This window comes from Nuphar pumila, chromosome 5 (genome assembly GCF_984573655.1).
Source record: "Nuphar pumila chromosome 5, dmNupPumi1.hap1.1, whole genome shotgun sequence".
NCBI lineage: Eukaryota > Viridiplantae > Streptophyta > Magnoliopsida > Nymphaeales > Nymphaeaceae > Nuphar > Nuphar pumila.
Genome location: NC_143253.1, coordinates 57,636,037 through 57,708,125, shown reverse-complemented (window position 1 = coordinate 57,708,125; position 72,089 = coordinate 57,636,037). Strand labels below are relative to the sequence as shown.

Below are 72,089 nucleotides of genomic sequence, written 5' to 3'. Positions count from 1 at the left end.
AACCTAATTTCTGATTCCGAAAGATAAATATATGATTCAAATTCAACCAATCATCCAGAGAAGATTGCATTTCAAAAGGGCACTGGTATATGTTCTATTGAAGATGCAACAAGTCTCCACCCATCCTTACTGAATTTTGTGGTTGGGAGGGGAAAAAGACCAAAGCATATCTGATTTTTTTTTTTGTAATACCTGCAGTAATCTTATAACAAATATACAACAAATGTTGCCTTTGCTGTGAAATTGCTGGAGGTCTTCAAACCAGCAGAACAAACTTCTCAATGAGTCTTTTGCATGTTTTCACACTAGTTTAAACAGAATAAATACTGAAGAGAGAAACAGATGGGGGGGGGGGGATTTAATTTTAAAACTATTTGTGTACCTCATTGTATAATGGAGGAATGGTGCTCGGTAATTTAGTGATTGAATCCATCTTCAACACAGAAATCGAGTTTGAGGCAAGTGAGATCACCACTCTAAGTTTGACACAGTTAGGTTGAACTAAAAAAAATACTGACAGAACATTTAACACTATTGTTATGCTGGAACAGGGGATGTTGTAAATGAAATTTAATATGAAACCTAAGATAATTGTAACAAGAGGAAATGCACAGATGCTGGAAAGATGGGTTGGCTACCCTACAACAGATCAAAATCTGTCGTTGGTTTTTACAGTAAATTTTAAAAGAAATTCAACCCTCTTTCATGTTCTATGGCAGGGATGGATAGGGACAGGAGATCGGATAGTTGATGGAGCTTCAAATCTGCTTTATGATTCATTTTCGACCAACCTCTCTCATTTTCTTCTTTATATATGGTTTTTGCCCCTTTTCTCTCTAAAAAAAAAATTTTGCATGATGATTTCATCGTACGCAGGCTCAATGGCATCCACACTTGGTTTGTGACTTGCACCTTTGCTTATCAAAGATAAACAAATTCGTCTCAACCTAAATTTCTCCTTCTGAAGCCTCTTGACTGGTCTCGAGTCACTTGTATAAGTCCTTTACATTAATTCTCAATTCATCAGTCACATTACTTGAATGATACATCTATGGCACTTCTCATTTTACGAGCTTCTAGAATTCAATAATTCCATATGGAACCATTCAACCCCCCTTTTTTTATCAGTATTCTTAATAAATTATAAAAAGAAAAGAAATATGGGAATCAATAGATTCCATTGATATTGCAAAAAGGTGGGGTGATTCTGCTACAGGCAGGTCAATCTCCACCATTGGTGCTTAAAAAAAAAAGGATGAAGGGGATCCAAACAGACAAGGATGCGATAATGAGAAACGAGATTTCTGCAAAAAAATAAAAAGAATGAAGAGAGGGGATGCCTACCTACCTGCAATCGGATCTTCTTCAGTTGTTGGGAAAGGGGATTAGAAAAATTTGGAGATTGTTCACCGTGTAGAGGCTTTAGCTTCAGCTGGATTGATCTTCAGGACCCTGGGACAGAATTTAGAAGAGAGCGGAGAAGGAAGAAGAAATGACGCAGGGAATGGGGTCGATGTTGCTCGGGATGAAGTGGATGCCGATAATGGATGCTTGAAGTGGAAAACCTATCTCAATGAAAACAATGGATGGCCCCTCAATAGAAGACGGAGTCCTCTTTTTAAGGAGGGCGTGGAAGGCTCCCGAAGGTGGTTCGTTGGAGATGGAGGATGGAGGGACAAGCCGACTGTTGCAAATCGGACGGTGGAGAGGAGAAGGAAGAAGGCGCGGGAAGGGTTTGTTGGATCTTTTGTGATATTTCCTAAAAGAGGCTCCCTTAAAAGATTTTTTTTGTAAAATAGTTGAAATTTGAGGTTTTCAGCAAGAAGCTTTTTAAAACCTTGAGAATCTTTTGCTTTTCTTGTAATTTTTCCATTTTTTTTTGTTTTTTTTTTGTTATTTTTGTTTTTTTTTTGTATTTTTAGAATAGAATCCTAAAGCTTTTTACGAAAAATCAAAGATTTAAAACTAATTTTTTTTTGGTGTTTTTGTAAAATATTTACAAAAAGGGAGTTTTTCTGAGAATTTAAAATCTATTTTGAGGAAATTTCTTCAGAAATGGGTTTTTGATCCGGATTCTGGAGGAAATATTTAAAGCACTGGATTCGGATCCGGAATTGACTTTGAATTTCATCAATATGGAATTTAATTCAGAAAATCTGAGAAATGACTTGATTTTCTCAGAAAACGGGGTTAGGGGCAAAAGGGTCATTTTACAAAACTTTGAAAAATTTGGGGTGTTCACAGTTTCATAAGGGACCCGTCAGGAAAAACCTCTCTTCATTTCAATGGTCCAAAAAAAACAAAAAAAAAAACAGTGATGTCAGGATCACTATTATGAGGCCATTGTAGGTTACTGCACTGTTATTTGTTATCATATTGTGATTTCTTCATTCCCCTGCAGCTGTGTTCTCACGTTGTCATTGCTGTAGCATTTTTACCACATGCATCACTCCCACTTCCACAGCCTTCCTCCTCATCATGACAATGTAAGACATCATACAGAATTGGCATTAAGATTGATGGACCCCGCATATTCACCATCTATAGATTTTATCCAATGGCTGCTACACCTCATTGCATGTGGTGTTCTTGTCAAATATTTGGTTGTAACTCATGGAGAATTAATTTTGTATATAGTTTGTTGGATTGTCAAAAGCCGGATGGTTTCTCTACCTAAGATCCGAATCAGCACATATGACGACATCTACCAAATAGCTGTAATAACTATTATTGAAAGAAATTGTCACTAGAAATACAGGAGTCTCTCAAGTTGTGAAGCAGTCAGAAGATTGCTAAGGTCATGGTTCACATATGGGGACTTTGTTGTTAGGGTTGATTCAGACGTGGTTCACTTTCCCTTATAAAATGCAGTGATAGTTTCTTTTCTTCATTTTTTTTTTCTTTTTCTTCTTGCCTATTCATTCGTATCATCATGCCATGGTTGTTGTTTGGTTATTGATCAGGGATCAATTGGCAACTCAGAAATTAATAGATGCTCTTCTTTCCAATGCCCGATATAATAGTAATTTCTTCTTAAAATTCAATTTGCCTGTTTGGTTCTATATCCTGTTTTATTGGTATTTTGTTATTTACCACATATTCCTGCAATTTCATAACATCTGTTTTCTGTAAAGACTGTGTTTTCGTTAGTAAACCCCCATGCCCTGTCATATATGTTGTAGTGGTTAAGATCATTAGCTTGCCCCTTCAGCCCACCTTCATTCCAGCCGCATGTTACATCTGCTACGCAGCAACATGCACCCATACTGTCACCTAAAGTAGTGTTTTAGATGTTATTATGATGGCACTTTTTACACACTATTGTGATTTCAGTTGGTCACCCACTGTAATGCTGCTGCAATCGGTGGCATCTTCAGCATCTTATCTTTTTTTTTTTTTAGAATCACCATTTTTCCTGCACCTCCATTTCCTCACCTCCATCATGTTGTCACCAAATTACAATAGCCTGTGCATAACACTCTTCATTGCTGCAAACTCACATGCAGCACACAACACCCCTCATCCTGTCAACACTCGACATCTTCATGTCCAGCTCCACCCACTACACTCCAGCAATACCTAGGCACCAGCTGCTGTTTACACTACTGTTGTAGTTTCACTTTAACCATTCATTTCATTTTTTGCTTCTATCATCGGTGCATTTTGTTCATATCCAGTGGCATCACTTGATATTACTTGGTTTCTTATGTTTCATCATTTTACACATACCAGATCATCTGTGCATCAATCATTGGCATAATGTATGTTTATTGTTCATCATCATTATATATGCATTATAACATGCATTGTCTCACTAGCTCAATATGTCATTTTAGCATTCATTTCTTTATCAGTTCAATGCATTATACATATATTCCAATATACATTTTCTCATAACATTTAGCACATGCATTTTTTTTATCAGTATATGCATTTCAGTTTCAATATAGCATCTTAAATCCTCTCTATGTTTTACCTCTTGTTTCATGCTAACATTGTTTTGCAGGAAACATGTGAAAAAGTCTATTGTATGAAGTTGTAAACTTGATTTTATGAGTTGTAATAGCTAGGATTTAATGAGAATTTACATTTCCTGCTTTAGGTAGAATGAATGAGCATTGTAAAATATCATGAATTGTTTGTTTTCATACATTTTTTTTTAATTCTCACAATGGTAAAACACGAATGGCACGTGCACCATTTCGTAAGAGGTAAACTAATTCTAAGTTGACGATTTACATCAACGGCCATAGTCGGTAAACAAAACTTAGAATTTTTACCTTTTACAAAATAACACTCGATCCACTTTCAAAATCATCATATTTTCTTTAAATATTTTTCTCTTTTATTAGAATTTAACCTGAAATTAACTCAACATATATACCAATGGCCATAGTCAGGGTATATTGAGAACTAATTTCATTTTAAATTCTATAAAAGCACCAAAATGTATTACATTCTTCATTTGAATTTAAATGTGATTATTATATAATATATCCAATGACCATAGTCAGGGATATATTATATCTTCAATCCCATTCTCAATTCACTTGAAGAATGAAATATGATTTTCAAATCCAATTTCAAACTTACTCAAATTCATTCATCATATAGGATAGAATTGCATCATATTTCCAAAACTTCTTTTTCAAAAATTCCAAGTGTTTCTTCTTCTTCAGCAGATTTTATTCAAATCCAATTCTATCTAATTTTAAGATTCAAAATTTCAAATTTTAAAGTTCAAATTTGACTTCGAAACTCCAAAATCACTTTATATTCAAACTTCAAAATTCCAACTCAATTCAAAATTCAACTTTAAAGTTCAATTTAACTTTGAAGTTTCTAATTCATCTTCTGATTCAAAATCCAGTTTTTCTTCAAAGTTCTAAATCAAAGTTGAGATTGACTTTGAATCTCAAAAAAATCTAAACCTTCTCAAGTTAAATTTGTGTTTCCAAAACCCAGATCCATCTTTAAAAGTCCTATTTGGATTTCTCAAAACCCAAATCCAAAGTCAAATCCTAGTCTCAACTTGGATCCAGATTTCCAAGTATAAACTCCATTCCGCCTTGGATCTCCAATTACGGATCCAAGTTCCATTTAGGATCCAGATCCTTATTCCACTTTGGATCTCCAAATTATAGATCCAAATTCCATTTTAGATCCAGATCCTCATTCCACTTTGGATCTCCAAATTATAGATCCAAATTCCATTTTAGATCCAGATCCTCATTCCACTTTGGATCTCCAATTACAGATCCAAATTCCATTTAGGATCCAGATCCTTATTCCACTTTGGATTTCCAATTACAGATCCAAATTCCACTTAGGATCCAGATCTTTATTCTACCTTTGGATCTCAGATTGAGATCCAAATTCCAATCCTTAGGATCCAGAATCCAACTCTACTTTGGATTTCAGACTTCAGATCCAAGTCCATTCTAGGATCCAGAATCCAATTCTACTTTGGATCTCAGACTTCAGATCCAATTCCATTTAGGATCCAGAGTCCAACCCTATCTTGGATCTCAGATTTCAGATCCAAATACCATCTTGGATTCCAAGTCTTGAATCCAATTCCCTTCAAAATTCCAAATCCAAAATTCCACTTTAATTCCAATTCTCAAAGCCAATTCCATTCCAAATATTCATCCAAGTTCTAACTTCTAAATTCAAAGTCCATTTGTGACTTTGAAAATTTCCTTCTCTTTTATCTCAAAAACTTCAAAATCAATTTTCCCAAGCTCTTGATTATTCTAAAAAACTTAGAACTTTAATCTTAAGTTCTAAGTTAGGAATCATTTCTTCACTTTATCAGATTCACTTGGAAATTCTTCAAAATATTTTCAAAATGAGCATACATCTTTGCATTTGCACAAGCATGATTCATTGTGCATTTAGACTTAGGATAAATACTTAGATAAATTCTTCGCAAAGCAAAAGGCATAAAATTCGACCCTTGGTTGGATTACCCCTGGTAAAGGCGCCAGGAACGGTCGAACCTCGTACCGATGAGCGGATCCCGTCTCCCATTTTCCTGCACATTTTCAATAACGGAGGCGAGTAATCTTTTAAAATCTTTTTCAAAAATCAAGGTCAAGTGAGACCGCGCAAAATAGTTCCTCTTCTCACTTCTTTCTTTTTCTCTTCTCTCTTCTTTTCTCTCTTTTATTTTTCTCCCTTCAAAAAGGAGGAAAATAGAGGTTAGAAAAGAGAATGGAGAGAGAGAATATTACGAGAGGAAAAATTTTGCGATGATCACACCGGCGTCTGTTATTCATTTTCTAATGTGGTAACCGGGGATGCTACAGAATGAGAAAACCACCTGCGGGCGACACGCAGCCAGGAGAAACCTTTTGTAGGGGTAAAGGATTGCAATCTGTACTACTGCAGTAGCAAAGGTCCCTGTAGAGGGCAACCTTGACCTCCCTAACTCCGAGTGACTGGAGGTCAGAGGGCACATCGGCTCCTCTAAAGAACAAGTCGTAGTAACGATACGTCACTCGGGGCTGTACCATTCACCCTCTCCCTGGGTGACCAAATTGTGAATGGGGCACGGCAGGTTTATCTTATTTAGGCTCACACTTCCAATCGTACCTCCTCTCGAGGTAGTCGCGCCTCGTGGTCCCCGCGGGGTACGCAAATGAGGACTTGGCCTGCCCATTCACGTGCTCGGCCTCACACGGCCACCACGAGCACATCGCCTGTGACGACGATAATATATCATTTTATTTATGCCTAGGGCGCCACGAACATGTGAGCACATTCTCACTAACCCGGGCCATTGCCCGTAGACTCCAACCGAGTCTCAAGACCTCAATAGGTCAAAAGTGTCAAACCCTACAATAATTCCAGTTCCTTGCCAAGTGTAAGTCATGTTGAGTGTAAAGCACGCCTCTGGTGCAGTGTACGTTCGTCGATATACGAACGGAAGTCAAACAGGGAAGCACTCGACATCTGGGCCAGTGATATACTTGTTAAAACGTGCCGGCTTGCACGTACGAAACCCGGACAACCCACACAGGTGTAACTTTGCCCAAGTATCGTGCTGTGAGTAACGATACAGTGATACGCAGGTAAGGTACCGTAAATTCACAGTTCTGAGCGACACAAGGCTCAAAATACATATAATGTAGCTACGGGGGTATGCGAGGAGCGTCCCTAGCTCGGATTGCGTATCTCTTCTAGATACGCGTACAGTTATCATGACGCGGCAAAACACGCATAGCGAAGCCATCCACCAGGGATCCTCGTGAACCCATCACTCACGAGTGTCAAGGGATAGAATCCAACCTAATCCCATACTAATGGGAATAACATTGGCATATCCAAAAGCGCGGTCTGCACGTCTGGGGCACGAACGCGACCGAAACCTGAAAGGTCCGTAGAACCGGACAACCCACGCGGGCGTGTGTTAAGACACCGCTTGCAAGGTCAACCGCACGGCCACCCTTACGGGGATGCGGGGTACGAGCAACTGAAGCTCGGAGCAGCAGTGTATGTTGCCTGCAAGCGACTAAACCGCGCTTCGAGGCTAAAAACATCGCCTAACAGCACGGAAGGGCAACCGTCGCCACGGATGAGTTCCCGTGGAACTCCATGGGGTCGCGCCAACCTTGATTGCTACCCGCAAGGGGTCTGGACCCTGTGTCGGAGCACTCCAAGGGGCTGCCTAAAAGGTGACAAGGTTACTGGGTGCCTTAGCACCCGGTGCCGTTGTGGCGCCAACAGGGAACCTAAAACCCGGAGGGCTGAACAAGTGGCTAGGCCACGGGGGCCCTGCCACCCTTGGTCCCCGCCTAGCAACTGGCCAAGTGGGGCTGACAGCCATACTGGCCCCAGCCCGAACGTGCCAACCCGGGTGTGCCAGCACCCGGCTAAGCCTTGAGCACCCTTAAGGGTGCTAGGCTTAGCCCAGGGCCCATCGGACCAAAACAAGACCCCAAGCGAGGTCTGGCCCGCACCTGACCAGACCCAGCTGGGTCCCGAAAAACCCCTGGCCTGAACCCAGCCACGGGTTCGGACCAGGGTGCTGGGCCTTAGCCCACACCCAGAGGGGTGCGGTTAACCCAACCACCCGGCTGGGTGGGTCAACCCTAAGGCTCTGGCCTAGACCCTATTGGTCCAGGCCCAGCCGACAAAAAGGGGCAGAGGCACTAGTTGATGTGCCCCACAGGCACCCCTAGTCTGACCCAAGAGTGGGTCCTAACCAAGGCACCCAGCGGGTGCATGCCAGCCCACAAGGGGCGCCAAGGAGGAATGGTGGGGCGCCCACCCGAGTTAGGTGGCGCCACACCAAGGTGGTGGTCAGGACCACTGAGGGTCCAGACCCAACCTTACTACCCCAGCAACTGAGATTGCTGGGGGCAGGCTACGCCTGGTCTGACCCAGCCATGGGTCCAGACCAGGCCCACAAGGGGCCAGCGCGCCACCAAGGGGCGCACCCCACACAAAGCCCGGGTGCTCTATGCACCCGGCCTCCAGCTGCACAACAGCCAACCGGTCCAGGGGGGGTGTAACAGCTACCTGCTACAGACCCTAGGTCTGTAGCATCTGGCTCAACCCAGCCATGGGCTGAGCCAGGCCGCACCTACCTGGCGCGCCTACTAAGTGGGTGCGCCAAGGAGGTGGCCCGGGTGCCAAGCGCACCGGGCCCTCAGCTGCTCCCATGCAGCGAGCAAAGAGAAAAAGGGGCCTATACAGGCCCCTGGTTCGAGCCAAATGGTGGCTCGAACCAGGGCTGTAGCCCTTGACCATGCAGGTCAAAACCACGCAAAAACCACCGGGTGCTAAGGCACCCAGGTGGTTTGGTTGGGTTAGCCAGGAAAAGGAGGCTCACCAAAAGGGTGGGTTGACCTCGGGTGGGTCTGGGCCCCAGGGTGGCCCAGACCACCCTGCCAAGCCACGGGCTGCAGCAGTCTAAACAGGACTGTTGCATGTCCATCCGCAGCCTAAGCTGCAGCTGGACCGACCGAAAGGCCAAAAAAAAAGAAAAAGAAGGTCGGATTGAACAGCTTGGGGTCAATTCGGGGCTCATGACAGGGCCTACAACAGCCCAGCCCAAAGGTTGAGGGCATCCGCCAAGCCACCAAAGCGAGCTGGGCTGTCCATGGAAAGGCCCAGCCCAGCCTCCTACCAACATCCCCAGCCCAAAGGGGCGCCCCACCCTTAATGAAACACAGTGAAATAAAAAAAAAAAACGACAAGGCATGGGACAAGGAGACTCACCTTGTGCTGGGTTGGCCCAGTTGAGCAACAACACCAAGGGGGAGGGAGAGAGAGTAGAAGAGGAAGAAGAAGTTGGAGAAGAGTGGAAGGAGAGAGAGGGTGTCGACCCTCTCTCTCTTCCCTTCCCTTGCTTAAAAAGGGGGAGAAGAGATGGGTGGTGGGGAGTGAAGGAGGGGAGATGTGTGGTCTCCCCCTCCCACGCCCCACCCTACTCTAAAGACCCTAGGGGGGGGGGGGGTCTAAAGTACCAAGTACCTCCCAACCACTCCCCTTAATCTAAGGGGAGTGGTTGGCCTTGACCTTTCAAGGTCAAGGTCAAAGTCTCCCCAATAAAATCGCCCCTCTCCTTTTCTTTTTTTTTTATATTATTTTTTTTTTTGAAAGGTGTAGGGGCTACCCTTTAACAGGCGCCCAGCCTACTCCCCATAAAACGTGGGCTGAGCCCACCCACTTTACAAAATGCCTTTTTAAGGCCCCCATAATGAAAATTTTCTAGCTTTTCAAAAATCTTCATTTGAAAGGAGGTTTTTTGTAAATATGTTTTTCATAAGCCTTTAAAAGGGACATGGGCTGAGGTGGAGCCCATGCCAAACCTTTCTAAATACCAAAACCCACCCCATGTAAAAATATTTTGCAAAAACCCTCTTCTAGGTTTTTACTAAATTGCGATTTACTTCCTCTTTTTTGTAAAAACTCAATGAAATGAGTATTTAAAAAGGACTACTCTAAACTAATTTAAAGATCAAGATTTTAAATTACATTATGTGAATTAAGATTTAAGCTTTCCTAAAGTATATTTAATTTCCCAATTACGGCGAAATTGGGCCTCGGTATGACTCATAATTACCGTTGTACCTCTATTTTGCCAAAATCCGTGAAATAACGAGATATTGCTCTCGTTTAAACTCCAAATTCGGAGCGAACCCATGGGAATACAATATAAATATAATCTACAGATATTAAGGTTTGATTCATCGCGGTTTGCTCCGAATCGCCTCGTAGAGCAAATCTACGCGATTCAGAACCTCAGAAAGCGATAATTGCCAAAATTACGAGTATTGCTCGTGCCGAAACAAGAAATTTTCCACCAATAAAGTATATCTCATTTAAAATTCTTCAGAAAAACAGTGGGGCTTACAACTATATGTTGGCAAAGAAGGAAGCTAAAAAAGTAGTGCGAAACACGAGGGATAAGGTCTATAAGAAGGTTTATGACAAGTTGGATACCAAAGTGGGCGAGAAGGATATTTACAGGCTTGTAAAGAGGAGAGATAGGAAATCGAGGGATCTGGGTATGGTTAGATATATCAAAGATGAAACGCAAAGGGTTTTAGTCAAAGATGAGGAGATTAAGGAGAGATGGAAAGATTGTTTTGATAAGATTTTTAATGGAAGTCATGCTCAAGATCTTGGAGACTTCCTTTTCATGAGATGAATTGTGATTTCATGCGCAGGATTCAAAAGAAAGAAATTGCAGAGGCTTTGAAGAAAATAAAATCAAGAAAGACAGTTGTCCATGATGGTATACCTATCAAGGATTGGAAATGCTTGGGTGAGGAAGGCTTAGAATGGTTGACAAATCTTTTTAACAAGATTTGGCGAACAAATAAGATGCCTAATGAGTGGAGGAAAAGTACGTTGGTGCCCCTATATAAAAATTAGGGTGATATACAAGATTGCACAAACTATTGTGGTAAAAAACTCATGAGTCATACTATGAAACTTTGGGAGAGGGTTATTGAGTATAGGTTGAGGAAGGTTGTCATGATATCGGAAAATCAATTTGGTTTTATGCCTGGAAGATCAACTATGGAAGCTATACATCTTCTTAAACAACTTATTGAGAGATATAGAGAGAAGAACAAAGAGTTGTATATGGTTTTTATTGATTTGGAGAAGGCATACGATAGAGTACCAAGGGATGTTCTCTGGTGGTCAACGATGAAGAAAAGTGTTTCTCTCAAGTACATTAGTATAATTAAAGATATGTATGACGGAGTAGTAACCAATGTCCGCACTTGTGGAGGGGTGACAACCAATTTTCCTATAACGGTTGGGTTACATCAAGGATCTGCATTAAGCCCTTTCCTATTTGTTATAATGATGGATGAGCTTACGAGATCAATTCAAGAAAATGTGTCGTGGTGTATGTTGTTTGCTGATGATATTGTTTTGAATGATGAGACTAGAGATGGGGGTTAATGCTAAGTTAGAATTATGGAGACAGACATTGGAAGCCAGAGGTTTTAAGTTGAGTAAGAGTAAGACAAAATATATGGAATGTCGATTTAGTAAGCAACTAAGTGTAAACACCCTAAAATTTTCAAAATATTGTAAATATTCCCTTTTTGCACCTGACCCCATTTTTTTGAGTAATTGAGTCAGTTTTAAATCTAAATTCCAGTTTATTTCTCAGGTTTTACTGAAACTAAATCCATTTTATATATCTGACTCGATTTCGGATCTGGATCCAGTGTTAAAATCCAAATCTGAGCTTCGTTGTCCAAATTTTTAAATCAAATTCTCAAAATTACCAAAATAACCTTTTAAAAGGCTCATACAGTTCGTCCGGTATCCGTTTGGATCCCTTGCATTATATTCCTCAATTTGAGGTTTAAAACTCGAATATTTTCTCAAAACCTGGATCCAAACCCAGTTTTTTGAAGAAATTTCCCCAAAATAGCCTTGAATTTTAAGAAAACCCTTCTTTTGTAAATATTTCTCAAAAATTATAAAATGATTTTTAAATCCCTTATTTCTCTCTAGTTTCATAGTTTTATTTCAAAAAAAAAGTACCAAAAAAATGGAAAATACAAAGAAAAAGGAAAAAAATATATATAATAGAAAAGAAACAAAAAAATTTGGTTTTTGAAAACCTCTTTTCGAAAAAAACAATCTTTTAACTAAAACCATTTTTTTTGCAAAAACTTTTTGAAAAAGACCACCCTTTTGAAAAATTTTAAAACAGGGAATCGCCTTTGATAAAAGCCCTTTTAACGAACAAATTTTTTTTCTAGGGTTACAGAGGCTCTCTCTCCTTCTCGAAACATCCTGCATCGCCTTCCCCCCTTTTCTTCAGCCTAACCTCCTCATCCACCTTTATCCCTCCATCACCAACGAACTCGCTCAAACCCGTCCATCCCTAACCACTGCCCTCCTTCTCGACCCTTCCTCTCATTTCTACATAAGCAACCGCAGTTCCTCCCTCTTTCCCATCCGTTATCACCCCTCCATTACCTTTTCCTTTCAATCAACCGCCTCTCACCCCCGCACCATTCTTCTTTTCTTCTCCTGCTCTTTTTTTTTTCCCATCCTCCTCTTTTTTTCTGGATCCAAGGAGTTCCATGCAAAGGGAAGGAGAGAATCCCTCTCCTTCCTCCTTCAGAACCCTGCAAAATAGAGGTAAGTTGTCGTTCATCTTTTCTCCTCTCTTCCACCGTTTATTCACGAATTTTCTTTGATTTTCATGGGTTTTAGCATATGTTTATAGTTGGACTTCCAATCTCCAAACGGTTTTTTTCATCTGCTTATTGATTTCTAGTAGTTATCTCTGTGGATTTTCAATTTTTTTTCCTTCCTTACGTATTGATGACCGACGATGCCTCGCAATGGCATCGCCGATTCATCTGCTTTTCCCTGAACTTCGACTTCATCTCTGTATTTATTTTATTTTTATTCTTTCTTTTTGCTTTTTTTGTGATTTCTCTTTCAGTTTTTCTTTTCTTTTAACTTACTTAACGCAACCTTCGTAGCGTGGATTTGCCTGTCGCAAAACCAACCTATGAATAAGCAACATCGATGGAATGTATACATTCCAACACTTGTCTTCTCCTCTTCCTTTCTTTTATTTTAGCCCAGAGATAATCATCCAGATCCCCTTTGATTTACCGTATCTGTTAATCCCATTTTCCGTTGTGATTTGCTATTTTATTCAGTTTTTTTTTGTTGCATTCCTTGTAACTTCTGATTTGTATTTAAATTTTGTTTTCTTTTGATGATCTGTTTGTATTTACTATTTTTTTTTCGGTATACACTAAGATTTAATCTCCTGCTATCTGCTGATTGTTTTCTGTTAATCAGGATTATTAGGGGCATCCTTGGTTCCCTTGGAGATTGCATTTCTATACATTCCTTGTTTCGTTCTAATTTGCCCTTGTCATTTTTTTTTGTATCCAATTTTTTTACTTCATCCTAAGGATCTGCTTTCATTTCCTTCTGTTCCTTTTTGGATGCTGGTTGCTTGTTTTAAAATTTAAATGTTCATCACCTGTAATTGTCTCTTATCTGTATTGTTGATCCACCATGTTCATTCTAATCCTTGTTAAATTTCTGTTTCACGGCATCCATTACATCATCTGCATCACTCATCGTCAAACCACACATTACATCATGAATCAATATCCACATAAGTAGGAAGTACTGTATCATCGATATATAGAGACATCAGAAATCTATATCTATATCCCCTGCTTTTGATCGAGTCTCCGCTGTGAAATTGCATATTATATTCTCTATCTCACTAGGGAGTGAATCATCCAACGTGGATAGTTCTGAAATACAAAACTGTTTGGAGGTGCATCAACAGAGAATATCAATACATACCAGCTGGCTTCTTCATCGACATACAATGGGTTCTGTAAACTTTTGCCCAGACGATTTATGAGAGAGTAACCCAGAGATTATAAATCTTCCTCAGAGTAATGATTTACTTGAGTGTGCAGGAATTATTAGAAAGCCCTGTTCACCTGAATGCTATGTACCCTCCGTCCTAGGGGTGGCAATTTCTGACACGACCCGCCAACCCGCCTCTTAGGCGGGTTCGGGTTGGGCTTAAGCCAACCCGTTTAATAAACGGGTCGACCCACGTAACCCGTTTATTAAACAGGTCGGGTTCGGGTTGGGGGTATGCCATCCTGCCAACCCGGCTGACCCATTTAATAAACGGGTTAGGCGGGTGGGTCAACCCGCCAACCCGTCTGCCAACCCGACCCGTCAACCCGACCCGCCAACCTGACTACCTGCCAACCCGATCCGTCAACCCGCCAACCCGACCCGCCAACCTGAAAACCCGTTTACCCGACCCAACCCATTTATTAAATGGGTTGGCGGGTCGTGTTGGGTTACCCGTTTATTAAACGGGTCGGGTTAGTGTTTGCCACAGCCGACCCGTTTAATAAACGGGTCGGGTTCGGGTTGAGGTATACTGACACGCCAACCCGACCCGATTGCCACCCCTACTCCGTCCCATCAGCATTTGGATGGGCATACGTTACATTCGGGATGTAAATCAAGGATGCACAACAGGCGTTCACTATGCAGGCTCGAACTTGAAGAAGGTGGCAGTTCTGCTTGAATGGCCTTGTAGATACCAGACTCTTTTTTTTTAGAGGTATGGGAAAATCTTCAAGTCCCATATGTTTGGTTTTCCCACCATAGTTTCCTGTGACCAAGAGCTTAATTTCTTTATACTGCAAAATGAAGAGAGGCTGTTTGAGTACAGCTATCCAAAGCCCATTCATGGTATCCTTGGAAAATTTTCCATGCTTGTAGTTGTTGGGGACATACGCAAGAGAGAGGCTTAGCCCTCAATTTAGTTACCACTTCCAAATCAAAGCTAGATTATTTATATTATATTGAAGGGCATACCACTGCTCTCATGGAAATATAGGAGATGAATGAGAAGATTGTTTTCTGTGATAAGGCCAGAAAGGTATGATATTCTTGATCAATCTCTTTTACTTGCTAAGCTTGTGTCTTAATTTCTACTTAATTTTTCTTTAGCTATTCTGCTGCTAAAAGTTTCCTGTTGTGGTTTGTCAAATGTCATTCAGTTTACAAATTCAATGTTATAATGAACCAAATTTTTAGTTTGAAACCAGATAAGGCACAGAATCCTGCAAAAACAAAAGGGAGAGCCTCTCAATATGGAAAACTACAAGCAGATGGAATTCACCCAAAAGAAGCTAAGAATGAGAAGGGAGCTGTGGAGCTTATGCTATGGAGTGGAATGATGGATCTAGCTCAGGAGCTCTCCAATGAAGTGCAAAGGAGATGTACCCTTTCCAAGGTTGCAATATATCACCCAGTATTGGTACAACAGAGGTAAAAAGGGATGTGCTGAAGAATCAAGATAGATGCTTACCAATGTCAAGTGATGGTGTTGAAGGCTGCAAGAATTCTGAAAAGGAAGATGCCCGTGGAGCATTTTTTTATCGGTTTTTGCAAGAACGCTCGGCATAGCAAGTTTGAGGTACGTGGTGTCCTAATAAATGGTGATCTTCTCAATTCTGCAAATGTTATTTACTCTCTGAGTTTTGACTGTGATGAAAAGTATTTTTCTGCTGCTGGCGTGTCCAAGAAGATCAAGATCTTTGAGTTCCAATCATGGTTGAAAGACATGGTTAATATTCACTACCCTGTGATTGAGATGTCAAGTAGATCTAAGCTCAGCTGTGTATAATAACTTCTTGGCATCAACTGATTATGGTGGTGTAGTTCAGTTATATGGTTGCTATTCCCAACACCCCAGGTTAGCCTGATTTCAACTGTTTCTCATGAAAATTCATGTCTCACAGTATTTTTGCATTCCATCTCACATGATTTTGTGACCTTCACTGATATCCTGTTCATGCATTCAACTGTTATGAGTCGCTTGTTCTATCGCTCTTGGTGTCTCAACTGGTCAAGGGCATCGCCATTTTGAATCTGGCACTCCTGTGCCTAACCTTTGTGACAAGATCAAAAGTATGCATCATTCCTCACTGGACTAGTCTAGTGCAGAGGCGCTTGCAAGCAAGTTTTATTAATGCTTCAAAATAACATTTGCTACTGTAGTTCATTGCATTAGACATGCTAAAGTATTATTGCATTGTAAATATCAGTAACTCAGATCAACATCCGATATACATCTATCTGTTTGCATCAGTATCTAAATATATCAGGAACCAACTAGTTTATTCCAATTGTGTGTTTATCTGCCAGTACATCAATGTTTTTGGTAAATTTTGCCTAAAATTACAGTAAAAATCAACAGTTGTTTCGTATCTATTGTAGTCAGGGTTCTAGATTGTTGTCAAATCTTTATATATACCATTTTTTTCTTTTTAGTGAGGAACAACCACTGGTCCAGCTTGCACCTCACCCAATATCCACCCTCATCTCTAACTCATGCCTCTGTAGCTTCACTTGTATTCCCTTGTTACCTAATAGCTGCATCCCCACTTCCGGCCCGTAACACAAGCTCACTATTTTCAACATCTCTTATATCTATATTTGTCATGATTTGCCTTACAACACCATGTATATATCATCTGTTGTAGGTCACTTGTATATAGCAGCCCACCCTGTTCCATTTTGCATACATCTGTTATGAGCTGTTTTGTGTCAAAAACTTGCCACTGATTTCGGTATGTCATTACAGTCCAAGTTGTGCTGGTGTGTTAGCACAGGAATTGAAATGCTGATAGGAGTCTTCTACATATTGCCCAGTGTCACAATAGTAGGAGCTGCTTCGATCAATGTTACAATATCAAAGAACAGAATTCTGAACTCTTTCTAAAAGCAAATGTCTATTTCAATCTCGTGTATTGGCATTAGTTTCAGCTAGAACATCTGTGACTAGCTCAATACGTAGATGCCTAACTTTACATGTAATTCCTTTAAGAACAGTTCTGTCAACTGCGCTGTGAACACCCCAAATTTTTCAAAAGTTTTGTAAAAATGACCCTTTTGTCCTTGGCCCCATATTTCTCAGTTCGAGGTTGTAAACCTCGAATATTTTTCGAAAATTCGGACACAAATCCATTTTCTGAAGAAATTTTCTCAAAATAGCTCTGAAAAATTCCCTTTTGTAAATATTTTACAAAAACATAAAAAAAATTAGTTTTAAACCTTTGATTTCTCGTAAAGCTTTAGGATTTTATTCTAAAAATACAAAAAAAAATAAATAGAAAAATAACATAAAAACCAAAAATTGAGAAAAGCTACAAAGAAAACGGATGATTTTCAAGCTTTTGAAGCTGTTTTTACCAAAAACCTCATTTCTTAAACATTTTTTTAAAAATTTCTTAAAAAGGGAGAACCACCTTTTTGAAATAGGAAAACTTTCCAACGAACCCCTTCCTGCGTCTCTTTCCTTCCCTTTCCACCATTGATCTTCCAACAGCCTCCTCTCTCCTCAACCTTCAATCTGAAACGACCTCCATTCTCGAATTTTCCATTCCCTCTTTAAGAAGAGGCGAGCTCCCGTCTTCTAGGCATCGATTGTTTTTCTGGAGATCGACCTTTCATTCCTTCCTCCCTCGGGTGTTTCCTCCTCAACCAGCAGAAGATCGGTCGAACATCAACAAAAACCACAACATCAGAGAATCGGTATTCTGAAAACCATAAGAAGGTAACCAACTTCCCTGTTCGAATTTCCTGCATTTTCAGCTCATTCTTTTAAACACCCTGTTGTATATCCATCTTTGGCAACTATCACTTACATTACCAACCCTCAGCATTATCACTCATTCTCACTCACATCACACAGCCACTGCATAACTTGCCTAAGTCACTGTTGCCTTCTCTCCATTGTTGATATCTTCCTTGGGCTTGTCTGGGAAACAACCACCAATCGACACCTAGTAACATGTAAGGCAATTGCAATATCGGTAAAATACTTCTTTATCTTTAATCAGCTTGGATTCAATATTCAGTGTTGATATAGCAGTAACTCATCGGTTGGTATTCCTTAGAGAATAGCCATAACTCATTTTATAACAGCTTTATGTAGGACTTGGTTTACATGTAAAGCTCCAAGTGGTGCAAAAATATCGGACCGATGGGAGAGTTACTACATTCACTGGTTGATTGAAGTTTTGTTGTTTGGTACATAATCAGGGCTTTGGTACAGTTCGTACATTCCTAATTAGCAGTTTGGGGGCCTCCCCATCATATTCTTCCATGCTTCTATCAAGCAACGTCAAACAGAGGATACAAAGTCAATCATGCTGTTGAAGGTGGCCTTGAACTAGGCTATAATTTCTGCTAAGTTAGCTAATCACCTGCTGCACCTTTTGTAGCAGAATAGTGTTCTACTACAGCATACAGTTTGGTGCTTATAGAGCTTTCCTGCGTTTCCATCTCTTACAGTAGGAAGGTTGCTGAATTTTTTTTTTTTTTTTACTGATAACATCAGAAATTGCTGTTTAACCCGAACCTGTAGATGCGTCAGTGGTAGCTACAACCAATATAAGCATTACATTGATCTGTATTGCTATTTGGTTCAAGACCATTCAACCAATAGCTCCCAACATCCCTATCACCAGCTACCCATCGTTATATTGAAATTTCAACCTCCAGCAATCATCTGTAATATCCTGTTTGTTGTCTCTGCCATTTCACCTCACCTTCATCCTTCACTAACCTCACATGCATGCACGCCACTTCATTTCTTGTGTATCCACCTATCACATTAGCACTTTCCAGCACCTCATTTACACTTGCTACACAACATGTTCATTTGTTAACACCCATCCTCTAACATCTTGTGCCTCATACCTTTCTGCAATATTGGCACTCCCATTACACTCACATCTTCATTCTCCACAGCCCTGCGTACCATTTACTACCATCAGTAATACCCACTTCATCGACACTTTCAACACCATAGCCTCTTTCACATCATCTCTTATAGTATCACCGGCTGAGCACTTCCACTAACATCTCACTCATATGCATTTATACTCCCAGCCATCGCCTGTGTATATTACACTGTTGCACAAATTTCTCCTTTATTGTTATCCACTACCCACTGCTGTCATACTTGTATAGGCATGCGGCACCTACCACTTTCCCTTCCCTGCAACATCATCTACTTAGGAGTATTCTCACCCTCCTCCCATCCATTCCAGCCCTCACCATCAACACACATGTTCATTTACTGTATTTCCCCGTGGTAGGCATATAGGCACTTTGAACAAGCTTCTCCTATAGGCATTTTAATGTAGGCTTAAGCATCATTTCTATTATAGTGCAGGTATGGCCATTTGAATTTTGATATGACATTCCTTATTATCTCTCATATTTTACTTGTTTGCTTCATACTAACCCTGTTTTGCAGAAATACATAGAAAATAGTACTTTTCTTTCTTAGTTTAGGGATTTTGATTTCAATTCAATTCAGTTCAAAATTGTAATAGCTAGATATTAATGAGATTCTTTACATTTCCAGTCTTAGATTAGAATGAATGAGCATTGTAAAAATCATGATTTGCTTGTTCTCATGAATTTCTTCCTTTATTTTCTCAAATTCTCACAATGGTGAAACACGAATGGCACGTGCACCTTTTCATAAGAGGTAAGTTAATTCTAAGTTGATGATTTACACCAACGGCCATAGTCGGGGTGTAAACAAGACTTAGTATTTTTATCTTTTATGAAATAACACTGGATCCGCACAGGATCCAATTTCAAAATTATCATATTTTCTTTAAATATTTTCCTCTTTTATTAGAATTTAACCTAAAATTAATTCAACATATATACCAATGGCCATAGTCAGGGTATATTGAGAACTAATTTCATTTTAAATTCTATAAAAGCACCAAAATGTATTGCATTCTTCACTTGAATTTAAATGTGGTTATTATATAATATATTCAATGACCATAGTCAGAGATATATTATATCTTCAACCCCATTCTTAATTCACTTAAAGAATGAAATAGCTTTTGAAAATCCAATTTCAAACTTATTCAAATTTATTTCATCATTTAGGATAGAATTGCATCACATTTTTCAAAATCCCTTTTCAAAATTTCAAGTGATCTCAAATATCTTTCTTCAGTCCATGGTTTAATTCATTCTTCTATCTTATTTCAAAGATTTAAATTCCAAGATCAAAGTCCAATTTGACTTTGAAATTCATTTTCAAATTCACAAATCAAATTCCAAAATTTAAGTTATCTTCTGATTTCAAAATCAAGTTCATCCCCTTACCTTCAATCAAGGTTTGGATTTGAAATCTCAAAACTTAAATTTAAATCTGGGTTTCTAAAACCTAGATCCTTCTTTAAAAGTCCTATTTGGACTTTTTCATAACCCAAATCCAAAGTTAAATCCTAGCCTCAACTTGGATCCAAATTTCCAAGTATAAACTCCATTCCATTTTTGGATCTCCCATCACGGATCCAAATTCCATTTAGGATCCAAAGTCTTATTCCACTTTGGATCTCCAAATCATAGATCTAAATTTCTTTTAGGATCCAGATCCTCATTTTACCATTGGATCTCAGATTCAGATCCAAATTCTATTCTAGGATCCAGAATCCAATCTACGTTGGATCTCAGATTCAGATCCAAATTTCATTCTGGGAACCAGAATTCCACTCTACTTTGGATCTCAGATTACAGATCCAAATTCCACTTAGGATCTAGATCCTCATTCTACTTTGGATCTCAGAATTCAGATCCAAATTCCATTCTAGGACCCAGAACCCAATCCTATCTTGGATTTTAGACTTCAGATCCAAATTCATTCTACGATCCAGAGTCCAACCCTATCTTGGATCTTAGACTTCAGATCCAAATTCATTCTAGGATCCAGAATCCAATTCTACTTTGGATCTCAGACTTCAGATCCAATTCCATTTAGGATACAGAGTCCAACCCTACCTCAGATCTCAGATTTCAGATCCAAATACCATCTTGGATTCCATCTTGAATCCCATATTCCAAATCAACTTCTCAGATCAATTCCACTTCATTCTAAGATTTCAAGATCAAATTCCCATTTCGGATCCTAAATCCAAAAATTCAACTTTGAATCCTATTTAGAATCCAGATCTTGGATTCAAATTTCATCATTGAAACTCCAACTCTATCTTATTTCTCCAATCTATTTTTCTCGTTTTTTTCTTAAAAATTTCAAAGATAGAATTCAATTCCATTCCAAATATTCATCCAAGTTTAAATTTCTAATTCAAAGTCCATTTATGACTTTGAAATTTCTTTTCTTCTCTTTTCTCAAAACTTCAAAATCAATTTCCAAATTCCAGATTTATTTTCCCAAGCTCTTGATTATTCTAAAAACTTAGAACTTTAATCTTAAGTTCTAAGTTAGGAATCTTTTCTTCACTTTATCAGATTCACTTGGGAATTCTTCAAAATATTTTCAAAAGAGCATACATCTTTGCATTTGCACAAGCATGATTCATTGTGCATTTAGACTTAGGATAAATACTTAGATGATTTCTTAGCAAAGCAAAAGGCATTAATTCAACCCTTGGTTCGATTACCCCTGGTAAAGGCGCCAGGAACGGTCGAACCTCGTACCAACGAGCGAATCCCGTCTCCCAGTTTTCCCGCAAATATTTCAAAAACGGAGGCGAGTTATTTTCAAAATATTTTTCAAAATCAAGGTCAAGTGAAACCCGCAAAGTAATTTCTCTTCTGTCTTCTTTTTTTCTCTTCTCCCTTTCTTTTCCTATCTTTTATCTTTCTCCCTTCAAAAAGGAGAAAAATAAGAGGTTGGAAAGGAAGAGAGAAGGAAGAGAGAGAATATTACGAGAGGAAAAATTTTGCGATGATCACAGGTTTGGCGACCGTGATGGGACCTCGTCTTCGTCCGGTTGGATCTATGCTTTTGCTTTGCTTTTATATAATCTAAGTCTTTATTCTAACATATGTCAGCTATATTTCCATGCAAACCTTAGGAGCCTAGATCTTGTCCTAAGCTGACATCATTACATATAGGATCTAAGTATGGTTTGGTAGGACCATATTGAGGAGATTATATCCATGTTCACATTAGACTTAGGTCTTAAATACAATTCTCGTCAATTTTAGGGATTCAATGTAAACAATATATGCAAGTGTATGCTTCTTCTTATTTAAATCTATCTCTTTAGGACTTGCATTAGAGCCTTCTGATTTTATTGCATGTTGATCATATTTTGAAAACATCCCTACCTATATTTTCCCGGTCTTCACGTTGGTGGGCTGTCTCACTGAACCATAGTTTGGGAGAGAGCCTCACAACTGGACCACTTATTTGGGTTCGCGCCCCCCTACCACGTACCTAAGGGCCATAGTCTGAGGTATATCGGTAGGTGCTCAAGGATGTTGGGAAGCTATTACCTTAGAACCGGAGAAATATTTCTATGCCACGTACTTCGAGCTTCGGCTTGGGTATATCGACGTATCTTGATCGGAATCAGATAATTTGAACCTTAGAGTTAGGATTAAGGTCCTTGTGATCATCGCAAAATTTTTCCTCTCTTTATGGTTTCTCTCTCTTCCTTCTCTTTTCCTTTTCTAACCTCTATTCTCCTCCTTTTTGAAGGGAGAAGGATAAAAGAAAGAAAAGAAAGAGAGAAGAGAAAAGAAAGAAAGAAAGAGAGAGAAGAGGAACTATTTTGCGGGTTTTCACTTGACCTTTATTTGAAAATATTTAGAAAATAACTCGCCTCCGTTTTGAAAATTTGCGGGAAAAATGGAGAGACGGGATTCGCTCGTCGGTACGAAGTTCGACCGTTCCTGGCGCCTTTACCAGGGGTAATCGAACCAAGGATCGAATCTATGCCTTCTGCTTTGCCTAAATATAACCTAAGAATTTATTCTAAAGATCTAAATGCACAAAGAATCATGCTTGTGCGATGCAAGGATGAATGCTCTTTCAAAAATTGATTTAGAAATTCCCAAGTATTCTGAGATGAACTTGGCGAAGGAGTGAAGAAATGATTTAATCTAATTTAGAACTTTGAGATAGATCAGAGGAGTTCTAAGTTTTTGAAGTAAATCAGGATTGAAAGGATAAGCGGGAAAGGATTACTTGAAGCTTTGAAATGAAAGAAAATAAAGTTTCAAAGTCAACAAAATGGACTTTGAATTTGAATTTTAGGAAAGGAAATGAATACTTGAGATGAAATTGAATTTGGATTTTTAAGTTTGGAATGGATCTGAGATAATCAAATGGTTTTTAAGAATAGAAATGGATTTAAGGAGTTTTGGATGAGATCTGAAAGTGGAATTGGATTTGAAATCTAGAATTGGGAATGGAATTGGATCTAAAGATGGATTTAAGATCTGAGATCCGAGATAAAATTGGGTTCTGGATCCTAAGATGGACTTGGATCAGAAATCTAAGACCCAACATGTGATTGAATATTGGATCCTAAAACGGAACTGGATCTGAAGTCTGAGATCCAAAAGTGAAACTGGATTCTGGATCCTAAGATGGATTTGGATATGAAGTCTGAGATCCAATGTGAAATTAGAGTATGGATCCTAAAGGAGAATTGGACCTGAAGTCTGAGATCCAATGTAGAATTGTTTTTAGAAAACTGGATCCAAGTTGATCCCATTTCGGATTTGGAATTTCCAAAATTGATTTGAGAATTTGAATTTTGAATATGCAAATGAATTCTAAAGTCAGATTGGACTTCGAAGCTTGAATCTGGAATTTAGAAGATGAATCCATATTTCCAATTTTGAATTGAATTTGGAAAATGAAATTCAGGAATTGAATCTTGAATAAATGAATTTCAAAGTCGATTTAGACCTTGAATTTGAAGTTTGAATTTTGAAATGTAGAAGAGGAAGAGAATCTCAAAGTTGATTTGAACTTTGGATTTGGTTTGGAGTATTTGAATTTTGGAATTTTTGAAATTTTAAAGTCAAATTGGACTTTGAAATTGAAATCTAAATCTTTGAAATAAGATAGAAGAATGAATTGAAATAGAGATTGAAGAAGGATATTTAAGATTACTTGGAGTTTTGAAAAAGGAATTTTGAAAATATGATGCGATTCTATCCTATATAATGGATGAATTTGAATTTTGAAATTGGTTTTTGAAAAGTTATTCCATTCTTTTAAATGAATTAAAATAAGATTGAAGATATAATACATCCTTGACTATGGTCATTGAATGTATTGTATAATAATCTATATTTAAATTCAGGTGAAGAATGAAACACATTTTGTGCTTTTATAGAGTTAAAAATGAAATTAATTCTCAATATACCCTGACTATGGCCATTGGTATATATATTGAATTAATTTTAAATTAAACTCTGATAAAAGATGAGATATTTGAAAATATGATGATTTTTGAAAACGGATCCAGTGTGGATCCAGTGTTATTTTGTAAAAGATAAAAATACTAAGTTTTGTCCACACCCTGACTATGGCCATTGATGTGGATCATCAACTTAGGATTGATTTACCTCTTACGAAACGGTGCACGTGCCATTCGTGTTTCACCATTGTGAGAATTTTGAAAAATAAAGGTAAAGATTCATGAAAAACGAGTAATTCATGATATCTACAATGCTCATTCATTCTAGCTAAAACTGGAAATATAAATTTTCATTAAGCTCTAACTATTACAACACACCAAAATTGAATTTATAACTCCTAATGATGATATGTTCCACATATTTCCTGCAAAAAGGGCAGAGTTAGCCAAATACAACAAACAACTATAAAAAGATATTACAAACACCAAATGATAAAATATTCATGCATATGCCTTATGTTAAAGAAATATAATATATCATGCTGATGAGAGATCATATATCTGAGTACCTAAGGGATACTTTAAACTAAGAAGGAAAATGGATGCTAAAATGCATGCCTAATATCCTAATTTAATGAGAAAATAGATATGAGAAGATCTATACATGAACGTATATACATGCTAAAACTAAAAAAACCTAATTTGAGAAGGCATAGACAATGATAACATGTGAAATATTGGACCAAGATTACACCTTTTGCAGCAAATCAAATACTGATTTTGAATTAGCATACCAACTGCTTCCTGCTTTATCCAGAAACTAACATACAAACCGATGAATCCCAGTTTCATAGCAAAACTCCACTAACCTCATAGCTAGATGTGGATGAAGTGGTAATTCAGGTAGAAAATGTAGAGGTGAACTGAGAGGCTATGCAGTTTGATATAGGAAGTCATAGCAGAAGTCGGGCTCTATTACCACAGTAATGCTTATCACCGTTATAAGCACTATGAAGATGCAGTGCACTGTAAGGTGTTTAGGTGATGAAGTGAGTGGGGTGCAATATGCAGAGAAGCGACCAAGGTAAATGCATGGATGTAAGGTGATAAAAAATGAAGCACAATGTATAGTGTCATGGTGACTGGTGTTGGTGATGTACTGTGAAAGATGAAGGTGCTGGAATGGTATGTATCTTATTGCTGTGCAGCATGACAGTAATATAAAGAAAGAGAGAATCGTATGAGCATCAGATGATAGTAGGAAATGTCATAGATGACAGCAGGGGTACTACGGTGAGTCCACAAAAATAACTAATGGAAGACATATTGACTGTTTGGGCACATTTACTAGATGACTGATGTTAAGGTTATGATGAACCATGGTGAGTATCTGGCAGTATGCAACCAGAAAGGGTATGAATAATAACTAAAAGTGTAAGGTTTTAAACTGTAAGAAGAAAAGGACACATGCAGAGCACACATGAATCTTACTGCTGGGACTTAAGGGAGCAAATGTACAGGTGGTAAAAAAAAATGGTATATATAGTTCTAACAAGTAACTATGTCAATGTTGGGTGGATAAGGTGGAAGTGTAGCTGGGATCATCATGGAGATGGCTGTAGTGTAATGAAGGATGGGGTTATAACAGCAACAAGTGAAGATAGGGTTTTAGCATGAACTGCACATCAGTAAGGAAGGTTTATGAAAGATAAGAAGGTTGTGGCAACAGGTAAGTAGGGATGCTGATGAAAAGGATACATGGAGTGATGATGTCAATCGTGTATCCAAGGAATAAACATAAAGATTTAAATGGTATTGAGTCAACAGATAACACTATCTAAATAATTTAACAATATAATGAACCCAAAAAATGAGATGGAAGATTGAGATAGAAAATGAACCGATTCCTGTCATGACCATGATGTAGACATTTACAAGGTGGCTGAAAACAGTGGATTTTAGGGGAATGGCTGGGACTGATGTTATGAAGTGGATTGAAGGGGAAGCTAGCCGCGAAGGGTGACCATAGTGGGCAGCACTTGGGTGGTTGAAAAGGTAAATTACAGCAGCTGTAAGCTTACTGTAAAACTCATAATTGAGAGAGGGCTGAAGTGGTGGTGTTGTAGTGCAATGATAAGACGTGAGTGTGCAATGAAGGAGAATACATGCAATGGGAGGATATATGGAAGAGGTTGTAATAATATGTAATGTAAGGATGGAGCATAAGGTGTTGTGCTATTAAGGGCTGGGAGATGATTGGTCACAAAGTGGTCTTAATATGCTGATAGTGATGACAAGCAGTGAGGAGTGGGAATAAGACACAGTGGGCTGCCAACTGTGGTCTGCTTGAGGATTCATGAGATCAAGTTCCTCACCCTGTTTTGTCAGCTCACAGGCTAGAAATATCAAAGCTTACCATGATTGCTTCAATTAGTTGCAGTTTGACATAGCCTGTCCAGTTTTATTTTATTTTATTTTTTTATCAAACTTAACTCCATGTCTCGTGAGGTGGCCCAGCCAAATCCATATACTTACAGAAATCCAACCTTTGCCTTGTTGGGGAGGTCATGAGGATAGATAGACGGAACACCTTGTGGTCAGCCAAGACCAGCACATATGTTCATGCAAGGGTTGTCAGGAGCATTTACGCATCCCTTAAGGCTGCAGAACTGTAATTTGATGCCCTTCTCATCTGCAATGTCTTAAACACATTCTTTGAAAACTCTCTGAGCTTCGAGTTGAAACCTCTTAGATGGGAGACAATGGTTTGCTCATTACAGAGCTTTTCCTCTTCTTCAATGTAGCCTTTAATGATCCAGCACCACCAGATTGTCAGGCTTCAATTGAAGAGGGGAAAAAGCAATGCTTCATGTGTATAATGGATATACTGGAGAGTGGTTGTGCCATGGTAGAAGCTTAGTGTAGGTTGTGGTGGGTAAATGATATAGGCATCATGGTTGTGAGTAAATGAAAGTGCAGAACATGGATGAAGTGAATGCGATGGAGTTTGAGCTAGGGATGAAGACAATAAACTGGGTATATACCGGGGATAAATGCCATGACAAGTCCTAATAGCAAGTTTTTACATAAATATGAAAACGAAATACACAGTTTAGACTGGAAAGAAAAAAAAAACGTACCTGTAGATGGGGGTGCAGAAACCAAATGTCCTAAGGTGTCATGTGTGACACTATGAGGGACGGATTGTTGTGAATTAGAGTTTACTAGCAGACAGTTTCTTTCCAGGAAGACAGTTTCTTTCCAGGAATTGACAATACCTCTGCAGAACATAAGCTTGCCTTTTCTTCCTTTATTTCTTTTACCTCATCCCTTTTGATAACAGGTTCGAAGTTCTGGAATGTCACTCCTGCACCAATATCTTCCAAGACTCCCTTATAGATCATCACCAAGGTAAACCCTGCGCTGAACTTAGTTCACCAGAACCACTATTCGGAAATGGATTCACTAAATGTTATTTTCAGGCGAGAGGTTTTGGAAGATATTGTATACCCAAATTGGATGCTAAGATGTCTTTTATACAAACTTGATGGCCTTGGATCCATTGGGATGCCCAATTACACTTGGGTGTGAGGTATGAACGGAGAGGAATGTAGCCCAATATGAAGACTGTGGTACCGATGTGCAATACAAAGAAGGGGAAAAGGAAAGAAAAAATGCATACAGAGGATCGAAATGAGAACTGATGGTATTGTAGTTGCAGGATAAACAACGATCTAACAAACTGAAATAGAAACTTGAAATGCTATGAATTAAAAAAAAAAATTAGGAAATCAATGAGAGATTACCAGTAGGAATCAAGACTAATAGGAACAAAAATCAGAAGGCAAACAGAAGTCAAAACAGAAGTAAGAAAAATAACTAAGAAGCAAAATATGATTTGAAACAGGAAGCAAAAGCATAGATCAAAATAAGAATGGAACAAAAGCCTAAATGAATTTAAAATAGAGCATCAAGCAGAGATTGAAAATAAACTACAACAGGAAAGAAACAACTCAAAGAAAAGGAAATAAATGTAAATAGGAAATTAAGACGTAAATTAAAATCAAAATGGGCAGAAAATTGGAAAGTAAAATTGGCTACAGACTAAATCGTAAATGAAACAAAAAATGTAAAAGAAAGATATCGAAAAATATGTTAGAATCGAATGATTCCATCGATGTTGCATGGAGGTGGGTGGATATTGCAGGAGCAATTCAACACCACCACTAATGCGTGAAGTAGACTGAAAACAGATAAAAAAAAAAAACAGAAGAAAGAAAGAGGAATTACAGAAGGAAGAAAGAGCACTTACTTGTAGTTTGCAGAGGTTCTAGGGAAGAAGCGCTGTGAGGGAGGAGTTGAAGGCAACTACCAAGGAATAAGTAGAAATTTGATGGTGTTGTAGAAGACAGACTGATGTTGGCTGAGCCAGGAGGGATGAAGACGGATGACGATGGCAGGAGACGAGTCCATGAAGGAAAAGAAGGTGGAGGGATAGAAGACCACCCTTTTCTTCCCCTGCGTGAACTCCTCTTAAAGATGAAGAACAGCATTCGAGAGGGGATTTGTTGGAGATGGAGGGAGGAAAACCCAGGAGATGGTTGGAGATCGATGGTGGAAAATAGAGGGAGGAGTGCGCGGGAGATGATCCGTTGTGGATTTTCCCTTTTTCCAAAAAGAGGTTTCCTTTTTAGGAAATTTTTAAAAAAATGGTTAAGAAATGAGATTTTTGGCAAAAAGGTTTCAAAAAAGCTTAAAATCCTTCATTTTTCTTTGTAGTCTTTCCGATTTTTTTGGTTTTTTTGTGTTTTATTTTTATTTTTTTTTGTATTTTTGGAGTAGAAATCTAAGATTTTACGAGAAAACTAAGACTAAACATTAATTTTTTTGTATTTTTGTGGGAAATATTTACAAAAGTATTTTTCTGAGAATTTCCGACCATTTCGGGGAAATTTCTTCAGAAGAGTGGGTTTGGACCCAGGTTTTGAGAAAATGTTCGAGTTTTGACACTCGAATCGAGGAATACAATGCAACGGATCAAAACAGATGTCGGAGGAACTGTCCAAGCTTATTTAAAAACTATTTTTGGTATTTTCTGTAATTTTAATTTAAAATTTGGACAACGAGGCTCAGATTTGGATCTGGACAATGGATCCAGATCCAAAATCAATTTAAACATATGAAATGAATTTAATTTCAATAAAACTAGAGAAATGGACTGGAATTTAGATTTGAAATGACCCATTTGCTCAGAAAATGATATTAGGGGCAAAAAGGGAATATTTAAAAGATTTTGAAAAATTTGGGGTGTTCACAGTCCTACAAGCCATTTCAAATATTACATCTAGAGTCAGCCTTTAGGGAGTGATGTGTGCGCATCCTTGTTTGTGCAGCTTTAGTTGTATGATAATTCTCTTATTCTCTCATATATGTATCAAACCTTTTTCAAAAACCCTGGGTGTATTATTCAAAATTTACCCTTATTTCCAAAAACCCCAGGTGTATATTTCTCTCTACCTATATTTTCTTTTTCTCTTTTAGATCAAATTTTCTTCAAAACCCTAGAAAATTCTTTTAAAATCTCCTCAATCTTTCAAAATTTCCAGGTTTGATTCTTTAAAAAGGTCTATCCGTAAGTCCTGCATTCTATCTAATCCTCCTTATTTTCTTCTTTTCCCCAGTATCATCTCAATGGCGTCAAATTCCCCCGATGATGTCTTTCCCCGAGATCATGTCTTCTATCAGATTCAGGATGGACCCCCGGATCTGCGGGTCATCCAGTCTCGTCCTTTCTTCCCACGGTGGTATTATTCTTGGTTCGCCACCTTCTCACGTATGTTCCCAGACCACTTGGATGACTGCGGGTTGGAGATGGCATCAGCAGTAGGCAAGCGAATCATCAACGGAGCTCTGATTCAGGCCATGGCAGAACGGTGGAATCCTCGTACCTGCACATTCTGGTTTCCTTGGGGGGAGATGACTCTGCTTATGGATGAATTCAATGATATTATGGGATTGCCCGAACCAGCTGGTCAGCCAGATGATCCTGTCGAGCAACAGTTTTTGATCAACATCAAAGGGGTGGATGTTCGAGAAGCCTTAGCAAGAGCAACGGGGAGTAGATCCTGGCCTCTCACAGAGATTGGTGGAAATCAGTTCATCGACCTGTTCGAATTATATCAAAAGTACGGAGCCTACAAAGAGGTCGACACTCTCTCTCGAGCAGCAAAAGACAGAATTCAGCATGCCATGATCCTGTGCACAGTTGGATTAGCTTTCTTCCAAGATGGCCAAAATTTCATAGCTATTAGAGTCGCCCAGCTCTTTCGAAGATGGGGAAACAAGCAGACCCGTCAGCTTTCAGTCTCCATGGCCGCATTAGCCTTCGTTTACAGAGGCTTGGCTCGATTTGCCCTCGGAGAGACCATTCTGGTAGAAGGATGCACTTACGCCATACAGTCGTGGTTCCTGCGACATGCTCCCTCGAAGGCCAGTTCTTTCAGGTTCAACAGTAAGCAGCCAAAAACAGTCATCCAATGTCGAGCTCTGATCGAGAAGCTGCATCAGGAGGAGATCGCCTGGGATTTCTTTGACAGAAGAGAGACTGTTCCTCGATACACTTATGCCCGTGACAAGCGCTACAAGTTGATGGGCCCCTTCTTTTGTGTTGATTATCAGCTGGAACGATGTCTGAGGCAGTTTTCGCAGCGGCAAGTTAGCGCCAACACCCATTTCCCGACAGGCAACGTGCCAGAATTCAACCTACAGTCGGATCAGTGGTCTGGGGCATATCATGTCGCCAAATATACCTGGGATTCCTTTATCTCTCTGTCTATATTTCCTGGGCCAAATGTATCATCTGAATATCGAGAGTGGTGGCAAACTGTCTGCCCACCCTCTCTTTGTCTTTGAAAGTTAAAAATATCAATAAAAATTTACTTTTAGCCAAAAATGTTGTTTTCTGTATTTTTGTTTATAGCACAAATAAAAGTCACAAATTTTTGGGTGACGACCTAAATCCTGGGTAAAAGGGATGTATTCCTCTGCATTTCTTCAATATATTTTATCATGGTTGACGACCTCGCCTAGGTAACAAGGCATATTTCTCTGTTATCATGAAATGGTAACACAATTATCACAAATCATGTGATGACCCAATCCCGGGTAATGGGATAATCTCTTGAAATTGTCTACCAAATCCCCTCATTTCTTGCTTTTTCTCAAAGAAATTATGATTTTCGAAAGTTTCTCCATACTCTAACCATTCCCATATTCTGCAGGAAAGCTTTGGCATCTGAAAATGGTTCAGACAAGGGCTGATAAGAGGGCTGCTCAACAACACAGTGACAGCGAGCCAGAAGAGATGAATTCTCCTAGACATTCCAAAAAGCATGACTCCGGAGATGAGAGTGATGTTGATCCGGCCATGTACCAGGTTTTTTAGAAAATGATGACTAAGATGATGGCTGAGTAGGCCAAAGCTGCTCCCAAGAAGGCAGCTTCTAAGAGCAAAGCAAAGAAAAAACCCATGAAGAAGCCAGTCAAGATTAGCAAACAGAAGAAACAGCGTGACAGTACTTCTGAGGATTCCGGGTCAGCAGAAGAAGTCTCTGAAGAAGAAGAGCAGTTGATCTACATTTCGAAGCACCTCTGGCAGTCCAAGAGGCCAGTGGAAGAGCCAGTATCAGTAAACAAGCCCAAGTATGGGGCCCCCGCAGAGGATTCAATTCAAGCTTTGACCAAGATAGTCAAGGACCTGCAAATCCGTGACAAAGAAAAGAGGTGATACACCAGGCAGGACTTCTATCTCAGTTTAGAAGGAGACAAGGATCTGGAGAACCTCCCCCGGAAGTTCATTAAGTTTGACAGAACCGGCAATCCAAAAGTCCATTTAGCAATGTTCTTCGCAGAATGTGCCCGGTTCAGTGAAGATAACCGCGCCCTTTTCCTTTGTTTTCCCTGCAGCCTGGACGGGATAGCAGCGAAGTGGTACGCTGAACATGTCAATCCCATCGAATTGAGGGATTTCAACAAAGTTGTTAATATGTTTGTTGAACGCTTTCTGTTCAACACGGAAGCCCTACCTACCCTAAACCACTTGTACAACCTCAAGCAAGAGCCCAATGAAAAGGCCAGGGATTTTATCCATAAGTGGAGAAGTATTTGCAATAAGATGAGAAATCCCATTTCTGAGGAGCATGCCCTCCAGGTCATCCTCAACAATTTCTGTCAGCCCCTGAAAAGCCTCATCTTCCCATATCCCTCCAAGTCCTTCATCGAGCTAACAGAGCGAGCCGAATGGCTCGAAATGGGGGTAGAAAATGGGATGTACGAAGGTGTCTCTTCGGCAAAGAACATCTTGGACCCAAAGAAGAAGGCCCATTTTACCTACTCAAATGATATCGTCGAAGACCATCCGGACAGCAGCAGCAGGAATGACAGTGGCAGCGGGTCGAAACCTGAGCAGAACAGGGGAAGAAAGGGCAAATTCTTCAAGAACAATGACAAATCTCTCTTAACCGGTCCTCAACAAAAAGGGGACTTTCAAGAAAAACCAAAACACATCAATTGGAGCAAAGATAGGAAATTCACTCCTTTGGACCAGCCTCTGGAGAAAGTGCTGGAATACCTGCTGTCCCACGGGATGGTGAAGTTGCCCAAAATTGCAGATCCCCTAGTCTTCATGGGGAAGTACAGAGAGCAGTACTGCAAATTTCATAGAGCCATGGGGCATGATACAGAACACTGCTTCGTCTTGAAGCATTTGGTCCAAGACTGTATCGATAAAAGCATCCTCGTAGAAGACGAAGAGGAGGGCAAAATGGAAATCTTATCTGCTCCATTCCCGAAGCACTCGGCATCAACCATCTTCGAACACCCTTTCCTTCCACAGAGTCATATCCACCCATGCTCTAGTGAAGAGCTAAAACTCCAGCATCAGGTAATAGTCCTACATCAGGATCAACCTGTATATCAGAAAATGGATATCCTCTCGCTTCTTGACCAAGCTAGTGTACCAGTCAAGGATGAAAGAATTCCAATCTTCCCAAAGAGCTTTCTTAAGAAAGAAGTCTGCGCAAAGAAGGCAGAAACCTCTAAAGCAGCAGAGGAACAGGCTCATGATTTCCAGAAGCCAATTACGGCGCTTTCCAACATTTCCATCTTCGAATTAACTCATGATTCTCCCAAGCACCAGGAAAAGTTGGATGATCTATTAAGAAAGATCAAGGTGAAACCGGGTACCACGCCTGAGGATATGGCGCAAATAGTAAATCAAGCAATGACTAATGCACCTATCACCTTCTCTGATGAGGATTTGCCTAAACCTCATTCATTCCATAACAATGCGTTGTACATTGTGGTCAGGACCAGGGGCATGACGGTCCCGCATGTGCTTGTTGATGGGGGCAGCAGCTTGAATATTTGCCCAGAAATGACAGCGAAAGCCTTGGGATTGAAGGAAGAAGAATACGTGCCTGATCCCATCACCATCTACGGCTTTGATAATCACGGGCAGACGGCCAAGGGCAAGATTTTCTTAGAGATTTTTATCAACTACTCAGTGCACACCGTCCTATTCCATGTCGTCAACGTGCCGCCAACTTACAATCTTTTGTTGGGACGAACATGGATCCATAACGCCAATGCCGTTCCGTCAACTCTCCACCAGTGCATCAAGTGGTCAAAGGGCGGAATGATTACTACCATCTTGGGAGAAGATCCTGAAGAAAGGCTGCCACAACCTATGATTTCCCGTCCAACATTCACAGCTGATATTCCAAGCATCCGAGAAGCAGATGAGATCAATCTCAGTGACAGTCTAGAGATGCTAAAACTGAAAGATGTCATGGAAGAGGAAAATGTTGTAGCTACGGTCCAATGGCAGGGACCTTGTTTCTTCAAGTTAGGAGGACGCATTGATTACGCCTCCTTCAAAGATCACCCTTTATTCCCTCAGTTCTCCAAAGCCAGAAAGGGATTTGATCTGCTGATAAAACATGGATATCAGTCATTCCGGGGCATAGGAAAGAATGAAGATGGTATAGTGGAGCCAATCATTCCTACTCAGCATTCAGACAGTTCAGGGTTGGGATTTACCGGCCAGGATTCCAGCGAGAAAACAGTATTTGTCAGAGGAAACAAATGAAGATGATGCCTTAGTTTTCCTGCTTTCTTTTCTTCTCTTTTTGTAGGGACAATACAGTCCCATCTTTTGTTAAAATCTTGTAAATACTTTACTTCAATCAATGAAAGATCAAATATTCTCTTCAAGTATCTGTCATTTTCTTCTTATGCTTTGTCTGTGTCATTATTCTTTGCTTTATACAAAAAAATTGATTTGGCTCGTATTTTTCTCTCAAAACAACCTCTTTTTGGCATTTTCAGGACCTTTTAACTCCTGAATCAATGACAAGATTTGTTATCAATCCCAAGTATCTAAAATTGGCAAGGTTTCCTGAGATGAAAGACAGAGCAGAAGTCAGTCAGGCAGCAGAACAGACTAAAGAGACAACCGAATTTGATTCCACCATTCAGGATTTACCAGAATTTGCTCACATTCAGAAGCAGGATGAACCATCAACCTTGGTTCAAGATCCAACTGAGGATATCAACATTGGGTCGGAAGATGATCCGAAAATTCTCAAAATCGGGTCGAGTCTAAGCGAAATTGAAAAAGCTAGACTCATCCAATTCCTTGAAAAGCATCAGGAAGTATTTGCCTGGACTTATGAAGATATGCCAGGACTGGATATCAAACTGGTTGAGCATCGACTCAAGTTGAAACCAGAAGCCAAACCAATCAAGCAGAAGCTGAGGAAGTTAGACCCTCAAATTGAGCAGCAAGTCAAGGAAGGACTTGAAGATTTATTGAAAGCAGGCTTCATCCGGGCCATTGACTACCCAGATTGGTTAGCAAATATCGTGGCAGTCCCTAAAAAAAACGGAAAAGTTCGGATTTGCATTGATTTCAGGGACCTCAATAAAGCCACCCCGAAAGATGATTATCCGCTTCCCAGCATTGACCTGTTGATCGATAGCACAACAGGTCATGCCATGTTTTCCTTCATGGATGGATATTCAGGTTATAATCAGATTAAGTTGGCCGTTCGTGATCAGTCCAAGACTTCATTTACTACCCCATGGGGAACTTTCTGCTATACAATCATGCCATTCGGACTAAAAAATGCCAGGGCAACTTATCAGAGGGCAATGGCCGTTATTTTCCATGATCAAATGCACAAGAATATGGATGCATATGTGGATGACATTCTAGTTAAGTCTAAAGAAGAAGAGGATCATCTCGATGCTCTTAGCCAAGTTTTTGAAAGACTTATTCTTTATAAATTGAGACTTAATCCTCAAAAATGTGTTTTTGGAGTAGAGTCCGGCAAACTGCTCGGATTCATCATCAGCAAGAAAGGAATCGAGGTAGATCCGGCCAAAGCAAAGGCCATTATTGACATGCCGCCTCCAACTAATCTCAGGGAACTGCGAAGCCTTCAAGGGCGTATTCAGTCTATTCGCAGATTCATCTCTAATCTGGCCATGAGATGCGAGCCTTTCCACCATTTGCTAAGGAAAGGAGTTAAATTTGAATGGGGATCAGAATGTCAGCTCTCGTTCGAACGCATCAAGCAGTATCTCCTTAATCCGCCAGTTTTGAAGCCGCCAAAGTTGGGGAAGTCTCTCCTACTATATATTTCAGTCAATCAGAATGCCTGTGGTGGATTCCTCGCTCAGTATGAAGAAGGCAGCCTGATAGAGCACGCCATCTACTACGTGAGCAAAACATTCATTGATTATGAAAAGAAGTATTCTCAGATGGAGAAAACTTGTCTAGCTCTGGTCTGGATGTGCCAGAAATTGAGACATTACTTGTTGGCTTCTGAAATTAAATTCCTATCAAAACTTAATCCGCTCAGATATATTCTTGAGCAACCGTTTCTTACCGGACGGATTGCAAAGTGGCAAGTCCTTCTGATGCAATATGACTTAGAGTATGTTTCTCAAAAGTCGATTAAGGGCCAAGAGATCGCAGATCAATTGGCAGATTTCCCTTTGACGGAAGAAATTAAAGCAGAGGATGATTTTCCTGATGAGCACATCTGCAATATCCAACAGCCCCCAGTCTGGAACTTGTTCTTCGATGGCTCTAAAAATATGTCTGGTATCGGGATTGGAGTCTTGTTGATCACTCCAGAAAAAGAAATGATCCCTTATTCCCTCAAGCTTGGTTTTCAATGCACTCATAACATGGGCGAGTATGAAGCTTTAATACAAGGCCTCAAAATTCTGCAAAACTTCAATGTCAAGAGAGTGCATGCCTTTGGCGATTCACTACTTGTTGTCAGTCAAGTTAACACTGAATGGCAAGTGAAAGATCCCAAATTAATTCCATATCAGAAGATCGTCTTAGCTCTTGTGGACAGCTTCGAAGAATTTCAGCTCAATCATATCAGAAGAGAGCACAATCATATAGCCGATGGCTTGGCCAGCTTGGGATCCATTTTATCCTTCAAAAGCAGTGAATCATGTTGTTCTTTTGAAGTCGGCAGACTTGAACACCCCGCGTTCGATTCAAATATGCAAGTAAACCAGGTTAATCAGAAGGAGAAACCTTGGTATCAAAATATCAAAAATTTCATTGAGACTGGTGAATTTCCACCAGAAATGCCAAAAAGGGAGCAACGCGCGATTCAGCGTATGTCTACCCGTTATTTCATTCTTGCCAATGTCCTTTACCGCCGTGGGTTCAGTTCTGAATATGCCAGATGTTTAGACAAAGAAGAAGCTATGGAAGTTATCCAAGAGGCACATGAAGGGATTTGTGGTGGCCATGTCGGCTATCAAACTCTCGTCAAGCAAATCGCTCGAGCAGGGTACTATTGGAATACCATGCAGCAAGACTGTCATAGATTTGTAAAGAAGTGCGTCAAGTTCCAATTGCACGCACCTTACATTCATGCTCCGGCCACGTATCTGCAATCAGTTGTTTCTCCTTGGCCATTTTCCATGTGGGCATTCGACGTCGTAGGCCCGATTACTCCTTCTGCTTCCAATGGCCACAAGTACTTTCTGGCTGCGACAGAATACTTCATGAAATGAGTTGAAGTTGTTACTCTATTCACTGTAGAAGGCCGCCATGTGGTTTCTTTCATTCATAAGAATATCCTTTGCCGCTTCGGCGTACCACATGATATTATCTCAGACAATGGAACCCATTTCAAAAATGAGAGAATGAAAACCTTTTGTTCTAAATTCAGAATTTCCCATCATTTCTCAGCTCCTTATTATCCTCAAGGGAATGGCCAAGCAGAGGCCACCAATAAAATTTTGATCCGTATTTTGGAAAGGACTGTGAAGACAGGTCGAGATTGGCATGAGCAGATTCATGACGCACTTTGGGCATATCGGACCACCATTCGGACTCCGACTAATGCCACTCCTTCAGAACTTGTTTATGGAACGGAAGTAGTACTGCGTCTCCATGTCCAAAAGCCCGCTCTCAAATTCGCTTCTCTCATAGAATTGCCACTTGATCAGTATCAGCAGCAGAGATTAGTGCAGCTAGATTTACTGGATGAAAAGAGGCTCAAAGCAGCAGAGCATGCTCAAGCTTATCGGCAGAGGATAGCTCGACATTATGCCAAATCTGTCATTGAGAGAAAATTTCGAGTTAACGATTTGGTGCTCAGATCGACAACTCATCTCAAGCATCGACCACGGGGCAAGTGGTCACCCAATTGGGAAGGCCCTTACGTGGTTAAGGAAGCATTACCTCGCAATTCGTATCGTCTAATCAACACAGATGGAGTGGAAATGTCAGATCCCATCAATGCTCTACATTTGAAGAAATTTTATACTTAGAATATTCATTTTGAAGCCCTTGTACTCTTCAAAAGAGCCATTTCAATAAAATAATGATCTTCTATCAATTCTTACATTCCTCTCCATGATACTGGGGCATTTTATTGGTCTATAATCATTTTTCTTCATCGTATGCAGGCAGGATTAGACAGAAGCTCTTTTTCTCAAATTTTGTTAAATCTCATTTTGATCTTATGATCTTTATTTTCATTTCATTTGATTTACTTTTTGGTTTGAGCAAATGTTCTTCAAGCTATTGCTCATTTATGTCAAGTTTTAAACAAATTTCCGTCAATCTTATTAAAAATTTTCATCCACCTTTATCTTTAAAATATACCCCTTCAGGTTAAGGGATAAACCTGATGCCTCCTTTCAATGAGGTATTCTTTTATTATTCCCCCCGTTCAGGACAAGGGAACAAAATCCTGAAAGTCGACCACATGCAATTAAACTATGATGGTCCATTAAATTTTACCAAAGAATCTTTATTCTCTAAAAATTTCACTTTGTTTAGCTCATCTTCTACAACCCAATCCTCGTACTAGGGTATTTCTTAAAAATCTCCAATCATCCATTGAGCTCATTCGGAGGATCTGACCCTCGCACCAATAACTTTCTACATTCAATCTTTTGATCAAAATCCTTTCTTCTACAAAATTCAAGTTCTGATTTAAAATCTCCCAAAAGCTGATGTATTTCAAAACGTCCCAGTTTTAGTGGTCAGGTATTTCAAACGTCCCAGTTTTTACTGGTCAGGTATTTCAAACGTCCCAGTTTTTACTGGTCAGGTATCTCTGAAAAGATCCAGTAACTTGTTGGTCATATATTTCAAACGTTCCAGCTTCTCACCGGTCAGGTATTTCAAACGTCCCAGCTATTGCTGGTCAGGTATTTCAAAAGATCCAACACTCATTGGGCATGTATTTCAAACGTTCCAGCTTCTTGCTGGTCAGGTATTTCAAACGTTCCAGCTTTTGCTGGTCAGGTATTTCTGAAAAGATCCAGCAACTTGTTGGTCATATATTTCAAACATTCCAGCTTCTCGCTGGTCAGGTATTTCAAACGTCCCAACTTTTGTTGGTCATGTATTTCAAAAGATCCAACACTCGTTGGGCATGTATTTCAAACGTTCCAGCTTCTCGCTGGTCAGGTATTTCAAATGTTCCAGCTTTTTGCTGGTCAGACCCAACACTCGTTGGTTATGTATTTCAAACGTTCTAGCTTCTCGCTGGTCAGGTATTTCAAACGTCCCAGCTTTTGCTGGTCAGGTATTTCAAAAGATCCAACACTCGTTGGGCATGTATTTCAAACGTTCCAACATTTTGCTGGTCATGTATTTCAAACGTTCCAGCTTTCGCTGGTCAGGTATTTCCAAAAAAGATCCAACACTCGTTGGTCATGTATTTCAAATGTTCCAGCTTTTTACTGGTCAGGTATTTCAAACGTTCCAGCTTTTCGCTGGTCACGCATTTCAAACGTTCCAGCTTTGCTGGTCATGCATTTCCAAAAAGGACTCAGCTTTTGGTCATGTATTTCCAAAAGACCCAGCTCTCGCTGGTCATATATTTCAAAAAGTCCCAGCTCACAATTTTCGAGCTCCCAAATCAACCTATTTTCCATAAATCAAACCTTCAGGTTGCGATTTCTCCATTCTCCCATTACCAAACCTTCGGGTTTCAATCTCCCAAAATCTATCATTTCCAAAACCTTCATATCTCCAAATCTCTCAAGATTATCACTTCTCCAACCTTGGGGTACAATGTTTTCAAAAAAAAAAAATCACCATTTTCTCAACCCTCGGGTTATAATCTCCCAATTTCGATCATTCTCAACCCTTTTATTAAAACCCAGTTTTTCATAACCATTCGTGTATTTCCCAAAAGACCTAACACTCGTTGGTCATGTATTTTCCAAAATGTTCCAGCATTATTATTGGTCATGTATTTTAAACGTTCCAGTTTTACTGGTCAAGTATTTCAAAAGGTTCCAGTTTCTCGCTGGTCACGTATTTCAAAAGTTTCAGTTTTCGCTAGGCAGGTATTTCAAAAAGATCTCAACATCTACTTGTCATGTATTCCAAAAGGTTCCAGCTTCGCTGGTCATGTATCTCGAAAAGGTTTCAGCTTCCGGTGGTCACGTATTTCAAAGGTTCCAGTTTTCGCTGGTCATGTATTTCAAAAGTCCCAGCTTTTTGCTGGTCATGTATTTCCGGAATCGAAGATTGCAACTCAAGGTCTCATCAAAATCTATATTGAGTGATTATTTCACAAAGAATTCATGAAAACATTTCCAATTTGCTAAAAGCATTTGTTGATTCTAAATATTCTTACTGCACAAAAAGAATTTTCTTAGATTACCTCTTGTATTTCCTTCCAAAAGGTGAAACTTTTTGCGAAAAAGAGATAAAATTCAAATCTTTTCCTGTTGATCAACCAAAAGGATATAAGAAATGTCCTCGATATGATCAATGAAAGAAATCTTCAATGATATTGAAAAGCCAGAAGCGAATTGATATTGATCTTGGCTATGGTGCATGTTTTAAAAATGACTTTCTGGCAATCAGGCAATGGAAATATCTGGAGCTATAAAAAGAATCCACTCAACCCATATCTTCTCATTTTCATTTAAAAAGCTTCAATCAAATATCCGCAAAAGAGATCTCTCAATTGTCGTCAAGATGAAGGCGAATTAAGTGAGTAGACCCCCGGGGCCAAAGAAGATTTGAAACATCTTCAAGATGACGGAGTTTGTGACGGATCCTTCCAGGGAAAGTTCGAATCACCGTCGAGATGAAGACGGATGTGATGGGCCTACCGACAAACCCTAAAAGATATTTGATTCCAGCTATCATCTAAAGACCTTTTTTGAGCCAATATCATATATAATCCTTGAGAGAAAGAAGGATCGGAGCATCTCCGAGATGATGGAGTTTGTGACGTACCCTTCCCTGAAAAAGAGAAAAAAAAGTCAGGACATCCAAATGAAGGATGATGAGAAAAACCCGAGAAAGCCCAATGACTCAAAAAAGAGTGCAAAAAGATCATCGTGGGAAAACACCCAGATATCAAATTGCCAAAGTTGCCAAAAATCATCTTTTCTCATGCAAAATTCTTTTATCAATATCTCTTCATTTCCTGCTTTTATGAAATTAAGAATATTTCTTTTATTCTCATATCAAGGAAATAAATAGCTTCCTTGAAGAAAATCATCAGCGCTAAAATTTTGAATTTAACTCTTAAAACTGAGGAGTTAACCTCATTGGAGGAAATACTCTAGGTAAAAGAGGGAATATCTTCGCACATATGTGCACATTTTCAAACATTTGAATCAGCTATAATTTTATCTTATTAGCAAGATTTTCTAGCTATTCCAAGAATGAAATAAACATTCAATATCCATTTTGATGCAACCTAGCGTTGTTTATATCTTCCAGAAGAGTTGCCTCATCCAGTTGAAGTATCTCTTCCTGTCCCATCACGGTTTCTTCAGTCAAGGATTCCGTATGGTGTTCCCACTCAGGTTAAGGGTCAAAACCTGAATTTTATGCGAGAGGTCATTGATTTTAAAAGGCTATCTCAGTCTCAGCAATGAGACGCCCAATTTCTTTCCCTTTTTTAAAGCTTTAGGGAACCCTATTTTTCCTCCTCTCGTAAAACCCCTTTTCGGATTTGTTCGTCCAAATTCCGAAGGTCCCATTATGTTTTCTCCATTTGAGAAATCCGTATGGTAGATTTCCTATCCAGGTTAAAAGTTAACCCAAAACCTCGCTTCGCGAGGTATCTTCCATGCAGGTTTGGGTTAAACCTGAGTCTTGTTCCTACAAAGTTCCTCGTTTTAACGAGATGATTTCTCCCAGTCTCATTATGGCTCTTCCCATCAAGGAATCCATGCTTTATATATCCATCCAGGATAGGATTCCTACTTGAGCTTCGTCTCACAAGGCATTTTTCAAAATGTCCCATCAAGGTCCTCGTGTATTTCTTTCCTCACTTCAAATTCATTTCTTGATATATCTTCGTCCCATCCAGGCTAAGGGCTAAACCTGAATCATTCCAAAAGAGTATCTTGTCTCACCCATGAGACCTGATCAAAATTTTCATTTCCCACCATTTCAGAATTTCCATCTAAAAGTCCCATCACGATTTCCTCATTTTCTACTCAATCATATCATCTTCGAGGATTTCGTCTCCCCAAAACCATTCAGGATAAGCTTTTAAAGCCTGAAAAACCATATTTTCAAAATAATTCTTCCACACCCAGTTCAGACCTGCTGACTGGGGCAATTTTCAAAATTTGGAGTGTTGTCTTTGCCACTAAGCTCGGCTCTCAACCGGCTTAGTAGCAAAGAAGGGCATCTGTGAACACCCCAAATTTTTCAAAAGTTTTGTAAAAATAACCCTTTTGTCCTCGGCCCCATATTTCTCAGTTCGAGGTTGTAAACCTCGAATATTTTTCGAAAATTCAGACACAAATCCATTTTCTGAAGAAATTTTCTCAAAATAGCTCTGAAAAATTCCCTTTTGTAAATATTTTACAAAAACATAAAAAAAATTAGTTTTAAACCTTTGATTTCTCGTAAAACTTTAGGATTTTATTCTAAAAATACAAAAAAAAAAATAGAAAAATAACATAAAAACCAAAAATTGAGAAAAGCTACAAAGAAAACAGATGATTTTCAAGCTTTTGAAGCTGTTTTTACCAAAAACCTCATTTCTTAAACATTTGTTTAAAAATTTCTTAAAAAGGGGGAACCACCTTTTTGAAATAGGAAAAATTTCCAACAAACCCCTTCCCGCGTCTCTTTCCTTCCCTCTCCACCGTTGATCTTCCAACAGCCTCCTCTCTCCTCAACCTTCAATCTAAAACGACCTCCATTCTCGAATTTTCCATTCCCTCTTTAAGAAGAGGCGAGCTCCCGTCTTCTAGGCATCAATTGTTTTTCTGGAGATCGACCTTTCATTCCTTCCTCCCTCGGGTGTTTCCTCCTCAACCAGCAGAAGATCGGTCGAACATCAACAAAAACCACAACATCAGAGAATCGGTATTCTGAAAACCATAAGAAGGTAACCAACTTCCCTGTTCGAATTTCCTGCATTTTCAGCTCATTCTTTTAAACACCCTGCTGTATATCCATCTTTGGCAACTATCACTTACATTACCAACCCTCGGCATTATCACTCATTCTCACTCACATCACACATCCACTGCATAACTTGCCTAAGTCACTGTTGCCTTCTCTCCATTGTTGATATCTTCCTTGGGCTTGTCTGGGAAACAACCACCAATCGACACCTAGTAACATGTAAGGCAATTGCAATATCGGTAAAATACTTCTTTATCTTTAATCAGCTTGGATTCAATATTCGGTGTTGATATAGCAGTAACTCATCGGTTGGTATTCCTTAGAGAATAGCCATAACTCATTTTATAACAGCTTTATGTAGGACTTGGTTTACATGTAAAGCTCCAAGTGGTGTAAAAATATCGGACCGATGGGAGAGTTACTACATTCACTAGTTGATTGAAGTTTTGTTGTTTGGTACATAATCAGGGCTTTGGTACAGTTCGTACATTCCTAATTAGCAGTTTGGGGGCCTCCCCATCATATTCTCCCATGCTTCTATCAAGCAACGTCAAACAGAGGATACAAAGTCAATCATGCTGTTGAAGGTGGCATTGAACTAGGCTATAATTTCTGCTAAGTTAGCTAATCACCTGCTGCACCTTTTGTAGCAGAATAGTGTTCCACTACAGCATACAGTCTGGTGCTTATAGAGCTTTCCTGCGTTTCCATCTCTTACAGTAGGAAGGTTGCTGAAATATTTTTTTTTTTTTTTACTGATAACATCAGAAATTGCTGTTTAACCCGAACCTGTAGATGCGTCAGTGGTAGCTACAACCAATATAAGCATTACATTGATCTGTATTGCTATTTGGTTCAAGACCATTCAAGCAATAGCTCCCAACATCCCTATCACCAGCTACCCATCGTTATATTGAAATTTCAACCTCCAGCAATCATCTGTAATATCCTGTTTGTTGTCTCTGCCATTTCACCTCACCTTCATCCTTCACTATCCTCACATGCATGCACGCCACTTCATTTCTTGTGTATCCACCTATCACATTAGCACTTTCCAGCACCTCATTTACACTTGCTACACAACATGTTCATTTGTTAGCACCCATCCTCTAACATCTTGTGCCTCATACCTTTCTGCAATATTGGCACTCCCATTACACTCACATCTTCATTCTCCACAGCCCTGCGTACCATTTACTACCATTGGTAATACCCACTTCATTAACACTTTCAACACCATAGCCTCTTTCACATCATCTCTCATAGTATCACCGGCTGAGCACTTCCACTAACATCTCACTCATATGCATTTATACTCCCAGCCATCGCCTGTGTATATTACACTGTTGCACAAATTTCTCCTTTATTGTTATCCACTACCCACTGCTGTCATACTTGTATAGGCATGCGGCACCTACCACTTTCCCTTCCCTGCAACATCATCTACTTAGGAGTATTCTCACCCTCCTTCCATCCATTCCAGCCCTCACCATCAACACACATGTTCATTTACTGTATTTCCCCGTGGTAGGCATATAGGCACTTTGAACAAGCTTCTCCTACAGGCATTTTAATGTAGGCTTAAGCATCATTTCTATTATAGTGCAGGTATGGCCATTTGAATTTTGATATGACATTCCTTATTATCTCTCATATTTTACTTGTTTGCTTCATACTAACCCTGTTTTGCAGAAATACATAGAAAATAGTACTTTTCTTTCTTAGTTTAGGGATTTTGATTTCAATTCAATTCAGTTCAAAATTGTAATAGCTAGATATTAATGAGATTCTTTACATTTCCAGTCTTAGATTAGAATGAATGAGCATTGTAAAAATCATGATTTGCTTGTTCTCATGAATTTCTTCCTTTATTTTCTCAAATTCTCACAATGGTGAAACACGAATGGCACGTGCACCTTTTCATAAGAGGTAAGTTAATTCTAAGTTGATGATTTACACCAACGGCCATAGTCAGGGTGTAAACAAGACTTAGTATTTTTATCTTTTATGAAATAACACTGGATCCGCACTGGATCCACTTTCAAAATCATCATATTTTCTTTAAATATTTTCCTCTTTTATTAGAATTTAACCTAAAATTAATTCAACATATATACCAATGGCCATAGTCAGGGTATATTGAGAACTAATTTCATTTTAAATTCTATAAAAGCACCAAAATGTATTGCATTCTTCACTTGAATTTAAATGTGGTTATTATATAATATATTCAATGACCATAGTCAGGGATATATTATATCTTCAACCCCATTCTTAATTCACTTAAAGAATGAAATAGCTTTTCAAAATCCAATTTCAAACTTATTCAAATTTATTTCATCATTTAGGATAGAATTGCATCACATTTTTCAAAATCCCTTTTCAAAATTTCAAGTGATCTCAAATATCTTTCTTCAGTCCATGGTTTAATTCATTCTTCTATCTTATTTCAAAGATTTAAATTCCAAGATCAAAGTCCAATTTGACTTTGAAATTCATTTTCAAATTCACAAATCAAATTCCAAAATTTATGTTATCTTCTGATTTCAAAATCAAGTTCATCCCCTTACCTTCAATCAAGGTTTGGATTTGAAATCTCAAAACTTAAATTTAAATCTGGGTTTCTAAAACCCAGATCCTTCTTTAAAAGTCCTATTTGGACTTTTTCATAACCCAAATCCAAAGTTAAATCCTAGCCTCAACTTGGATCCAAATTTCCAAGTATAAACTCCATTCCACTTTTGGATCTCCCATCACGGATCCAAATTCCATTTAGGATCCAAAGTCTTATTCCACTTTGGATCTCCAAATCATAGATCTAAATTTCTTTTAGGATCCAGATCCTCATTTTACCATTGGATCTCAGATTCAGATCCAAATTCTATTCTAGGATCCAGAATCCAATCTACGTTGGATCTCAGATTCAGATCCAAATTCCATTCTGGGAACCAGAATTCCACTCTACTTTGGATCTTAGATTACAGATCCAAATTCCACTTAGGATCTAGATCCTCATTCTACTTTGGATCTCAGAATTCATATCCAAATTCCATTCTAGGACCCAGAACCCAATCCTATCTTGGATTTCAGACTTCAGATCCAAATTCATTCTAGGATCCAGAGTCCAACCCTATCTTGGATCTCAGACTTCAGATCCAAATTCATTCTAGGATCCAGAATCCAATTCTACTTTGGATCTCAGACTTCAGATCCAATTCCATTTAGGATACAGAGTCCAACCCTACCTCAAATCTCAGATTTCAGATCCAAATACCATCTTGGATTCCATCTTGAATCCCATATTCCAAATCAACTTCTCAGATCAATTCCACTTCATTCTAAGATTTCAAGATCAAATTCCCATTTCGTATCCTAAATCCAAAAAATCAACTTTGAATCCTATTTAGAATCCAGATCTTGGATTCAAATTTCATCATTGAAACTCCAACTCTATCTTATTTCTCCAATCTATTTTTCCCATTTTTTTCTTAAAAATTTCAAAGATAGAATTCAATTCCATTCCAAATATTCATCCAAGTTTAAATTTCTAATTCAAAGTCCATTTATGACTTTGAAATTTCTTTTCTTCTCTTTTCTCAAAACTTCAAAATCAATTTCCAAATTCCAGATTTATTTTCCCAAGCTCTTGATTATTCTAAAAACTTAGAACTTTAATCTTAAGTTCTAAGTTAGGAATCATTTCTTCACTTTATCAGATTCACTTGGGAATTCTTCAAAATATTTTCAAAAGAGCATACATCTTTGCATTTCCACAAGCATGATTCATTGTGCATTTAGACTTAGGATAAATACTTAGATGATTTCTTAGCAATGCAAAAGGCATTAATTCAACCCTTGGTTCGATTACCCCTGGTAAAGGCGCCAGGAACGGTCGAACCTCGTACCGACGAGCGGATCCCGTCTCCCAGTTTTCCTGCAAATATTTCAAAAACGGAGGCGAGTTATTTTCAAAATATTTTTCAAAATCAAGGTCAAGTGAAACCCGCAAAGTAATTTCTCTTCTCTCTTCTTTTTTTCTCTTCTCCCTTTATTTTCCTATCTTTTATCTTTCTCCCTTCAAAAAGGAGAAAAATAAGAGGTTGGAAAGGAAGAGAGAAGGAAAAGAGAGAATATTATGAGAGGAAAAATTTTGCGATGATCACATGCGCCGTGGGTTGGCAAGGATGGGATTGAAGTAGGTAGGAATTAAATTTGTGCCGGATTCAGTTTCCAGACCTGCAGCCGGGGTTGGTGTTGGTGGCCTTGCCCGAGTGGTTATTCTCTTTGTCTTAAAATCATTCGTCTCCACAGTCTTTTGTTCTGCTCAAGATGCACTGGTGTGGTAGCGCAGGAATTGAAATGCTAACAGGTAAGAATCTCTTGCAGTTCAATCATTCTTGTATTCTATTTCTATGCTCAGGTTTGACTGTGAATTGCTGCTATGAACATCATGTTGTCTTATATCTTATCATATGCTGCCATTATTCATATTTGAAATTTGCTTGTTACTTTTATATGCAAAAATTATTTAAATAATTGGACTGTTACAACTTGTCCAACGCATTGATGGCCCTTGCCATCTGTGCTCATGTACTACCTATATCATGTCCAACTTCCATCTTGTTTAAAGAACGTGAGGAGAGGTTTCATGGTCATCCAGAATTCTGATCACAGGATCGAAACTCCTTTTAATAGCTAAATACTATGCAGAACAGTTGTCCATCCCTATTACTTTACATGGTTATAGCCCGTATATACTATTGCCACCCTGTATAGAATATACATTTATAATATATTGCTTATATATATACATATATATATTTCCATGTTTTCTCTCATAACTCACAAATACATATCTTTAATACCATCTTTAGATGCATCTATGTTCTTCCTTTCACCAGTATGTCTATTTTAGCATTGATTCTAAATTCAACATTTTGGATAGGGTATTATGTAGCTAACTCAACTCTTTTTGCAGGGAACACATGTAAAATGTTGATTTCCCCCTTAGATCAGGACTTTGTCATTTCAATTTCAACGTAGTAATAGTTAGATATTAAAGAGAATTTCATCTTTTTCAAGCATCAGATTAGAATGAATGAGCATGTAAATATCAAGAATTATCCATTGTCATATCATTTTCTCTTTATTTTAAATTTTCACGAATGGGACCACGAATGGCGCATGCACCATTCTAATAGGAGGTGATTAAATCCTAAAGTTGATGATTTACATCAATGGCCATAGTCAGGATGTAAACAAAACTTAGGATTTTCATCTTTTATGGAATAACATTGGATCCACACTGAATCTCTTTCTAAAAATCATCATATTTTTAAAATATTTTCTTCTTTTATCAGAGTTTAACTTAAAATTAACTCAAAATATATATCAATGACCATAGTCAGGATATATGGAGGGTTAATTTCATTTTAAACTCTATAAAAACACCAAAATATGTTTGATTCTTCACCTGAATTTAAATATGATTATTATATGGTACATTCAATGACCATAGTCAGGGATATATCATATCTTCAATCTTATTTTAATTCACTTAAAGAATGAAATATGCTTTTCAAAAATTCTTTAAATCCATTCATCATTTAGGATAGAATTACATCATGTTTTTAAAAATTCTTTTTCAAAAATCCAAGTGATTTCCTTCAAATATCTTCTTCACTTCTCAAATCAAATTTTCAACTCTTGTAAATTCAAATACCATCTTCAGATTCTAACTTTAAATTCGAAGTCCAATTTTGACTTTGAAATTCATTTGTATATCCAAAATTCAAATTCTAATTCAAAACCAATTTCAAAGTTCAATTTAACTTTGAAGTTTCTAATTCATCTTTTGATTTCAAAATCAAGTTTGTTTCCTTATCTTCAAATTCAAAATCAAAGTTTGAGATTGATTCTGAATCTCAAAATTCGATTCTTTCTAAGTTTTTAAATTCAATGTGGGTTTTCAAAACCCAGACCCATCTTCAAAAGTCCCATTTGGACTTTCAAAATCCAAATCCAAAGTTAGAATCCAACTTTATCTTGGATCTCAAATTTCAGATCCAAAATCCATTTTAGGATCCAGAATCCAACGCCATCTTGGATCTCAGACTTCAGATGCAAAATTCATTTTAGGATCCAGAATCCAATTTCATCTTGGGTCTCAGACTTGAGATCCAAATCCATTTAGAATCTTGATTTCAAATCCAATTCCATTTTCAGATACCATTTGAACTTCTTAAATCCATTTCTATTTTTAAAATTTCATTTTTGGATTTCTCAAAACCAAATTCCATCTTGATTCCTAACTTTAATATGGAATCCAATTCCATTTCAAACTTCGGATCCAATTCCATTTGCAGACTTCAGATCCAAAATCTATTTTAGGATCCAGAATCCAATTTCATCTTGGGTCTCAGACTTCAGATCCAAATCCATTTAGAATCTTGATTTCAAATCCAATTCCATTTTCAGATCCCATCTGAACTTCTTAAATCCATTTCTATTTTTAAAATTCCATTTTTGGATTTCTCATAACCAAATTCCATCTTGATTCCAAACTTTAATATGAAATTCAATTCCATTTCAAATTTCATCTCCTCTCCTAAATCCAAGTTCAAAATTCAAATTCAAAGTCTATTTCTGACTTTGAAATTTCATTTCTCTTTTCTTTTATCTCAGCTTCAAAATATTCTTTTCAAAGTCAAGATTTATTTTTCTCAACTCTGATTATTTCAAAGACTTAGAACTTCAAACATCCTTTCCGATCTATCTCAAGTTCTAAGTTAGATCCAACTATTCAGAAATCATTTCTTCATTTCATCATCTCATTTTTTCCACTTGGGAAAATCTCAGATTTCTAAAAACATTCTTTTCAAAGAGCATACATCCTTGCATTGCAGAAGCATGATTCTTTGTGCATTTAGACTTAGAATAAATTCTTAGATAATCTTTTAGCAAAGCAAAAAAGGCATAAATTCGACCCTTGGTTCGATTACCTCTGGTAAAGGCACCAGGAACGGTCGAACTTCATACCGATGAGCGAATCTCATCTCTCCATGTTTTTCCGCAAATATTTTCAAAATGGAGGCGAGTAATTTTTCTAAATATTTTCAAATTAAGGTCAAGTGAGACCTTCGCGAAAGATTTCCTTTCTCTTTTCTCTTCTTTTCTCTTCTCTATTCTTTTCTATCTTTTTATTTTCTCCCTTCAAAAAGGAGGAAATAGAGGTTGTAAAGGAAAATAGAAGGAAGAGAGAGAAAAAACGAGAGGAAAAATTTTGCGATGATCACACTAAGTAGTGAAGCTTGGTGAGCGGGAAATACCAGTGGATGATTGTTTTAAATATTTGGGATCTATCATTCAAAAGAATGAAGAAATTGATGGAGATGTAAATCATAGAATAAAGGTTGGGTGGATGAAATAAAAAAGTGCAACTGGAGTATTGTGCAATCGTAGAATGCCATTGCGATTGAAGGGAAAGTTTTATAGGACGACAATTAGGCATGCTTTACTATATGGTATGGAATGTTGGGCTGCCAAGAGACATCATATTCAAAAAATGAGTGTAGCTGAGATGCGTATGCTTAGATGAATGTGTGGAAATACAATAAAAGATAAGATTTGAAACGGGAAGATACGTAAGAAGGTAGGCGTTGCATCCATTGAAAATAAGATAAGAGAGAATCTTTTACGGTGGTTTGGACATATTTGGCGAAGGCCTAATGATGCTCCAGTTAGAAGGATGGAGAAATGGGATAATATATTAGTTAAAAGAGGTCGGGGTAGGCCTAAGAAGACTTGGATGGAGATGATAAGAAAGGATATGAATGCTTTGAACCTTATCGAGGACATGGCATTGGATAGAAATGATTGGAGGAGAAGGATTCATGTGGAAGACCCGAAATGATTTTTTTTTGTTCATATCACCGACACCATTTTTTTTGGGATGAAGGAGTAGTTGTTGTTGTTGTTGTAATTTATTTATTTATTATATACTTTACACACGCTTTTTGAAATTGAGCAGGATGTGAAATGATGTTTCCTTTATAAATAAGTGACACACTGCATAAGTTCAGGAGGGTGTTGCTTCGCTTTGCTTCATGAGTAAGGAACATACAAACTGACGTTTTCTTTATAAATAACGTGTTCGGGGGCCGAACATATAACTTGCTTCATTGCAAAGGGGGTATCGATGTTGATGAAGGAGACGACGACAACTACACGGCCAACGATGGCGAATCAGTGGTATATTTTATAAACCTCGTGATGATTGTTTGTCTCTTTTATGTCATATATTTGATTTGTTTTGTGTACTGTAGAAAGGAATTGCAATATAATGCGACATATCATTTATTGAATATTCTGCTAATGTCAGTGAAACATCCACAAAAAAAGGTTCCCAAAAACTCAGCAAAGAGCTCCAAGAGAACATCAACCAGCTGCGAGATTAATTTGCAGAAGGAAACACTATCAGTAATTTTATACGTATGAAACCACTATCTGTTATACATTTACGTATGCCATGGGCATGTATATTAACACGTGCATATTTATTGTAAACAGACTATATACGATTTTGCCATGTATATTCAAAGCAATGCAACAACCAATATTAGATGCATCGTCAGCCCTTATTTCATGGTATATCGGTTCTCTTATATGTTTATTTTCTTTTTAATTTACTCTTCTTGCTTCGTATTTTAACCTTATTATTATCAATGTTTCGTTCAATAGAGTTTCGTTTGCCAACTGCCATACGCCACTGGATTTCAAAATGGACTACAATGTTGGGTTAACAATGATCAATGCAGAGACTTTTGGTCAAGTGAAAAGGTAAGTGAAAAAAACTGTTGTCTAAAGTTTGTGAGACATAACAGTCCTAACATGATTTCTCCTATTGATTTAAGATATTGTTTTGATTCTTAATATCGATTTGTATGATGGTTTTTAATACCGATTTCTAAGCTATCAATAGGAATTTTTATATCGATTTGTAAGATATTTTATTATCAATTTACAGATATTGATTCCTACATTGTGAAGATCGTTTGAGCATTGAATCTTATACGTGATGGATTTAAAAAAACAACAACTATGGTGCTACAACTCATTGGACTTTCACAGTGGTATAGAACGTGACATTATGCATTTGGTAAGTTTCGATCTATAAGTATATCATATCTTGTATAATGGCCCAAAATTTACTTGCTTCTGCATTAACCACAGGTAGGATTCCTCAAAGACGTCTTGAGTGTCGACATTGGTGAGTGGAGGTTTCACTGCGCACTCGATACTCCTTTACAAAATAATGGCATCGATTCTGGCGTATTTGTAATGAAGTATATTAACACAATATATAATGGACAAGAACCTCATTTCGACGTTGTATGCAATACACTTAAACATGTTTTATTATTCTATATTTTTGGGGACTCAATTTCTATATTGGTCTCACATTACCTTTTTATTGCAAGATGATATACCTAGATTCCACACAAAACTATGTGAAAAATTGATGAAGTGTCTAATTGCAGGAGAGAAAAAAACTTAAACGGCAAGAATACCTAGGGAACGAATGACGCGAGCCCCCTAGGAGTAATATGATGTACAAAGATTTGTAACAGATTTTGTAGACTGTGTATACAAATTTTGTAAGACTGTATACAAATTTTGTAAGACTGTGTATACAAATTATGTAAATCTCTCTGAGTTGAAATAAAAATTCAACAATTACCTCGATTTCAAGAGGAATGCTGATAAATATTGATAAATGTTGATATCAAGAGGAATGTTGATATATACTTTCAGAATGAAAAGATATGTGTTTTCCATCCTTTAACATAGGACAATATGTAAATTGATATGTTTGTAAATCGAGTCGATGGGCTACATGATAAATCGCTTTTACTAAACATGTCAATAAGTAAGACTATTATTTGTAGCAAAGGTAAATCATTGTCTCTGACATAGACGTCATTGTGTAAATCGCTATAGGACACTATGTGGTATAACGATTCAAATACAATATATGTACAATGATTTATATATGTGAAGGCTAGATGAGACAATGACTTTTACTTTTAATACAGTTTATTCACAGAATAACTTTTTGTGCAATAATTCAAATACAGTATATGTACAATAATTTGTATATGTGAAGGCAAGATGAGACAACGATTTTTACTTTTAATACAGTTTATTTATAGAATAACTTTTTGTGAAACAATTCAACTACAATATATGTACAACCACCAACGTGTCATCGATAGCGATTTAATACTAGCAATTTACCAAATGGGGGAAGTCAGTAAATACTATATTAGTTAGCACCCCTTGTACAAATCGTCACCACATGTTTAACATTCATAAATAAAAATTGCACTGAAAGAAAAAAAATGTTTTGTGTCCACAACGATTTGTACATGTGAAGGTTACATGAGACAACAATTTTTACTAATGGTATAAGCACTAAACAACGGCGATTTACCAATGGTATCAAAATTGTAGCTCTATAGGCTAGATGAGACAATGATTTATACATGTGAAGGATACATATTACAATAATCGATCATGTTAATACAATCAAATATAATTATGTAGCTAAAGAATTCACACGCGATTCCTGTGTTCCATTGCTCACTTTTTGAATTGAACTGAGCCTATCATGAAACAGAACAATATAAGACACTATATTAAGTTTAACAAAAGGAATGCTGATATATACTTCCAGAATAGAAAGATCTGTGTTTTTCATCCTTTAACATATGACACTATGTAAATTGATGTGTTTATAAATCGTGTTGATGGACTACATAATAAATTGCTTTTACTAAATACGTCAATAAGTTAGACTGTTATTTGTAGCAAAGGAAAATCGTTGTCTCTGACATATATAGACGTCATTGTGTAAATTGCTATAAGACAGTATATGGTATAACGATTCAAATACAATATATGTACAACAATTTATATATGTGAAGGCTAGATGAGAGAATGATTTTTACTTTTAATACAGTTTATTCACAGAACAACTTTTTGTGTAATGATTCAACTACAGTATATGTACAACCACCAACGTGTCAGCGATAGTGATTTAATACTAGCGATTTATCAAATGGGAGAAGTCGGTAAATGCTATATTAGTTAGCACCCCTTGTACAAATCGTCATCACACATTTAGCATTCATAAATAAAAATCGCACTCAAAGAAAAAAAATGTTTTGTATCTACAACGATTTGTACATATGAAGGCTACATGAGATAACGATTTTTACTAATAGTATAAGCACTGAACAACAACGATTTATCAATGGTATCAAAACTGTAGCTCTATAGGCTAGATGAGACAACGATTTATACAAGTGAAGAATACATATTACAATAATCGATCATGTTAATATAATCAAATACAATTATGTAGCTGAAGAATTCACACGTGATTCCTATGTCTCATTGCTCACTTTTTGAATTGAACTGAGCCTATTATGAAACAAAACAATATAAGACACTACATTAAGTTTAACAAGAAATGCAAACATCCTCCCAACATTGATTACATACCAAAAGACTTATAAAACTGATGTCATCATTCTACTCAAACTGGTCAGAAGGATTGAAGATTCCAACATTGTAGTGCACGTCTGTAGGGTATTGTTGCATGTTAGAAATTACACAAGTTAGATATTGATAATTTGCACATAATACAATTTACATGGGAAGCAATATAATGAATTATATATCCGTTCATGTGAAGGGCTTGGATGCTTTTGCTTATGGGGTGGTTGTTTCTTAGACCTTTTTTTGCCAACCAATTCTAGTGCATCCTTTGTACTCTTCTGATTGTGATAAGAGGCATGTTTCCTTTTGATACCCTTCACTAGGTAAATTTTCCTATCATAATCTACAACGTTGACTCCTGACTTGTTGAAAATGATGTTTACGCTTCAGCACAACTTCTAATGCGGGTCAGGGAAAGCATGATTTTCACCTTTGTTGTTCGCTCTCATTTTTTTAGACTGGTCTTCATAAGCTGCAACAGACTGATGGTGAATTAACTGCATATTTTTAAGTAACTCTATTGACACTTTTTTCATGCATATATAGTCTTCTTCACTTTTTTATGCCAAATCTGCAACATGCATAAGTGACCTACATATTTGTTGGTAATGGGAGGCTATGTGATACTTCTCATCAACACCAGATGGACTGACATTATTTGTATCCAGCAGTTCAATGTTTGTTTGTCTCATCCATTTTTGCATTAATTATGACTCAGATATTTCTTGTATCTTTTCTTGATTAAGTACCTTTAATGCATGACGACATAAAATACCTTTGAATTCATATATTTTGCACATACATTCAACTATTTTGTTGTCAACATTGTACGTAACATGTGCTTCTTGCCTTTTTGGATGCTCTTTGTTCTCCCATATAATATGGTATTTGTGCATATTCTTGGTTTGCATACGTCCTTCTATGTTTTAATCCATGACCTGTATAACCTCCATAATTCATTCAAATACAGTTAGTGTATACAGATCTGCAGGTCGCATCAATATTTTTATGCCCAAAGTTACAGGGCGTGTACTGAAGCATTTCATATCTTGTTCAAGCTCATTCTGTCTTAGACCGTCTACAAATAATTTATATTAATTCATGAAGCAAAATATTGTTAAACATGAATACAAGGTTTTCTTTGGTGTGACATACATAGATTCAGCTCTTTGTGTGCTTATCATATCTACACAAAAGTATTGTCTTTCATATGTCAATGCCCACTTCTCTTTGTCTGCATATAAATTTTGTAACCACACACAGTCTTCAAGGTCATACATCTGAATCATTTCCTCTCAATCAGACATAAAGGTGACCTCATCTACGCTCTCAAGTACACACCTTGTAAACTTTTTATCAAACCCTGTCTTCTGATTAAATATGTATCCTATGTTCTTTGATGCATTTTAAAAGATATACCACAAACATAGGCGATGATGTGCATCTGGCCATACATGAGACACTACATCCGCAATTGCATGATCACCATCTGTAAGTACAACTTTAGGGTGCTTTACATTTATTGCTTGTTTAAATACTTTGAATAACCACTCAAAGGTTTCCTTGGTCTGGTCATACAAAAAAGCGCCGCCTAATATGCAACTCTGTGAGTGATGGTTCACTCCAACAAACTGTGCAAATGGCCACTATTTAGTATTAAACTTCACTATCGTATAAAAAATAAGTACATCATTGAAGCATTCATAATCTACTCTTGACTTTGAATCTGCCCAAAACATATTCACAATATATTCATCTTCATCCAGTTACATTGCACTAAAGAAACAAGGGTCATTGCTTGATTTCTTCTGTAAGTAATCAACCAAAGAACATATTTCTCCATTCTTCATGTTATCTGTCATCTTCTTTCTGAAGTGGTTTCTTAGATCTATAGGTATGAATGACACATTCTCGCGACCATCATCTATGTGCGTGCACAAATTATATATCTTCCTTGGTGCAATGTCAGCGCTATCAACTATTTCAGCAATTACAGCATGCGCTTCAGTTACTTTACGATGTGACCTTAACATAAGAGTCATAAATGAAGCTGCTAATTCATGGTTATGATCACTGATTAAAGTACAAACTATATATTTCTCATTCAGAAGTTTTCTTAACACCATTCTCGTTGCACAGCCACATCTTGAATCTAGATTACTCCTTGTTGGATTTCGACTTGATTTCTTCCAACCTTCCTTGGAACAAACATATGTCTTTCTCACCACGACACCCTATTTATTTTTTGACCAAATCTAACACTGAAGCCAAGTTTTAAGGCATAATTATTGTAAAATTTATATGTAGCTTTCTTATTATTAAACTATATTCTTTCTATGGGAACAGAGTCAAGTGTATTGTCAAGATCGTCTACCTCATTATCGAATTGCATTTTTTCTGCTAGAACATTCAAGTCAAGAGTGAATTCAATGCCTGCACCCTTCTTATCATGTGCATCATTAGTGCATATGTTCACTTCTTCAGGTGCATCATTCGTACATATGTTCACTTCTCCATAACTTTCCAATGATTGAGATGCATCATCTTCACTGCAACCAGATGATAAGCTCACCACTGTCATAAGCAAGATATCAATTTGTGTTAGCCAACGCATACATTTACTATGATTTATTCAAGATGCATATAACAGTACCGATTAGTTAAGCAAGTCAAAGAAATGATTGAATAAATCATAGTATAAAACAAATAATGATTTATTATTTGCTTATACTATGCATCGAGTTGTTATTTACCATGCCAATAAAAGAAATGATTTATCGTATATATGTGTTGACGATAGCGATTTACATGATAGCGATTTAATTATATCTATGACACTATGAAGCAATTTTAATAGAAATCGCTAAATGAGCAACGATTTGAATACGCAAATCGCCACCGCAAGCGCGCAATAATGTAAATTCTGTATGCACACATTTTAAAATCATACAACAAGTATCTTACAACTCGACAATAGAAAACACATAATATCTTACAAATCGATATACATATCGCATAATATATCACAAATCGATACGACAATTCAGCATAATAGCTTATAAATCGATATTAACCAACCAAACAATATCTCACAAATCGGTAGTATGTTACTACAACTGTGATTTACGTTACATTACATATACTGAGTGAATGGACGATACCGGATGGGGTAGATGCCCTTCCTCGCATTTGTAACCAAACATTCTTGTCAACAGGTCCCAGCATCTTACAATTATCTTTAATTTTTCAACCATCGAAAAGCCAACATCCACCTGCAATAAGAAAACAATGCCTTAATGGCACTCACGATGACATACATTCTTCAATAATAGCATGGTGACATGGAAAGGTACTCACGACGCCTTAATGGCACTTGTTGCAATATTTGTGCATCATTATTTTTTTTTCATACTGCCTAACGAAAATGAAGAAGAGAAGACTGTAAAAAGAGATGGTTGACAAATCCCCCTATGACGCCCACCAATGATCGAACCAGTCGATCGATTTATAGTTTTCTCAACGAGGTAGGAACGAACCCGAGAATGTTTTATAACACAAGGCAGGAAAGAGAATGTGGCAATGTGTTGTAACACAAGCTAAAAACCAAGGTGGGAACTTCGACTCGCGAGAATGTCCAAAGCTATTTACGGGAGGATATTTTCGTCAAACACATATCTATCTTACGGGAGGATATTTCCGTCAAACGCATATCTATCTTTTTTATATGTTATTTATCTTTTTTATATATTATTTTATTATAAAATCATCATGGGTAACATTGGCATATAAATTACTGTGGGTCCCAAGATATTCCTCCGTATTGTCTTCCGGAGAGAACACACAACAACCTCCCCTTATTCATATAATAATAGTTATTATGATATAGACAAATATATGTAGGCTTTATCCCCATCATTTTCTATGGGTATGGGAAGCGGCCACACTGAAGGACGGTGTGCACCATCTGCACAAGCATAGCCACGGCAATAGCAAAAGCAAGCAACCGGTACTGCCGTGGCACCTTGAAGTAGGTGCGCTTGGCTTGAGTGCAGCGCGAGAGCAGCATCGAGCCGCAGTGCGCATTGACTACCATCCTTACTCCACACAACATATCTACATCGTATGCATCACTTAGCCTGAGCCCCCTGAAGAACTTGATCGCCTCTCCATCGCTAGGCAGGCTGTTGATCACCACACCGCAGGAGCGTAGCACCTCAACGTCATCGGTGGTGTGCATGAGGTCGCCGAGAAGGCGCAAGTAAGCGGTCACCGGCTTCCTCCAATCGCCCGATCCTTGCTCGAACGCCATCATGTTCAGAAACAAGACTTCCATTCCTGGACTAATGGTGATCACAGGGAGCGTAAGCGTACGCGAAGATGCAACCCATTCTACCGTGCCCAATGAGTTCGGCAGCAACGTGATCTCACCGGCGTCGACGAGCTCGCGGGCACCGTGCAGCACAATGAAACCCGCAGAGTCCGTGTCACCGAAAGGATCGATTTCACTCGGAAGAGTGAATGGAGCGGGGAGAGTGCTCGCGGCCATGGCGGGTAGCATCTTGATCCTCAACGCATCGAGGAGATGGCGCGCACCGCGCAGCTGCTGCAGCAAATCCGATATCATTCCGGAGTAGTTGGGGGTGAACATGAACACGGCCAGCAACTCTTCGATCCTATCGTGTTCGTTCACCAGCTGGAAAAGCAACCGGAGGGCCACCAACGGGATCTGGTTCTCGAGCTTCACCACGTCGTAGAGCACCTGCTGGTACTCAGCACTGGGAAGGGTATTGAGAACCTTTCCTTTGAGGATCTCCAGCAAGAACAACCCATCGTCGACGAGCATGGTCTGGAAGGTGGAGCTGGGAGGAGGGGAACCGCCCCATTTGTAGCACCGGACGGCCTGTTCCTCGATGCGTTGCATGACATAGACGAAGGTCGAACGATAATATCTGCTGGCATTCACGATATTGGTGGAGACCGTCGCCTTGAGTTGCTCGGCAAGCGGCCATGAGGGGCTATAGGGCCCCAGGGCCACCTTCTGTGGGTCGAAGGCCTCCCTCCTCTTCGAGCGCACGGCTTCGTCGACCTTGAAGATAGAAGCAGAAGAAGAAGCAGCCATATCTATTCTATTTAATTTTGATTTGCCTTCAGGGCCTCCATATTCTTCTTCTCACGATGGATTGGTGTGGCACTATTGTGGCTGCTCTCAGCTATATATATACACAAATGAGAGTAGCAGCTTGCCCTTGCCTCAAGAAACGTTGACGTGACGGGTTATACGTTGATTGGGCTCCTAATCGGGTAAAAGAATAAATGGAAACCTTGGGCCTACTACCCCTTGTGCCTACTCGGATCTGGTGATATTCCAAAATGCCATTTTTTTTTCTTTTGTGTGTTTGGAAACCACACACTGCCTTTGTTTTTATCATCCATTCATCGAAGCAGGTTATATGTTAACCCCCCCCCCCCAACAGGGCAGGTAGCTACATCTCATGTTCGGGGTTCCCAAAGAGCGTCACGTATAAGATGCAGACCGGCTAGTATCCCCATGTGTGTCCGTGTAATGGTGACATCTGCTCTTAATGTGGGCTCCACTGTTTGCATAATATACTCCATCATCACCGTACATCTCATTGTACACACCCAGCTCTCACATATCTCACGGTTCCCAAACTGGATATGCTCATGGAGATTGAATATATACAGTAACTGCTCTTATCATTTACAGCTAAACGACATTGAAAATGCTCGTGGTGTCCTTATTTAAAAAAAATTGTGGGGCCCATCAACTTGAGGTTGATCCACAGATGACACACATGGCTGCTAAGCGATCGAGCCGAACGAACCCAACAAGGCATGTTTTGGCTCGTCTCGTTTACTAGTGTATTGAGTTTGAGTTCGTGTTCGTGTTTAGTCGAGCCGAACTCGAGCTCTGCTCGTCCCTGAATGAGATGTGCAGAACACAAGCTGGCTCATATAAAAACATTTCATATTATTTATACATAGTGTCACAAGCCTATTTCTTCAACAGACTAGTGCGGTGCAACGGTCCTTCCTTACCGCCATAAGCCTATCCGGTCGCTCGCTTGCCGCTGCAGAAGCTTTGAGTATAGAGAGTGCAAGAGAGCGAAAGAGAAGAGAGGAAGAAATTGCAATCACAACGAGTGTGAGCAAAGAAAGCTCAACGCATTTACATTCATTCATTGTTTTGCCCGCAAACACATTATAGTTCAGATCTATAGGCTAACCCTTTAGGGTATTGATCAACCTGAACCAAAGTACAAGGGTGGTCCCAAGAAAGTTACAAATGACTCAACACTTACATTGTGACTCAACCAAAGCAAAACAGACTCTAGACACAACTGTACAAAGTAGGTCACAAGAGAACATGCTCCCCACTTCAAATCTTGCGTTGCCCTCAGCGCCATCTATTTCATGGTAAGCCTTGACTTCATATGGATAACGACTCTTCATCCGGAATGCTAGCTTCTATGTCGGTTTTGTTGTCTCCTCTAACTGCACAAAATACTTCTTCACTTTGCCCAAGTAGTTGACCTTGTGACGAAGGATCTTGCTGAAATGTTTCTCGGCTCGTTCTGTTGCTGGGGCCCTTTGTAGGATAGGAGCGTGTTGTGGCACGCTACATTCTGAGTCCCTCTCATCCTGATAAAACAGTTTTAGGTTGCACACGTGAAACACCAGGTGCACCTTGAAGTCTGAGGGCAAGTTCAGCTTGTACGCTAGCTTCTTCACTCTCTTAGTGACGATGAATGGTTCCTCATACTTCTTGATCAATTCACGGTGCCGTATACGGAAGATACCTGTGCAATCAAGATAAAGCTTCACCAACACTTGGTCCCAAACATGGAACTCAGCAAGCCAACGACGCTTGTCCGGCCACTTCTTCATTCTCTTAGCCGCCTTGTGCAAAAATACCTTCGTCAGCTCGATTTGCTCGTGTCAATCTTGAACAAACTGATAGGCAAAGGATGGCCTTTCCTTCTCCTATGCGGCTAGAGTATGCGGACTCATTAGTTGCTACCTCATGACTATCTCGAATGAGTTTTGGCTAGAAGACTCACTCTTCTGAAGATTGTAGTAGAATTGGGCCATGTCCAGGAGCTTCACCCAGTCTTTCTGATTGATACTCACAAAGTGCCTGAGATACTGCTCCAATAGTCTATTGATGCGCTCTGTTTGTCCATTCATTTATGGGTGAAAACTCATTGAAAATAGCAAATCAGAGTCGAGTAGACGAAACACTTCATGCTAGAATTTGCCCGTGAAGCGAGCATCGTAATCGCTCACAATGCTTCTTTGTGCACCCTAGTGCTTCATAGCATGCTTTACGAATAGCTTCGCAGTCTTCTCTAGGGGCACTCCTTTGAAGCTGGGATGAAGGTGGCATATTTAGAGAAATGATCCACCACCACCAAGATGGAGTTGAATCCATCTACGTTCAGCAGACTAACAATGAAGTTCATATAAATGCTTTTCCAAGGACGTTCTGAAATAGGTAGAGGATCAAGGAGGCCGACAGTCTTCTAGTTAATCCCCTTGTCTTGCTAACAGACGAGGCATGTTCGCACATACCCCTCTACATCGTCTCTCATCTGCAGCCAATAGTAGCCGCGCTCAAAGAGTGCTAAGGTCTACTCCTTACCTGGATAACTGACTCATAGTGTATCATGGCACTCCTTAAGCAGTTCACGACAGAGGCTTCACCACCGCGGCATGAAGACACGTCTCCCTTTTGTCACAAGGAGGTCGTCTCGTAGCCAAAATCGCTGAGTCTTTCTCACTTGCATAAGAGAGATATGGTGTTGCGCTGTTGTGTCTTGCTGCATAGCTTCGCGGATGTGGTCCAGCAGCGCACCCTCCAAGTAAACTTCGGAAGGCTTTGCACGCGCAGCCGCTAGTTTTGCCTTACGACTTAAGGCATCAGCAACAACATTGGTCTTCCCCACCTTACACTCCAATGCAAAATCGAATTCAGCAAAAAATATTTACCATCAAGCTTGCTTGGGCGTCAGCTTCTTCTCATCTAAAAATAGCTCATGACGACATTGTCTGTCGTGACGATACTGTCTGTCTTGACGACGAACTAGGCATCCAGAAGGTAGTGTCGCCATGTCCTCAGGCAGTGCATGATGGTCATCATCTCACATTCATGCATAGTATAATTCCTCTCAGCATCCTTTAACGTTAGACTCTCGTAAGCAATCAGATGTCCTTCCTGCATGATAACTCCGCTAATGACAAAATCTGAAGCATCTATATAGACTTCAAAGGGTCGTGTGTGGTTCGACAATCGCAGCACAAGTTCCCTCACTAAGGTTTTCTTCAAGCCACTCATAGCTTCTATCTAGAGCCATACCCGATTCTTCTTCAGCAAATCTGTGAGGTGCACAACAATGAGGGAGTAGCCTTCGATGAACCACTGATAGTAGTTTGCCAAGCCAAGGAATGACCGCAGCTCTGGCACTTTGCTTGGCGGATTCTATTCTTGGATGACGCTTATCTTCTGCCCGGCCATGCGCAGCAAAGCATGCCCCACAACGTGGCCAAGAAAGTTGATCTCCTCTTGTCCGAAAAGACACTTCTCTCGCTTGACATAGAGGTTATTCTCCTTTAGCACCTGAAATATTGTTCGTAAGTGCTCAACATTAACCTTCATGCTGCTGTTGTAGATCATGATGTCATCAAGATAGACTACCACAAACTTGTCTAAGTAAGGGTAGAAAATCTTATTCATCAGTATCGTGAACATGGCTGGAGCATTCGTCAACCCGAATGGCATCACCAGAAATTCATAGACACCATAACGAGTGACACAAGTTGTCTTTGGCTCATCACCATATGCAATCCTCACCTGCGAGTAACTCAATTGCAAATCCAGCTTCGAAAAGACTCAGACACTGCCTAACTGATCGAACAAGTCTGCTATCAGAGACAACATATACTTATTTTTCACTGTAACTTTGTTCAACACATGGTAATCCACATATAGTCATTTGGAGCCATCATGTTTCACCTGAAAGAGCATAGGGGCACCAAAGAGTGCTTTTGAGGGACGAACAATGCTTGCTTTTAACATCTCGTCCAGCTGCCTGAGCAGCTCCTTTAATTTCATTGGTCCCATGTGATAAGGGACCATGGTAGGGGCTTTGCTCCCGGGGTCAACTCAATCCTATGGTCGACCTCGCATATTGGCGATAGACGCTTCAGTAGTTTCAAGGGCATCACTTCTTAAAACTCTGCCAACAGTGGGACTAGGGTCGGCGTCACTGTTGCTTCAACCTTCCCTTCTTTAGTGTGCACAACAACTAAGAATGTCTGCTCTCATTGCTTAACACCCTTCTTCAGTTGTATCGCCGATAGCACTGAAGTTTTGCCTTCAAGAGTGAGGCATTGCACCATGTGCGATGAATTCGACCCCATGATAGTCAATGAATTTATTTTCGGCAACAACATTACATTCTGGATTTGAAGAAACTCCATACCCCAAATCATCCAAAAACCATTCAGGGAAACCACTGAGAAGTTGGCTTTGCCGGCCTAACTCCCAATTTGGATAGCCACATCCCTTGCTTCACCAAGGATTGTCTTGGCCTCAGAGTTTATAGTTTTGATGGTCCTCTGCTTTGGCCTGGGCTTCAAGACCAACCACTCTGCTTCTTCCCGCGAGACAGAGTTATGTGTGGCTTCAGAGTCTACCATTACCATAGTAGACTTTTCATTCGTACTGACTTTCAAGTATATAAGTTCTTTGTTGATCGATATATTTTTCACTGTATAACTTCTAACCGCATTTATGGTATGCATGGCCCCCATCCTGGGTTGCACAACTTCGATATCACTACTCTTTGCTTGCACCGCATTGGCGTGTTCGTCGTCCTTCATGAGTCACTTTGGACATTGCCTTGCGATATATGCCTATTACCACAAAACCAACAAGTTACAATCCGACCTTTGTTGTCGTTGTTGTACTTCTTGAAATTCTACTTCTTGTCGAAGTGGTGTTGGGTCAACGTCTTACCCTTGTTGTCGCGCCGATCCTCTTTCTTACCTCCATGGTCCTGCTTCTTCCCGGCCCTGGTCGATGGAGTGAAGGTCTTGCGTTGAGTATTCACTGAGCGCTCGATTGTCACATATGCATCTTTTAAAGTCTCAAGATTGCTCCTTTCCACTTCGGATTGTACCCACGGTTGTAGTCCCACAATAAACCAGTTGAGTTTGTCTTCACCTGACATATTGGGTACGCCCAACATGAGCTTTTGGAACATCTTGATATAATCTATCAAGGCTTCAGTGTGTTTCAATTCTGACACCATTCAATATGCTTGATGTTGAACATTCTGTGGTATAAAGTAGTTTCATAGCTCATTTTTGAAGGCCTCAAAGTATCAATGATGCAATGCCCTCTTTCCATGTCGTTACATTTTCTTCTCCACCAGGCTATAGCATCTCTGTCAAGCAGAGCTGCTGCATCCTTCACCCTGAGGTCCTCGGCTCGTACAATATGAATATCCAGATAGTCTTTCATCCAAAACAAAAAATTCTCAATGACCTTGTTGTCTCTAGAACCATTGAACTTTGTTGGTCTCAGCACATCTATCTTCGATGGCCTATCACCATTTTCACCATTTAGGGTCATTGTCCACTACAATATGCGGTTCTTCAAATGAAGCTCCCCTACTTCAGTCTGCAGGATGGTTATTGTCATAGTCAGCGATGTAACCTGCCCCATCAGTAAGTTCACCTGATCTCCCAAGCTTGTTACCTTGACGTCCAGTCCTCTGAACGACTTCAATGTTTATAAAATCGCTTTAACATGTGAAGTCACATCAGCCACCAGTCTATTGATAGTTTTGGCCATCTGCTCATGGCCCTGAGGTAAGCCCATCTCCTCGGTCTTAGCAACTACCTTACTTTTGGTGTTGCACAAGTTGTATTGAGGGGCACTACAATGTCTTGCTCACAAATCGTGGCCTGTCGGCGCGTCTCTCGACACCAACTCTGGAGTCCTTTTCCTAGCTCGAGAATGGGCTCTGGTATCATTTGTCACGACCCTATTTCTTCAACAGGCTAGTGCGGTGCGACGATCCTTTCTTACCACCACAAGCCTATCTGGTCGCTCGCTTGCCACTGCAAAAGCTTTGAGTATAGAGAGTGCAAGAGAGCAAAAGAGAAGAGAGGGAGAGAAATTGCAATCACTTGAAGGTAATCACAATGAGTGTGAACAAACAAAGCTCAACGCATTTACATTCATTCACTGTTTTGCCTGCAGGCACATTACAGTTTAGATCTACGGGCTAACCCTTCAGAATATTGATCAACCTGAACCAAAGTACAAGGGTGGCTCAGAGAAAGTTACAAGTGACTCATCACTTACATCATAACTCAACCAAAGTAAAACAAACTCTAGACAAAACTGTACAAAGTAGGTCACAAGGGAACACATAGTATATATATTTTTATATATACTTAAAAAAGTATATAATATTTTATAAATTAAACATAATAGTCCATGTATATATTTTTCATTCATCCTGCTTTTTATATATATATTATGCATTCTTCTTTTTATATATTACACAAAATATATATTTTCTATAAATATATATATATATATTATTTATACAAGCCAAGCTGAACACCTTGTGTTCGGGCTTGACTCGCTGCTTGTGGCTCGGCTCGCCAACTATACGAACTGATCTCGAATGAGTTCATGACGAGCCGAACCGAGCTGAGTCATGAGCTGCTTGGTTCGTTTACCAGCCCCACAAGAAACCCTGTTGTTTGCTGTGTTATTATTGAAATTCCACTAGAGGGGGGTGAATAGTGAAATATGATAATGATCGATAAAATAAAATAATTAAGCAGTAAGGCACAACACATAAAACGCAGAAGTTATCCTGGTTCGGTCAATATCCAGACCTACATCCAGTCCCCAAGCAAACCACTTGAGATTTCCACTATAACATCCGAGTCACCGGATAAATAGTACAACACCCTCTTCCCAAGAGGTCTTCTTCTCTCAACAGAGAAGGGCAACACCCTCTTCCCAAGAGGTCTTCTTCTCTCAACAGAGAAGGGCAACACCCTCTTTCACAGAGGTCTACTTCTTTAAACAAAGAAGGAAAACACCCTCTTTCACAGAGGTCTACTTCTTTAAACAAAGAAGGAATACAGTGAATAAACAGAGTTACAATACTTCCTATAGAATCTTCAGAATGATATGAATGCACGAATGAAGGATTCTAAGAATGTTCTGTTTGTCACTCAGAGGATACTCTTTGTCAAAGAGCTGGACTTGACTTTTTCTCTTTTCTTTCTTTTTCTTTTTCTCTTTCTTTTTCAAGGCTCTCTTTTCAAATCACGAATAGAAAATTTTTCTCTTTGTAAGCTCACACGTCTATTTTATTCTCCTTCTGAATAGTTTATGTGTGTGTGTTTATATTGCTTATAAAAAGTAGTTGTTACATTTTGGAATTGTAACTTTTTGAAATGTGAAATGTTAGGTCATTTCAAAAACATCTTTTAGAGAAGTTCGAGAATGCCTTTTTCCATAAAGGTGAAATAGAGGGTACACTAGTCGTTGTAATATTTTTAGGTAATACATATTTTATGTAAAAAGTCTATTTCTTACAATAGTACATTGAACGTTGGGTTGTAGTTTTGTCTTTATTCTAATTAATGATTTGAGGTACATTAGTACTTCTTTACTTTAAATGAGTGTAAGTACTATGAGTGCTTTGAGATATTTATTTGTACATAGTCATGTCAAGTGTTTTCTTTATGTAGTGTATTTCAAAGTCTCCAGAGAGAATGAGGACCAAAAAGAAGGTCGACATTCTTTGGGAAGGATATTTAGAAAGGATTTGTTACAGAAGGCATTTAATGCTTTGTAGAGAGAATGATAACTTCAAGTAAGTCGACATTCTATGGTTATGAAAAAAGGTAACTAGAGTCCTTTTAAAACCATATTTTATTTGTTTTTCTTATGTGTAGCCGATTTATATTTTTGTCTTCTTCTTGTATTAAGAAACATTTCATTAAAGAAGATAACTAAAGTCTTTTCAAAAACATATTTTATTTGTTTTTCTTATGTGTAGCCAATTTATGTTTTTGTCTTCTTCTTGTATTAAGAAACATTTCATTAAAGAAGATAACTAAAGTCTTTTCAAAAACATATTTTATTTGTTTTTCTTATGTAGTCGATTTTATGTTTTTGTCTTATTCTTATAAAAATATTTCTTTAAAGAGGGAAATTAGAGTCTTTTCAAAAACATATTTTATTTGTTTTCTCCATGTAGTCGATGTTATGTTTTTGTCTTTTTCCTTCATTCCTTTTTTTTTCATGTTGTCTTGTATATAGTGTAAGGTACAATGATAAAATGTCTTTTTCATAAAAGGTTGTAAGAAGGTACAATTATTATATGACAAAATGTCTTTTTCATAAAAGGTTGTAAGAAGGTACAATTATTAGTTTTAAAAAAAAAAGGAGCTTTTTGAAACTATCATATACTTTTATGATATAGTATGTATGAATGAGTATGTAATATGCAATATGCAAGTTCCTGAAGGTTCTGTTACATATGACTCTAAAGAAGAAAAAAATCTTCATCTTGAGGTAGCCGATTTCTTCATTTGAACTTTAGGAAAGCATGGCTCATCAAGCTTTTTCTTCAAGGAGTATGATTGCACCATAGTTGTACTTGAATTGGAAGTCTCCATCCTTATTGGGTGAGATATCCTTGCATCAAATACTCGTTAGATTTAAGGCAAAACATATTCAGTCATAATATAACATTATTTCAAGAGACATATTATCATATCATATAAAATCAAATGAGACAGTGTATCATATTATGTGACATCAAAACCGAGTTTCTCAACAATTATTTTTCTTAGAGGTGGGCACCGGGCCGGACGGCCCAGCCAGCCATGGGCTGGGCTTGAGCCTATAAATTAGGCTAAAGCTCAGTCTGAATCAGGCCGACATAGGCTGAGCTGCGGGCAAACACGACCAACTAAAATTAGGACTCTTTTTCAGGGAGAGTCATGTAGACCATATTTTTCTCTGGTGACCTTCACTGAATCACTATCCTCCGTACATATTATCCAAAACCATTTAATAATAAAACAATGGTTAAAATACCTCAAGTCTCTGATGCCCAACTCGCCTTTTTCCATGGGAAGTGCTATACAGTCCTATCTGGCCAAGGCCTTTGAAGGTCGATCTTCAGCACCCACCCAAAGGAAATTTAGCAGCATCAACCTCTTGCATACTATATAATAATAATAATAATAATAATAATAATAATAATAATAATAATAATAATAATAATTATTATTATTATTATTATTATTATTATTATTATTATTATTATTATTATTATTATTGTAAAACCAACTAACTCGTGAGCTCATTGTTGTAAATACCTCTGGTCCTTGTTATCCTTTACTCATCAGAGATGTAGAACCAGCTTCAGCCTCGCAGAAAGGGTCGTGCACGGGAGGGTGGTGTATGTCCACCCATGATGATTCACTGAATCCCACGTCTGTGTTCGGGGGTCGCAAAAAGCACCACGTATATAAGTACATGGGGCTCGTATTCCCGTGTATGTTGACATCACTCAGGATTAGAGTCTGGTACGGTTGCAAAGACTTAAGTACCCTTTCTTGCTATTCTTGCCATAAAACGACGGTTTGAGAAAATGACAAAAATGTTCTTCATTGATAAAAGGAAAACAAACGGTTCAAAAAAAGGACAAACATGTCCTTCATCCAGAAAGTCAAGGATGATGTTGACTCTTCAAAGTCTACACAGCGAAACGAACCTTAGCCGACGATCCGATGGTGATCCGGCGAAATGATGGTGAGCCAACGATCCGATGGTGAGCCAGCGATCCAATGGTCATCCGACGAAATGAAACTGAGACATCAAAAATGTCTGTTTGAACTTTTCATCGTCATCTTCTTCTTCTTCCTTCTCTATAAAACATTGTAAAACCCTCTCTCTCTCTAGAGAAGAAATCAAGGGAGGCAAAGAGTTCCCCCTGGAGAAGGCCATGAACATCAACCCTCCTACAACGATTTGTAGTGTTATTGAGCCTTCCTACAGCGATTTGTAGTGTTTTTGGGTCTCCAACGAGCCTCACAGCGATTTCTAGTGTTATTTGGTCTTCCAACAGCGATTTGCAGTGTCTTCCGCAAATCACTATAGCGATTTGTAGTATTTTTGGCTCTCCATCGAGCCCCACAGCAATTTATAGTGTTGTTGGATCTCACTATAGTGATTTGTAGTGTCTTTCGCAAATCACTATAGCGATTTGTAGTGTTATTTAGTAAGCAAATCGCTATAAATCGCTACCCAAATTAGGACCAACTTGTCAGGGCTATATCTCCCTAACCGGAGGTCATATTCCAAATCCATGTATTCATGTTTAACCTTGTATTTATGTTTAACAATGTTTCGCTTCATGGAATAATATGAATTATTTGTAGAAGGTCTAAGACAGAATGAGCTTGAACAAGACGTGAAATGCTTCAATACACGACCTCTAACTTTTGGCATGAAAATATTGATGCGACACCTTGCTTGGAACAAACATATGTTTTTCTCACCACGACACCCTGTGCATTTTTTGACCAAGAAAAATTTCTCACACTGAAGCCAACTTTTAAGGCATAATCATTGTAAAATTTATATGCAGCTTTCTCATTATTAAATTGCATTCCTTCTACCGGAACATAGTCAAGTGTACTTCCATGTATATTTCCAGTGCCTACACTTTTATTATGTGTACTGTCATGATAATCTACCTCATAATAATCTTCTTCAGACAACTATGGTCATTTCATTCTCCATTTTAACTAAAAACCAAACCCCTATTATTTTGTGTTATTTGAGTTGCACAACACAGAATAATAGGCATCTGGTTTTTAGTGAAAATGAAGAATAAAATGACAATAGAAATTGCTAAAAATTTACGAAAATAAATTAAACTCAATAACGAAGACACCACTTTTTACGGATTTGAAATATGATCTCTGGTTAGGGAGATATGGCCCTGACAAGTTGGTCCTAATTCGGGTATGGATTTACAGCGATTTGCTTACTGAATAACACTACAAATCACTATAGTGATTTGTGGAATACACTACAAATCGCTATAGTAAGATCCAACAACACTATAAATCGTTGTGGGGCTCGATGGAGACCCAAAAACACTACAAATTGCTATAGTGATTTGCAGAAGACACTACAAATCGCTGTTGGAAGACCGTATAACACTATAAATCGTTGTGGGGCTTCTTGAAGACCTTAAAACACTACAAATCACTGTAGGAAGGCCCAACAATACTACAAATCGTTGTTGAAAGGCCGGATAACACTATAAATTGTTGTAGGGCTCGTTGGAGACCCGAAACCACTACAAATCGTTGTTGGAAGACCAGACAACACTATAAATCGTTGTGGGGCTTGTTGGAGACCCGAAAACACTACAAATCGTTGTAGGAAGGCCCGAGAATACTACAAATCGTTGTTGCAAGGCCGGATAACACTATAAATCATTGTGAGGCTTGTTGGAGAACCAAAAACACTACAAATCGTTGTAGGAAGACCCAACAATACTACAAATAGTTGTTGGAAGACCGAACAACACTATAAATCGTTGTGGGGCTCATTGGAGACCCGACAATACTAAAAATTGTTGTAGCAGAGTCATTGAAAAAATTGTGAGAAAGAAAAAGAAAAAGAAAAATAGAAAAATCGTGGGAAGGGGTGTTATGAAAACCTCGAGCAAGAAACAACCGAAGGAAACATGAGCCCCACGATTAAACAAAACGCTTTATTGCTCTTTTTTTATAGTTAAAAGAGGGAAAGAAAATAAAAAAATTGTACAAGACACCAAAAAAATTTGGTCTAGGGGGCACGGCCCCCCCTGGACCGCTGACCATGCAGCGGGACCCGCGCCGAGGGGGAGCCCCCGGACCCCCCTCATGTAAGGGCAAAAACTCTAAATCAGGCTCCACAACTCATCAAGTTGATTGATGCTACCCACGCTGGGAGGAGCCCCCAAACTCCCTCCTGTAAAGGCAAAAATTATGAATCAGGCTCCACAACTCATCAAGTTGAACGATGCAACTCACGCTGGGAGGAGCCCCCAAACCTCTCTCCTGTAAGGGCAAAAACTCTGAATCAGGCTCCACAACTCATCAAGTTCAATGATGCTATCCATGCTGAGAGGAGACCCCAAACCCTCCTCCTGTAAGGGCAAAAACTCTGAATCAAGCTCCACAACTCATCAAGTTGAATGATGCTACCCACGCTGGGA

General features: G+C 38.7%; 1 protein-coding gene across 1 annotated transcript; it reads right to left on the bottom strand.

Annotated features, from left to right (window-relative positions):
- Nucleotides 1-58,660: 58,660 nt before the first annotated feature.
- LOC149837656 (putative UPF0481 protein At3g02645) lies at nucleotides 58,661-59,860 on the bottom strand. The gene has a single exon (XM_090008084.1). It carries the CDS (start codon nucleotides 59,858-59,860, stop codon nucleotides 58,661-58,663), a length of 1,200 nt encoding a protein of 399 aa, XP_089864210.1.
- Between the last annotated feature and the right edge of the window lie 12,229 nt (nucleotides 59,861-72,089).

What these genes read in the sequence shown, in the direction of transcription:
- LOC149837656 (XM_090008084.1), bottom strand. Translation starts at nt 59,860, where the DNA reads ATGGCTGCTTCTTCTTCTGCTTCTATCTTCAAGGTCGACGAAGCCGTG.